Source organism: Dioscorea cayenensis, chromosome 18, assembly GCF_009730915.1.
Source record: "Dioscorea cayenensis subsp. rotundata cultivar TDr96_F1 chromosome 18, TDr96_F1_v2_PseudoChromosome.rev07_lg8_w22 25.fasta, whole genome shotgun sequence".
In the NCBI taxonomy this organism is placed as follows: domain Eukaryota; kingdom Viridiplantae; phylum Streptophyta; class Magnoliopsida; order Dioscoreales; family Dioscoreaceae; genus Dioscorea; species Dioscorea cayenensis.
In genome coordinates this window covers 12,330,549-12,402,637 of record NC_052488.1, presented here as the reverse complement: position 1 = coordinate 12,402,637, position 72,089 = coordinate 12,330,549, and the positions used below count along the sequence as shown (strand labels likewise).

The window sequence follows — 72,089 nt, the reverse complement described above, 5'->3', positions numbered from 1 at the left end:
TCCCGGAAGCTTTATAATTCCGTGCAACATTGGTAATTTAGGTGAAGAGAAGGCATTAGCGGACTCAGGGGGTAGTATCAACGTCATACCTTATTCTTTCTTTCAAAAGCTAGGCTTGGGAGAGCCTAGGCCCACTCGGATGACACTTCATTTGGTGGACTGAATGGTTAGATATCCGAGGGGCATCATCATAGACATACTTGTGAAAGTCGACAAATACATATTTCCTGTGGATTTTGTAGTGTTGGATGTTGATAAGGATGTCGATGTTCCGCTGATACTTGGGAGGCCATTCTTCCGCACTTCCAAGGCTCTCATTGAAATAGATTGCTGGGGGTTGACATTGAGAGTTGGCGATAACAAGTTGACATACCGCCTTGCCAAAGCCATGAGACATTCTCTCGACTTTGATGTTACTTTATATTTCCTTGACACTACTGATAAGCTAATTGATGAGTATGTGCAGGAAATGATGTGTCCGGACTCGCATGAAGGGGTGCTAGATCAAGAAGTGGAGAACGAAGAAGTTTTATCACTTGTTCTAGAGGACAAGATACAACCTACCCCAGGGATCATGAAGAGGATGATCCAAAAGATGAAGTAAGCAAGGAGACGCCACAAGAAGTACCCCAAGGCTAAAGGGGATGTGCAAGCATGGAGTAAGGGTGACGAACCCTTGTGTGGTAACAAGCTCGATAACTCCCTCTCTACCCTAAAAAAATTATGTTCATCATGCTTTTAGGTTGTTGATAAGAGGAAAACCTTCATTTATGAGCCCCTGTGAGGTAAGAAGAGGTACGTCAAGCTTAGTGACGTTAAACAAGGGCTTCTTTGGAGGCAACCTAAGTCTTTACTATTTTTCTAGGTTTTAGTTTAGTACTTGCATGAATAAGAGATTTAGTGTTGGTGTCTTAATCTTTTACATGCTATTACTGTGTTTTTTCATAGATTATTGGTGTTTTTGTGTGCTTAAACTATGATTGGCAAAGTTTCTTGGTCGTTTGATGTGTTATCCATGATTCTCTGGCCAGTTGTTCATAGTATATACAGGCTCTGTATGTGTATAAGTGTGCAGAAATTTTCTGTAGAGTCTGTGATTTTTCTAAGTCATCCATAGAAGACACATGGCCGTGTGGAATTTCCACATGGGTGCGTGTTTTCGTTCATAGCTCATACCAAGAGGACACAGGGGCATGTGAATGCCCTTGTGAATGACCTTGTGACGGTCACACGCCCGTGGGTAATTTCCACACGGGCGTGTGTTTCTCTCCAGAGTTCTTAAACTCTATCTCGAGAAGACATAGGGGAATGTGAGTGCCCCTGTGAGTACCCCTGTGAGTATCCACATGCCCGTGTGGAATTCCATAGGGGCGTGTGGAACACTTAGCCGAATTTTTTGAGTGGACAGAGAAGCAACAGGACATGTGGGTGCCCCTATTGGTCGGGCACACATGCGTGTGGAATTTTCACATGCCCATGTGCATGCGCTCAGAGACAGCCAAAGGCTATCCAGAGAGCACATAGAGGCGTATGTGTGCTCATGTGAGCCCTCCTATAGAGTCACACGGGTGGATGTGTAGACAGTGAACATGCGTGATTTTTCTTTATAACCCCACTCGCGCCCCTTCATTCTTTAACTCCCAAACACTCAAACGACACCTTTCCTCACTCTTCCGACCCCTCACAATCTATTTATAGAGTTCTAGGGTCATTTTCCGGCCGTATTTTGAGATTTCCATCTCTATTTCGTCAGTAAGCCCTCTTTCTCTTTTTCTTTCACTAATCTTGATTTATTTCAATTAAATTGGTAATTGTAGGTTTGTTTTCATGTTAAATTAGTTGGTGCATGCATTAGAGTAGTTTTAAATTGAAATTTTTGTATATTTCTGTGATTTTGGGATAGAGGTCGTGCGGCTTTCACGCATCGTGGATCTACAAGGGCTTGTGGAATTGCCACACTGCCGTGTTGATTTTTGCATAATTGATTTATTGAGTTTATTTGATCAAATTTCTTTTCAATTCTTGTAGATATGGTTCCAAGAACAAAGAAAGCGGTCGACAAATGTCACAGAGACCACTCCCCTGAGCCAGAGCATATGGAGTTTGTGATTTCCAAGCACCACACTCGGTTTGAGCGACTGTCGAAACTTAAGTTTGCTCAGACACGATTCCTGGACTTTAGTGCGCTAAGAGAGGCTCCATTAGTGGATGACATGGCCGATGAGGTCGAGGAGCTGTTGTCCGTTGGTAGTTGGAGGCGCTTATTGTCGATCCGAGAGCCCGCTATCTGTATGCTGACATTGGAGGTGTTAGCCTCTTTTGAGTTCGACTGATCTTATAGCAGCTTTGATAGCATTGACGCCATATAGTTCAGAGCATTGGGACAATATCACAGTATGAGCGTCACATAGTTTTCGGTCAGATTGGGTTTATATGATGAGGCATTTACAGACACTAAGGAGTATGATTGACTACCAACCGATTATCAAGGTAGCTTGACTCCTAAGAGAGTATACAGTACACTATGTGGCCAGGGTCAGTATGAGCGAGGAGTGTCCAAGGCTACGTGCCTCTCCTGACCGAGCTACAGCTATATCCACACCGTTCTAAGCCGATCGGTGAACGGGCGTGGTGACAACACCAGGGTATTGAGCAGACAGGAGTTGTTGTACTTGTACTCCATGGTGCAGAGTGAGCCGATTCACCTTGGGCACATCCTGGCCAAGTACTTGCACCAATAGGCCAATAAGCCTGAGTTGGAATTCTCTTCTTAGGATTGTATGTCACGAGGCTCATCATGGGTATGGGTCTCATGGACGCGATCAGAGGAGACGAGAAGATCATTGTGCCGTCTCCCCTTGTCTTAGAGACTATGAGGCTTATGGGCATGATCAAGAGCTATAGTGATGGAGTCTACATTATGATCATACCCCCACCTGAGAGAGCCGAGGGAGAGGGAGAGGCAACAGAGGGATCCCAGCTGATAAGTGCTTGAGTAGACATATTTTTATATATGTTTTACATACATTGAGCATCATTTTTACTATGGTTTATGTCTCATATTGTGTATTTGGTGTTCTTTTATGCATATAGGTTGTGAATGCCTTGAAGAGTAAAAAGGAAGCAAAGATAGGCTATAAAGATAGAATGTTGGGAGTTCTTGTTCAATTCAAGGACCAAGACACGAGATGAGTTCATAAACGTGGAGATGTGTGCCAACTTCCAAGAAGATTCAAGTCAATTCACTAGTTGGAAGGGCACAAAGGCAGTCACATCTTCATATTCCTTCTCTTTGTGAAGATTGTAAGACCTCTCAAAGACACGTCGATTAAGAAACGTTTTATAGCCTACCACATGGACGTGTGCCCGGACATGTGGCCTCAAGAGAAGAGTGTTTGGACCGCGTTTTGTGAAAAGTACTGTAGCAATTTTACATTGAAGAAGTTGGGAAAATTGAGTACATTGGTGTAGAAAATGAAAAGAAAGAAGTTGAGTATCATTTTGAGATTTTGGATTGTGTGAATGAAGACTATGCTTGTGAGCGAGGATATTTTCAAGGGGATTTGCTAGTCTCATGTTCCTCTCAGGTTGAAAATACACAAGAAGAAGCAAACCCCAAGGTAATGGAACAAGCATTTCTCTTTGGGATTGATCAACTCTTACAATGCAAGAAAGAGACTTTGGGAAGGGAAGAAGATGTGGGTAGGAGATTGAAGCCATCCAATGACCCACCTATGCTAAGCTTGGACAATTCCCAACCCAAATTGTTTCCTTGGAGGCCAAAAGTAAGATGGTTGGACTCTCCAACAAATACTTCTTCTGGGCAAGCTGATTTTTGGTTTAAAGGAAGTAGCTATGCAATGTCTAGTCAGGAGGAACACACTCTTTTCAAGCCTCCATAAGGTAAGGAATAGGTACGTCAAGCTTAGTGACTTAAAATAAGCGCTTCTTGGGAGGCAACTCAAGTTTTTAAATGTTTTCTAGTTTAGATTTTCATTTCTGCAGTAATAAATTCATGAGTGGGTGCTTTGATGAATTTTTGTTGGTGTTGAAGTTTTCATGGAAAATTTTTGGTGATTTAAATTGATTTTCGTGTATGTGGCATGGTTTAGGGTGTAATTCATGTTTATAGTGGAAGAATTAGTGTTAATTTGAAGTTTGGAGCCTTGCGTGGACTGTCGGAAGAAATTTTGCAGCTCACGCGGTCGTGTGGAATTTCCACGCGACCGTGTACAGTACCCACGCGGGGGTGTGGAATTTCCACACCCCCATGTGGCTTATAAGAATATGAGGGGTCACTTTTCATTATCTTCATTACTTACACTCTTCATGTCCCACTTCTCCATTTTCAAGAATCCGAACTTTTGAGCACAAAACTAACTTTCTTCAACTCCTTGGAGATTTAAAAGTGTTTTGCTGGCATTTGCATTAAGTTTCCTTCACCGATTTGCTCCGGCAAACTTCATTTTCCCCTATCTTCTCTATGCCCTTATTTTGCCAATCCATGGAGTTTTATTGGTTTGCAAGTGTTGTTTTTCATGGAACATCTTGTAGAAACACTTTAGAATATATGGATCAAGATTTTTTGGAAGCGTTGGAGCCCAATCATGGCTTCTTGGCAATGGTTGGGCGCCCACGCGGTAGAAAGAGCTACCACCTGTGAAGTATAAAGCTACTCTCATAAGTCGCATACTAGTTATGCCCTAATGAGAGAAAGAGATATCTTATGTGATGAGTGAAAGCTACTACCCTGGTGGAAAGAGCTACCACCACGAAAGTGTGAAAGCCACCTTAGCGGGCGCTTCAGAAAGGGCTACCTTAGAGGATGTATGAAGCTACTACCGTCTCTTTTCTTTCTTTTTCTACATAAATAAGTTCCTTATACTTAGGACTTTTAGGAGTATACGTTGTCTTGACTTGAGTGAGTTTAAACACACTTACACGATTTTGGGTTTTTGTCCTTTTTTATTCGAGTTTTTAGCTAGAGCATTGATTTTTCTTATCCGGTGTTGAAATTTTTTCTTTCTGGTAGAATGCATACTTTTGGTGAACCTAAGGCCAAGCACTTCCAATGCTCCTTCTTGTATGCTTTAATGTTTTATTTTTGTTTGAGGACAAGCAAAAGTTTAAGTGTGGGGGAGTTTGAAAAGTGCTTGTGTAATAGTAATATGAAATATTCTTTTCTTACATTGAGAATTGTTTTTCTCAGGTTTTATCAATGATGCATGTATATTTGTGTTCTTTTGCTTATGTAGGGTTGTGGAGACAATTATGAAAGTAAGAAACCAAAAGTAGGTCACGGATGCAATTTGTTGATGAAATCTTGGAGTGAACAAACATGAAGATACGAGTTGTGCTTAAAGACATGTCAGTGTGTGGCAACCTCCGTTGTGCTCGAGTGAACATGCAAATTGGAGGGGCACAAAGGCAGTCACGCTCATGTGTTCCGACTTGTGCAACACTAGTAGGATCTTCATCAAATGTAATTTTATTGAAGACACAACGCGATCTACCGCATGGATATGTGCCCATTCATGTGGCCTCGATGAAAAGTGTGGATTCGAGAGCATTTTGGCGAAGCACTACTGTAGCAAAGTACTATAGCAAATCACTGTAGTAATTACTGCTCACAGCGCGCTGAGAATTCAATTCCTGGAGATTCACACGGACGTGTGGAAATTCCACACGCTCGTGTGGATGCCCGATTTTAGCCCTATTTTAGTCGTGATTTGAGGCGTTTTGAACAATCTTTTTCCCATCTTTTCCCCAACTTTGGAAGCTCTGGCGGTTAGGGTTTGGAGAGGCTTTGGCAAGGATTTTAGAATGGTTCTACGGCCTTCAACACCGTGTTCTTTCAGAAGATAGTTATTAGGGGAGCTTACATCAGCATCAATTCGGCGATGTGTGCCTTAGGCTTGATGAGGGAACCTTTGGAGAAGACGAGGCTACTCTACAAGACCATCGATACAGAATACAAGCAGGTTTTACTTATGGATTGCATGTTTTTTACTTTCAATTTCATTATTGATTATATCTTTCTCCATGGAGAGCTAAACCCTTAGTGGGTGCTTGGACTTGTAAACCCTAAGATGATTTTGTTTCATTGACCTTCATTATGTTTTCTTTAATTAATGTTCTAATTGAGTTCCAGTCTTGAATGCTTATTGAAGTGATTTTCCCTTAAAGTGACACTAGGGTTGAGAATCTATCTTGGTAATCCTTGTGGATGAGTAACACACCATGAGGATTAGACAAAGCTATATTGGAGAGGGTTGAAAGGGTGAGTCGAGATGTAGCCGAACGTCCACTTTCTCTTCCGGTGTGATTTATCCTACCTCCTTGTTCTAATAGTTCTTTGATGTCACAATAGAGTGTAGTAGTAAGAGAGGAAGTCCGCTAGGGCTTAGTTGCACAAGCAACAGAGTGAAGCATTGAAGTAATACTTAATGCTGGAGCTTAATTATGACTAGGGGTTTTTTGCCTGGACCAAAGGGTTAGATCTAGATTAGGGAATATGGTTTATCACTTGGAGTCCTTAGAGCTTCTTGCAACCCCACACAATGTGAGGCATCAAGAGCATTCCTTTATGCTAGGGCATAATGTAGGGTTAGTCACAGTTGACCCTAGGTTTGGGACCGTGTGTTTAAGGATTTCCATGACTTATTAAACATCAATTAAGAGATATAATGATCGGTCTTACACTTGAAGCAATAGTGCTAGGGTAAACAATGTCCGGGTGCCCCACTTTCTATCGATTGCCTCTCCTATCATTTTATTGAGTCCTCGTCTTGTTCCTTTTATTTCTATTTGCATTGATATTGTTCACACCACTTTGAATCATCTTCACAATAGTTAAATAACAATTCTTGTGTTTCTAATCCCTATTCCCTGTGGATATGACTACCCACTCACCAGGGTACTTTATTACTTCGACAACCAGTGAACTTGAGGTACACACTCACAAGGGGTGTGTCATTGTGATTGCCTTTACAGGTGTTTGCTGTAGTTGTAAATTCCTCTATATGGTCTTTATGGGTATTTTTACAGGTGTAAGCTTTGCCCATAAGGTCCTTTGGATTGGCTATGACTCCCCCTTATGGGCATAAGCATGTTCACACTGTCTTCTGGAATTGACTTATGACCGTAAGTACGAGGATAAGTTGTTTTAAGTGATACGTGCTTGTGTATAAGTAATATGAAGTATTCTTTTTCTTATATTAAGCATTTATTTTCTTAGATTTGATCACTTATTTATGTGTATATGTGTTCTTTTGTGCATTTAGGGTTGTGGAGACAAATGTGGAAGAAAGGAAGCAAAAGTAGATCATGGATGTAATTTTTTGATGAAGTTCTTGGATTGGACAAACGTGAAGACACAAGTTATTCTCAAAGACATTTGGGTGTGTGTCAACATCTATTGTGCTCAAGAGAATATACAAATTGGAGCCGCACAAAAGCAGTCACACCCATTTGTTCTGACTTGTGCAATACTAACAAGAGCTTCGTCAATATGGTTTCATTGAAGACACGATGCGATCTACCACATGGACGTGTGCCCATTCATGTGGCCTCGTTGAAAATTGTGGAATCAGGAACATTTTGTCAAAGCACTGTAGCAGTTACTGTTCATAGCTTGCAGAAAACAAATTTCAGGAAATTCACACGGGCGTGTGGAATTTCCACAGCCCATGTAGATGCCCAATTCCAGCCCCTATAAATACCTTGACTTGAGAAATTTTGAAGGATCTTTTCCCTATCTTTTCCCCATCTTTGGAGGTGCTCGAGGCTAGGGTTTGGAGAGGCTTTGGCTAGGTCTTTAGAGCGGTTCTACCGCGTTTTACATTGAGTTTTCTTTTTAACAGAGTTATTGGGAAAGCTTTCATTGGCATCAATTCGGTGATGTGTGCCCTAGGCTTGATAAGAGAACCTTTGGAGAAGACGATGCAGCTCCACAAGGCCATCAATACATACTACAAGTGGGTTTTATCTATGGATTGCATGTTTTCACTATTGATTTCATTATTGATTTTGTGTTGCTCCATGGAGAGCTAAACCCTAGGATGATTTTGTTTTATTAACCTTTATTATGCTTCTTTAATTGATGTTTTAATTGAGTTCCATCTATGAATGCTTGTTGTATTGATTTTCCCTTAGAGTGACACTAGAGTTGAGAATCGATCTTGGTAATCCATATGGATGGGTGACACGCCATTAGGATTAGATAAAGCTAGATTGGAGAGGGTCGAGAGGGTGAGTCAAGAGTTAGCAAAACGTCCCCTTTCCTTTCTGGTGTGATTTATCTTACCTCCACATTTCAAGAGTTCTTTGCGGTCATGATAGAGTGAAGTGTTAAGAGACAAACTCCACTAGGGCTTAGTTGCATGAGCAACAGAGTGAAGTGTTGAAGTAATTCTTAGTGCTGGGGCTTAATCGTGACTAGGGGTCTTTTGCCTGGACCAAAGGTTAGATCTATATTAGGGAATAGGGTTTATCACTTGGAATCCCTATAACTTTATGCAACCACACACAGTGTGAGGCGTCGAGAGTATTATTTTCCACCAGGGCATAGTATAGGGTTAGTCACGGTTGACCTTAGGTTTGGGACCGTGTGTATTTAAATTTCCACGAATCATTAAACATTAGTTAGTAGATATAATGAATAATCTTGCACTTAAAAAAATAGTTCTAGGGTGAGTGATAAGTGCTTGTGTATTAGTAATACAAAGTATTCTTTTCTTATGATGAGCATTTCTTTTCTCAGATTTTATAGTTAATACATGTGTTTTTTTGTTCTTTTGTGCATGTAGAGTTGTTGAGCCAAATGTAGAGGATGGAAGCCAACGTAGATTACAATTGGACTTTGTTGATGGAATTTTAGAGTGAACAAACGTGAAAACACAAGTTATGCTCAAAAATACGTGAATGTGTGCTAACCTCCATGCGCTTAAGCAATTACATAGTTTGGAGGAAAACAACGGCAGCCACATTTGCGTATTCCGACTTGTGCAGTGCTAGCAAGATCTTCATCAATGTTATCCCTTATTGAAGAAGCGACACGATCTATGACATAGACGTGTGCCCGTTTATGTTGCCTGGATGAAAAGTGTAAAATTCGGGAGTGTTTCTTGGCAGAGACTGTAGCATGGTAATGTAGTAAATCAATGTAATAATTTACTGTAGCAATTACTGTTCATAGGCCGTAGAAAATCAGATTCCTGCAGATTCACATGAGCGTGTGGAAATTCCACACGCCTGTGTGAATTCCCGATTCCAGATTATATAAAGCCGCGATTTAGCCCGATTTGAGAACCCTTTTTTCCATATTTTCTCCATCTTTTCTCCAACTTTGGAGAGGCTTGTGGCTAGGGTTTAGAGGGGCTTTGGCAAGGTTTTTAGAGTGGTTTTATGGCCATCGACACCGTGTTCCTTTGGAAGAGAGTTATTGGGGGAGATTTTGTCGGTACCGATCCGGCGCGGTGTGCACCAGGCTTGACAAGGGAACTTTTGAAGAGGATAAGGCTACTGCACAAGACCATCAACACGAATACCAAGGGGGTTTTACTTATGGATTGCATGTTTTTACTTTTGATTTCATTATTAATTGTATCTTGCTCAATCGAGAGCTAAACCCCTAGTGGCTACTTTGGCTTGTAAACCCTAGGTTTTTATTATTTCATTGACCTTTTATTATGCTTTCCTTAATTGATGTCTTTAATTGAGTTCCAATCTTGAATGCTTGTTGAATGATTTCTCCCTTAGAGTGACACTATGGTTGAGACTCTACATTGGTAGTCCTTGTGAGTGAGTGACTAACCATGATGGTTAGACAAAGCAAGATTGGAGAGGGTCGAGAGGGTGAGTCGAGAGGTAGCGAAGAGTCCCCTTTCCCCTCCAGTGTGATTTATTCTACCTCCATTTCCTCGAGCTCTTTGTGGTCATAGTAGAGTGAATGGGCTAAGTGATAACCTTCCGCTGGGACTTAGTTGCAGAGGCAACGGAGTGAAGCGTTGAAGTGATTTTAGCACCTAGGGCTTAATTGTGGCTAGGGACCTTTCATCTGGACCAAAGGGTCAGGTCTACATTTAGGAAGAGGATTTATCACTTGGAGTCCCTAGAACTCATTGCGATTCTATACGAGTACGAGGTTGAGAAGTTATTCAATTTCTCCTGTGGGACATGTATAGAGTTAGGCATGGTTGACCTTAGATTTGGGACCATGTATTAAAGGATCTCCACGACTCATTAATGCATTAGTTAGAAAGCATAATAGAGGGTTTTGCACTTGAAATGATTGTCATAGGCGGAACAATATCCGGGTACCCCATTTATCGTTGATTGCCTTCCCTATCTTTTACTTGTGCCTCCTTTATCTTTTCTTATTTTCATTTGCATTGAGTTTGTTTTCACATCACTATCAACATATTTTCATTTTAGTTAAATAGCAATCTTGGTGGTTCTAAGCACTATTCCCTGTGGATTCGACTACTCTCTCACCTGGGTATTATTACTTCGACACCCCCGTGCACTTGCGGTTTACACGCATATTCGGTCGTGTCACTCATCCACAAGGATTACCAAGATGGATTCTCAACCATAGTGTCACTCTAAGGGAAAATCACTTCAACAAGCATTGAAGATTGGAACTAAATTAGAACATCAATTAAAGAAAACATAATGAAGGTCAATGAAACAAAATCATCCTAGGGTGAAAAAGATGTGAAAAAGATTTTTCAAAATGCCTCAAATTGTGACTTAAATAGGGCTAGAATCGGGCATCCACACGCCCGTGTCAATCTCTAGGAATCAAATTCTCAGCGTGCAGAAAACAGTAATTGCTACAATGATTCGCTACAATTCTTTGCTATAGGAAACTTCTACAGTACTTCACCAAAATGCACCCGAATCCACACTTTTCATTGAGGCCACATGAATAGGCACACATCCATGTGGTAGATCGCGTTGCGTCTATGATAAAATTATATTTGATGAAGATCTTGCTAGTGTTGCACAAGTCAGAACACACGAGTGTGACTGCTTTTGTGCCCCTCCAGTTTGCATGTTCACTTGAGCACAACAGTAGTTGGAACACACTCACATATCTTTGAGCACAACTTGTGTCTTTACATTTGTTCACTCCAAGATTTCATCAACAAATTGCATCCACGATCTACTTTTGGTTTGTTTCTTTCATACTTGTCTCCACAGCCCTACTTGCCCAAAAGAACACAAATACACATGCATAAGTGAAAAACCTACGAAAAGCAATGCTCAATGTACGAAAAGAATATTTCATATTACTATTACACAAGCACTTATCAGGGTGTGTCAGTAAGCCACCCCGTTTGCCTTGTCCTTGTTTTAATGATGCCGAGAGAGCTTAAATCTCATGTTTTTGGGTCTGTAATGCTTCCTTTGGCTCTTCCTCATCTTTAACCACTGCCCTAAGCCTGTTAATGCAAAACACACAATATTTAGCATCAAAATTCATATTATGGTTCTAATATATGCCAATTGAGTGTAAAAATTGATATGAAATATATGAACAATGTATACTCATCAGAAAACTTGATTGTGGACTAATTATAATCTTTAAAGTAGATAATCTCCCATTAAAGAGAGCTATCCCTAATCTGAATACAGAGCAAAAATGTAATTTCTCCCAAAATATGCTCCACATGATTGCAAAAAGTATGGAAATTATCATCAATCCACTCGAAATGATTGTGGGAGATAAAGTCTCCTAGATACACTAACCAAAAGTGTACCACTATCCTTTCAAATTGTGGCAAGTCTATGCTAGGTGGGAATTTTTCTCATCACATAGCAATACAAAGTATGATAGCTAGGGCTTTCATCTCGTTAGCAATCAAGCATTCAATCACACAATTAAACTTAAATGAATATTTTTGCAAATAATAAATCAATTAAAGCATCAAAGATCCACCAGCCAAAGTAAAAAATATAAATCCTAGAGTTCAACTTTGCCCAAACGTCTACAAATTAGCCTTCCATTAATGGAGAGGAAGCATTCAAGATACAAACAATAGAGGAAAACATTAAATCTATGAAAACTCCCTTCTCAATCACGTCGATGAAGAATCGGTGGAGAAACCCTTGGTAAGCTTCCACACATGCCGTCATGATGAGCTTGAAGGCTATGATATTCAATCCCCATGATTGCAAAGGTGAATCCTCCTTGAAATTATTTTTCGGTGCTGGAAATTAGCTCTTTATCTTCCTCAACCTCGCCTCCACAAATTTCCTCTAAATAATAGAAGAATACCCTAGAAATCGTTATAAGTTCTATTTATACCGGACTGCTTATGGGCATAAGGGGTAGGTCATAATGGAGCTATAGAAGATGGTCGCGAGCCTTACAAGATGAATTATGACCGTAAGCCACATTCGTAAGGTCTTATCTTTTTGTTGCGGTCCAGTTTATGGTTGTACTTGCTTAACCATAAGCTTCCTTGTTCTGTTCGTTATGACTACCCTTACAAGCATATCCTACGGGCGTAAGCTCCTGTTGATGGTCCTTATGGGCATCCTTAGAGGCATAAGACTTGCCCTTAAGGTCCTTTGAATTGGCTTTGAATCCTCCTTATTGGCCAAAAGATGCCTGCAAGGCCCTTTCGGTTTGACTTATGGCCATAAGCACGACAATAACTGCTTGTAAGCCACTTAGTTTGCCTTGTCCTTATTCTACTAATGTTAAGAGAGCTCCAACTTCATCATTTGGCTCTCTGATAAGTTCTTGTGTATGCATGTTATTGAGTATGTTTTACTTATAATGAGCATTGCTTTTTCAGGTTTTGTGGCTTATCTGTGTGTTTTTGTGGTTTTTTGTGCATTTAGGGTTATGGAGGGAATATAAGAAGTAAGGAAGTGAAAATAGGTTATGAACATAGGTTTTGAGGATTATCTTGTGTGGAACAAGTGTCAAGACATGAGCCATTATCAAACACGTAAGGGTGTGTTTCAACTTCTAAGAGTGTGCAAATCTTTTGACAGATTAGAAGGGCACAAAGGCAGTCATAAACTCATGTTCTAGCTTATGCAGAGTTTTCAAGAGCATCATTAACACATTTGAAAGAGAAGCGACATAACCTGCCACACGGGTGTGTGGCCTCAATGGAAGAAGAGGAATTCGAGATCACTGTAGCAATGATTATTGGAAAGTACTATTCAAATATACTATAGCTATTACTGTTCACGCAATGAGAAATTCAGAGCAACAGAGAGTCCACAAGCCTGTGTGGATATTCCACATGGGTGTGTGAAATTCGGATTTCTGCACTATAAAAAGTTGTTTCGAAGAATTATTTTGGGATCTTTTTGCTTTCTTTTATAGAGAGCGGCTAGGGTTGTAGGAGATTTTTGCTAGGTTATAGAGCGTTTCTGGCCAGTTCAACATCGACTTCCTTCAAAGGAGAGTTATTGGGAGAGCTTTAGACGGCATTGTTTCAGCGAGGTGTATCCTAGGCTTGACGGAGGAGTCCTTGGAGAAGGAGAGTTAAACCCCTAGTGGGTGCTTGGATATGTAAACCCTAGGATGATTTTGTTTCATTGACTCTTATTATGTTTCTTTTTATTGAGTTTTTAATTGAGTTTCAATCTTGTGTTATTATGGTTTAATTTTCCCTTAGAGTGACACTAGGGTTGAGAATCCATCTAGTCACCTTTTTGACGAGTGACCATGACCATTAAGGTTAGACTTAGCAAGATTAAAGAGGGTTGAGAGGGTGAGTCGAGAGGTAGTGGAGCATCCCCTTTATCTTCTGATATGATTTATCCTACCTCCACATTCCAAGAGTTCTTTGGAATTACAATAGAGTGAAGTGTTGATAGGTCTTCTCCACTGGGGCTTAGTTGTGCAGGCACAATAGAGTGAAGTGTTGAGAGATCCCTTCCACTTTGGCTTAGTTGTGATTAGGGATCTTTCGCCTAGACCAAAGGGTTTGATCTAGATTTGGGAATAGGATTTATCATTTGGAGTCCCTAGAACCCCAAGTAGTCCCACGTAGTGTGAGGTGTTGAGAGTTTTCCTTTCCGTCGGGGCACACGTAGAGGGTTAGTCACAATTGAACTTAGATTTGGGACTGTGTACTTTTGGATTTCCACGACTCTTTAAATCTCAATTAGGGAAGCATAATATTAGTGTCGCACTTGAAACAATAGTCCTAGGGGGAGCATTGTCCAAGTACCCTGCTTTATCATTGAGTGTTTCTTCCTTTTTACCCTTTGCTTATTTTTTTTCCATTTTATTTCATTAACATCTTGAATACAATCACCAATTGATCATCACTTTAGCTAATTAGCAATACCATTTGTTTCTAGAGTCTATTCCTTGTGGATTCTACTACCCACCCCTTATGTACTTTATTATTTCAGCACCTATGCACTTGTGGTACACACGTAAGGGTGTGCCATTCTCCCTCATCTTTAAGCACTACCCTAAGCCTGTTAATGCATAACACATCATATTTAGCATCGAATTTCACAATATGGTTCTAATACATGACAGTTGAGTGTACAAATTAATATGAAATACATGAACAATGTACTCTCATCAGTATTTAACTTTTTGATAGTAGCTTCACACTTCTAATAGGGGTAGCTCCTTTTGTCTCTCAACTTTTTTTCTTTTCTATTTTGAAACAAATTCTTTCATATTTACAAAATTTTTTCTTAAATCAATCATAAGAAGTACTGATAAGAACAGGAGGGTCACAAAGGCAGTCACACTCGAGCATTCCGTCTTATGCATATAAGAACAGGAGCTCCACCAACATATATATCATTGAAGAAGCAAGTGATTCACGATGTGAACGTGTGCCCGTTTGCGTTACCCCGATGAAAATATGGAATTGGGAAGTTATTCAGGTCGAAGACTGTAGCAACAATGTAGCAAGTACTGTAGCAGCACTGTTCACAGCTGGCCGAGAAACCAGAGAAACAGAGAATCCACACGGGCGTGTGGAAATTATCCACGCTCGTGTGGAAATTCCGCACTGGCGCGTGTATCGTCCACGCCCGTGGAGTTGCCCGATTTCAGCCCTATTTAAAGTCGATTCAGCTCCGATTTTGGTATTTTTTTCTCCATCTTTTCCCCAACTTGCGAGAGGGCTTCGGCTAGGGTTTCAAGGGGTATTGGCCAAGGTTTTGGAGAGGTTCTACGGCTCCGACATCGTGATTCCATAAGGAAGAAGGTTGGTAGGGGAGCTTCGATCGAGGCGTATCCTATACCGGACGAAGGAATCCTTGGACGACGAGTAGAGGATTTTCCACAAGACCATCGACATGACCATCGATGGGGTTTTTTATGGATTCATTGCTTTTACATTCGATTTCTTTGATTGTACTTAGCTCCATGGAGAGCTAAACCCCTAGTGGGTACTTGGGTGATTGTGAACCCTAGGATGTATTCGTTTCATTGAACTTCTTTATTATGCTTTCAATAAATTGATGTTTATTGTGAGTTCCAACCTTGAATGCTTGATTGTATGAACATTTCCCCTAGAGTGACACTAGGGTTGAGAGTTCTGGTTGGTAACCTTGTGAGTGAGTGACACACAACGAACGTTAGACAAAGCTAGGTTGGAGAGGGTTGAGAGGGTGAGTCGAGAGGTACAGGAGCGTCCCCTTTCCCCTCCGATGTGATAGATTCTACCTCCGTTCCTCGAGTTCTTTGCGGCCATAATAGAGTGAATGGTCTAAGGGATGAACCTCCGCTGGGGCCTAGTTGCGCGTGCAATGGAGTGAAGTGTTGAGGTGATCTTAGTATCTAGGGTTTAATTGTGGCTAGGGACCTTCTGCCTGGACCAAAGGGTTAGGTCTAAATCTAGGAAGAGATTTATCACTTGGAATCCCTAGAGCTCATTGCAACTCTATGCGAGTGCGAGGTGTTGAGATTGTTCGATTTCTCCTCCGGGACATGTATAGAGTTAGGCATAGTTGACCTTAGATTTGGGACTATGTATGTAAGGATTTCCACGACTCACCATTGTATTGATTAGGAAGCATAATAGAGAGTTCTTGCACTTAAAGCGATTATCCTAGGTGAAGCATCATCCGAGTACCCCATCTTTATCGATTGCCTTGCCTCCTCCTTACTTTTGCTCTCTTACTTGTTGCTTTTAATTTCTGAGAATTGAATCATTACCACACTTATCATTGTTGATACTCCACATAGCTAAGAATCGAATTAAGTGTCTTTACTCCCTACTCCTTGTGGATTCGACCCCGCTCACCCGGGATTATTACTTCGACAAACCCGTGCATTTGCTGGATATAAGCAAGGGGACCTTGTCAAGTACAATGAATAAAACTAAAAGAAGTCCAATAAGGTCTAAGTTGCTATAATCGAGAAGTTGTATGCTCTAATTAGGTGAATAGCCAAGAATAAAGTGCACATAAAAAAATAGAATTCCAAATAGAACAAACTCGCATGTGTCCACTCTAATACTAAGAAACTCCTCTGCATTTCAAATGCACCGTCATAAGTCAAACTTGACATGTAAGAGAGTTAACAATGAGACTCAAACCTCTCCCCCAAACTTAAATCATACATTATCCTTAATGTGTCTAAAGTGAAGCATGTAAGGCAATACAAACAATAATAAGAAGGGAGTGGAATATGATTATTTCCCTGGTTCACATATGTGAAGTAATTGAAGCTTGGGACCACTCTAGTGTGTCCATTATTGTGCCATAACAATTTGGGGGTCACTCAAGGTCATGAAATGAACGAGTGAGCATCCCTTTTATAATTGAGGATGATGGGTGTTTTAAATAAGTTCCGCGAGATATAAGGATAGAACGTTAAAGTTCAACAAAATAAAATAACAAAACAAAAATAAAATCCACTAAAAGTCTCAAAATAAGTACAAACTAGGTAGGGCCAACCCTTGCCAAAATATTGAATACAGAGTTTGAAATGAAAATACAAAATAAAATAAGAAAAGAAAAAAATCAATGCTCGACCACATCTTAGGGTAGTGATGATGGAAGGGTCGATGTCGAGGGAGCTAAAGCTAGAGGAGGGACCAATTTGGAAAGGAGATCCAGTGTACAGCCAAGGTCAGCCTCAATCCCTGCCTAGGTTGCGAAAATGGTCTACTGTCCCTTATACAGCTATCGTATCTTAACCCGCAGCTCTTGAATCTTTGATGTACATCGAGGGCTTCTTGTTGCTGGGATGGCTACACTTGTTGGTGAAGTGGCAGATAGAATGGATGACTCACTATCGAACTCATCTTCTAGCTCCTCATCCACATCCTCTTACCCTGCTGATAGCTACTTTGTCTTACTGGGGTGAGGATTCATCTGGAGCCATGACAGACTACCATCCTCATCAACCATAGGGTATCAATCCCTAGAGGGGCAATATAGCTGACAATGTTCTTGCCCTTGAGCCGATTAACTAAGACCATGCCTCGAATTAGGCGTATAATGTATGTGCCTGCGAAGATCATACCAAGGCATATGTACTAGCCCTGATGTTCTATGAAGTCTGCCAGCGCTTAGCCCAAATAGATGGGGTGACACTCGACCTGTCACCCCACCATTCCGATGTTGTCTTTTCATCTTGTGAATGAACGAGTAATAACAGGATGAACATACTTGTGAGCCAGGCATATCAGAAATGAGTCCTTCATGAGGCCAGCTTGTAGCTGCTCCCGTGACTTAGGTGATGCTGGGCTCCTAGAGGTGTGATGAAATCTGTCATATAACCCCGACAGTAGAGATAAATCGGTGAAGGATAGCCATCATTGCTCCCTGAATAGCTAAATCTGATGGATCTGGCTCTGTCGAATCTAACCAACCCTAGGTCCACCTCGATGATGGAGAGAACCTCGAGGGTAGTGTCTCTGTAGACCTACTCCTCATAGGAGAAAAGCTGACTTCAATTGCCAATCTGGAGCATCCCTCTGATCACCTCCTCTAGTCTCAATTGTGCGAGAATGGGCCAGTCCACCATGGCGGCCGTGCCCAAGGTAGATGCCTCAGTCTGGCCTTGCTTGGGCGGCCTGGATGCAACTTTCTTCGCTCTAGTCATGTTGCATTAGAAAATACAAAATTTAGAGCACAAAAATATGAAATTTGATTAGTATAGTAATGCTTACAACTCGCTTATGGGCAGGCTTACGGTTGTAAGTCTCGGGAAAAGTCACCTTTATGGAAACCCTTACGGCCGTAAGCTATGGGCTCAGGCTGTAAGGACCCCTCTTGCACTTTATAGTTTAAAACTTTACAAATTTTGAATTTAAACATAATTCCAGCATCACTAAACATCCAAACAATCTGTTTCATACAACAATTAAATATATTGACCAAGAAATCATGAAAAATAAAGATCACCTTGGACGTGAAGAAGAAAATAAAGAAATCAGTAGATGAATTGCTTCAAAATCAATCCAACCCCTTTCAAAACCACTTAAAAACAAAATAGGAAGATGAAAGAAAGAGAATGGGAGTATTAGCCGGCATCGGCGACCAAGATCCGGTAAAAAATCAAATCAAAATGAAGATCAAAGGTCGCCGGCGGCCCTAAAACCCAAGGTGCTCACGGGAGGCTTACGGGCGTAAGCCGTGACTATAAGTCTCTTTGAATGAACAATTATAAGGGCTTTATAGCAGTAAGGCCTGCCCTGTGAGGGTACATCTCTTTTATAGCGTACGTTATGACCATAAGAAGCTTAGTACTATAATCCATATGGTTCTTTGTCTTGCGCTTACGGTCTAACTTACTAGTGTAAGATAACCATAAGGAACCTAGACTGTTTTCCCAAGAAGGTTATGGACCATAAGGGTTTATGGTATACCTATAAGGTGCTCTTGATATCCCTTACAACCTCACTTATGGCTGTAAGCCACCGATAAGGAACCTTTAAACTGCTCACCAAGACTTATAGACAGTAAGTGCACTCGTAAGACTCTTTAAATTCCCCTTGAGTTGTGGCTTACGGGCGTAAGATTCTCGTAAAGCTCTTAATTTGATGCTTACAGCAGTACTTATGGGTGTAAGTTAATTATAAGAGTCCTGAAAATTGAACAGAGTTTTCCCTACTTCCTGCAGTTAATGAATGTCCAGGGCGATAATCATCTACCCAACACATGAAATTCATGACAATCCAATCAATTTATTGCAAACTCAATCAAGACTATAAAACTACAACTAAATACTCAAACTAAGTAAAATACAAAAAATCTTGCTTAGGTCACCTCCCAATGAGCGCTTGTTTAATGTCATGAGCTTGACATACCTGAAATGCGTATGTCATGGAGGCTCAAAGTAAAAACATTCATCATGACCGAAATCAATGCCTCCGAGATAATGCCTAAGTGCAAGGTTGGAGAAAATAGGGAACTTACCAATGAAGTTGACCGATTCATGGTTACCTCCTTGGGAATATTTTCTCTTGCCTTTCTTTGGGGAAGTGACTTTGTGCCAAGGTCTTTTGCTCGTGTTTTCCTTAGTTACAGTTGGTGTAAGAAAAGGGTGATCTCTTCAAGTGAGGGTCATCCAATAACTCCTCAAAAGGCTCCTTAAGAAAGATTTTCTGTACACATTCATCAACATTTAAATCAGACTTATTAAGAAAATAACAAGTATCATCAAAAGTAGAAGGATGTTTCATTGTATCAGATGAAGCAAATAGTTCTTCCTCATACCTAATCCTAAGCATGATTCTACCAATGCTAACATCAATGATAGCTTGGGAGGTGGCTAGAAAAATCCTACCGAAAATGAGGGGCACTTCAACATCCTCATCTACATCTAGAATCATGAAATCTACCAGGAAAATAAATTTGTCAACCTTAACCAATGCATCTTCTATGATTCCGATAGGATGTTTAATGTATCGGTCTGATAGTTACAATGTCATCCTAGTTGGTTTAAAGTCACAAAGTATAACCCTCTTAAACATGGTGTAAGGCATCACATTAATACTAGCACCTAGATCAGCTAGGGCTTTTTCATTAACCAATTCACCAATGTACAGGTGATAGTAAAACTCCCTGGATCTTTTTGTTTCCTCGGTAGTCAGTTTTGAAGCAACATTGAGCTCCCTTCACTAAATGTGACCATTGATACCTCTTCAAACTTCTGATTATTTATTAGTAGGTCCATAGGAAACTTTACTTAATTTGGCATTTGAGACAAGGCTTCAACAAATGTTACATTGATTTGTAATTGCTTCAACAAGTCCAGAAATCTCTTGAATTGTTCATCCATGCGATCATTCTTCAATCTTGATGGGTGAGGAAGGCGGGGAATGTACTCCTTCATTAGTGGTGGTGTTCTCTACTAAACATTTGGAGTAGGCTTTCTTTCCCTTGTCAAACTTTCAATAACCTTGATGAAATCCGCAAGTGCACGGGTCGTCAAGTAATACCCTGTGCGTGACACAGGGGTCATATTCCCTAGGTCCCAAGAGCTGCTATTACTCCCCCCTAGATGACACTGTCTAGTCTACCAAATATAGGACTAAAACAAGATAAGGAAAATAACAAAGAGAAAACTATAAACACAAGGACTAAGGCTCACCACATAAACATACTAAGGAAGCAAGTAACAATGGAAGTGCGAGGTCCCCGGGCGAGGATCCCCTCGGGACTACTAAAGCTAGATGGATGCTAGAATTACAAAGGCAACGGTGGTTGGACCAAGAGACATCCAAAAATAGATCACCCCGATGGTCACGGCGGTAATCCCTAATCCAATAAGAGTATTGGCTCGGAATCTCTTCCGACCAAATCCTCCTACGATCGCATTACAATTAGGGGGATCTCAAATTAGGGCCGAAACTCAACCTAGGTACAGCCCTAATAGTTGGAGGGGTATGAAATACCCAATGGTCATGGTGTATTCATACATATATCCCTTCCAAGCTTGGTGAGTCTAACACTAGGGCAATGGTCATGCAACCTAGTATTGTCTAAGTATGGATATACAGAGTAAAGATTTCACACCCACCCCTTCCACCGAGGTAAATGTGGCACCCATCAGTTAAAATTCCCTTTTAACTGGAAACTGACACCCTGTTTTAAACAAAATCAGACCTACAAATCACAATTTACAATTTTTCACCAAGTACATGTTCAAATACATAAATACAATAAATATAATCACTCTAATTTGCGGGTACAACCGCTACAAGATCACAACAACAATAAATAGAAAGGAAGGAAGGGGGACCCACTGCAATCCTGGATTCAACCCTGACTAGCTCTATACTCAATCAGGCAATCTAGGGTCCTGCTCCTGCAGCTACAGCACATTCAGTTGGTCGGTAGTGGATTAATAATTTCAAATACTTAAATACAGTATATATAAAGTATATAAATACCAACTGCTCAAATAATTTTCCAACTTTTCCAAATAACAGAATTCTAGCAAAAATACATTTTTAAAGAACTTTTGAAACATAAATTCAACATAAATCAACATCAATTTGATTTTCTCAGAAAACACAAATTTTGTGAGAGACTGCCCTCATCACAATTCAAAAAAATAACATAAATCTCAAATTCAAAAATACAAAGAATACCCAACACTCACCCAAAGATAACATGGTCTAGAAAACTCTCTAAACCTTCGCCGTGGCCACGGCTAGGTTCAGAGCCGTCAAGGAACTCATGTCCTTAACGTTGACCCATCGGTTCACCGGTCGGTGACCCCGGCTACCCGATGAATATCCAGTCAGGGCTCTCCGCTCCCACCTGAACTGGCCCTCGTAGAAATCAATACTCAGGTCCACCACGCCACCTCTAAAGGCTGGCCCGTGGGGACCCACTATCGCAGAGTCGGGGCCTTAGCCCGCCGTCACCGTCCAAAACCATCAAGTAGATACAGTGAATAATACGATCGAGATAAATCATATCACAGCGTCCTTATCCAGGACAAGCATTCACAATACAATACATGCATAATACTAGAAAAGTCCAAATCCAGGACACCATTCCTATACCAGGAATGAAAACCAGTTCCACAAATATTGTCGGTAAAAACATTTTAATACGCGCACATGATTTCACAAATCATTCCAAATCAAAGCATATGTAACCATCCAAAAATAAATACATGAATTGTATACTTAAATCACATATACATGTATTTCCACTATTCACAAATACGTATAATTATACAAAACTGATGTATCAATACGGTTATCATGAACATCAATGGCAAACAAATATACGTATATTTCAACTATATATGAAATCAAACATGATAAAATGAAATACTTAAACATTTATTTCCAAAATACTAGCCATTAAATAATTATTTCAAAATAATAATAATTAATCAATTATTTAAAATAATAGGCACTACCAACTCACCTGGTCTCCTTGGGTTTCTTGCTAGACCTGGAACTCCCTCCCAAGCCTAATCAACAACTAACAGGATAACATAATAAAATAAATAAACAATTATGACAACTAAAAACATAATTGAACCCAACAGAAAATACATGAAAGCAATAACCGACTCTCTAATTGAGCCCACTCACTCCAATCGGTTCAAACCTGACCTTGCATAATCAAATTGGTCTCCAATTGCACTTAAGCCAACTCAATTTGGGCTAGACCATTCTGAACCAACCTGAACCAACCTCAATTCCACTGAACCAAACTCAAATTCACTGAACCAGGTTTAATTAAACCCACTAGCCTTGAACCAACTTAATTCTTATACAAATTCTGTTGAACCAGCTTGGTTCAACCGAACCCAATTCTCTTCCAATTGTTTCAGCCCAAACCTTTAGCCCAACATCTAAACCAAACCCAAATCAACTTCAACCAATTTAATTCAACCAAACCATTCAAGTCCAACCATACTCAACTTGATTTGATCAAATCTAGACCAGATCAATTCAATTAAACCCAACCACTTCAATTCTCATCAAACCCAATTCCAATTCAATTAAATGAACTTGGTTAAACCAAATCAAACTCAACTCAATCAATTCAATTCAACTCAACCAAATCAATTTGGCTAAACCCAACCAATTCCAATCCAACCATCATCATTAACACCTTAATCATCAACTTAATTAAGCAAACCAAAAATCTCATCCTCCATTCAAGCTAGATTCATCACAAATACAAGTATTTTTCCAAATAACTTCAAGCATTCATCATCCATCAACAACAAACCATGATTATTTCTACTCAAATCTATCATTTTCTTCATCAAATAACCAATATATACATATATACATGCATACATACATTCATGCCAAAAATAATACAAGGAAGCCACTTACCAAGCCAAGTCATCCCTCCGGCGAGCTCCCTCCGACGATCTCCAAATCTTTCTCTTTAAAAACCTCTAATTTCTCCCATTTCTTCATATTTTTTTTTTTTAACTCTTGGGTTACTGTAGCAAAATGGTGGAGAAGAAGATGAACAACACAAGCTCTAGATTTTTTCTCTCAATTAACTCTTCAGCCGAAATTCACTTTTAGTCCCTGAAAATATAATTTCTTACAAAACAGTCCCTGAAAAACTCCCAAATGGTCCTTGAATTATGAAATAGTATTCTAAAAAGGTCCTTTTAAATTATCCAATGGTCCCTGGATTATAACACAACATTTCAAAAAGATCCCTCCATCTTACCTTTCAGTCCTTGGTTTTCAGAAACATTTTATGTCCATCCTTTTCATTTATTCTTTAACCCAAAATCTTTTAAAAACTTTTACATTTAAGTCCTTGTTCTTTCCACTTGGGTTTCTCACCAAAATTACTCTGTACAAAAATCTTACTGCAACTGTAGTAATACCCTAAATATATTTTTCCAGTAATTATCCAAAGGTTCAGGGTATTACATCTCATGCATACCCAAGCATTCAAAAGCACCAAACAAGGATCACAAACCACACAAATACCATAAATGTAAATCAAAGCATCTATACAAGCAAGTTCATCTCAAGGTTCACCGGATGCCCGGTGACCTTGGGAGTCTAGTTCGTCATCAACAAAGGAGCAAGTGTAGAAGATAAGAGATACAAAGAAAAAGCTCATAACAAACTCCCCTAAGATGAAGACTAGAAGGTGGTGATGAGAACTCATCGGATCCGCTGCCGGCGAGCTCCTAGATCGCTTTTCCTTGAGTGTAACCTTCTTCTCCCTTCGATTTGCTCCTCGGATCCGCCTTCTCCCGCACCTTTGAAGTTCTAGAGGATGATGGTGGAGAGTGGTGGCCAAAAAGTCCCCTAATTGATGCCCTAACAAGCCTTTATATATGCCCGGATCCCGATCGGTAAAGCGGATCGAGATACCGGCCGTATGCCGACCCCTCGGGAATTTCGGTTTCACTGAGAAGCCCGCGATGAGCTACGAGTGATCGCTATCGATGAATTGCTCGCAGCTGACGCCATGCTGATGTGCTACATCGATCCCGGCCCCGAACGCCCGCTTTGTTGCTCGAATTCATCACTAATCGCGTCGCCGAGGCCCCAAGGCTTCAAATGGGCCTGAAATGTAAAAAAATAACACAATTTAAAACCAAAAGGGCATCGATTCAACAAATAAATATAAAGAATCATACAAAACAAATACATGCAGAATACGTACTTTTAGACGTTTATCAAACCTCAATTTCTAGCTCATTTTCCTTCTCCATCACCTTTTCACTACTCGTCCTTACTTCTTTATCTCTCTGAAGAGTAATTGACTTCAGATGTTCATGAGGATTGGCTTAAGTGTTACTCAGTAAACTTTATTAAGGTCATTAAGACAACAATTTCACAATCCGCCCCACTTGGTTCCCCAAAATCTGAAGAGAAGCATGTTGGTTTCTTATCAACCCTTCTATTCATTGAAATCGGTTATCTGACTATTAAATCTTAATATTTATACTTTTAAAAAATCGAGTGAGCACTTTCTCCAATATGGGTGTCTTGGCATTCTGTTAGTGAGGAGGGAATCTTGGCCAGGGCTTCTGCTGCTGCTCTTGATTTCCGTAAGAGAAATTGGGGTGATTTGTCATCCTAGGTTATATGTGCCACTATAGGAGTTCCCTTATTGTTAAAAGGCACTACCAACAAAATCTACTTGTTCAGTGGATCCTTTCACTGCTCTGACAATGGAACAATCTATCAAGGCATGTCCTCCCCCACACGTGTCACACGCCTTAACTTTTGAGTTGACAAATGATAATATTTTGGCATAAATCTTCCACTTGGGCTGTTAGTGTTGTGACTTCACTAACTTCAATCATCGTAGCATGCTTTACAACTGATTTGCCTCTCTAATTCCATTGATAATTGTTTATGGATATTTCTTCAATCAACTGTTTGGCGACCTTTGGGGTCTTACTACAAAGTGATCCTTTTGCTGCCGAATCAATGAGCTACCTAGTACTCTGATTGAGACCTTGATGGAAAATCTGAACATCCATCTATTCGGGGAGATTGTAATGTGGGCATTTCCTAAACAAGTCTTTAAATCTCTCCTATGCCTCAAATAATGATTTAGTGTCCAACTGTGCATAAGTTGTTATCTCTTAACACAACTTGGTCATTCTGCCTGGAGGGAAATAACGAGCGAAGAACGCTTCCACAAGCTATTCCTAAGTCATGATAAATACTCTAGGATGAGCCTGAAGCCACTGCTTAGCTCTTTCTTTCAGTAAAAATGGGAATAAGCAGAGTCTGATGGAGTTGTTAGAAACATTGTTAATCTTAAGCATGTCTGTTAGGATCCTTCTTTGGTAATCCATGGAATTGTACTAAATTCTGAATGATCTGTACAAAAGTAGGCTTAAGCTCGAAGTTGTTTGCTGTAAGTGGTGGGTGCACTATACTTGACTGAGAACCATCAAGATTGGTGTGAGCATAATTTGAAATTATCTTATGCTAGTTTCTTTAATCTACCATGGTGTCCAACTTCTTTCCCTCAACACTCTCTGTCAAAGATCCTATTTAATTTAGAAGAGTTATTCTTAATCTGATTCTAATCACTCTTTCTACAATACTCTCGCCTTTTGTCAGTCTTGTTGATTTTCCCTTTGGTGGCATACACTGAAATCAATCAAAAGGGAATGGTAATCAGAAAATAATAAAGAAAAATAAAAGAAAAATAAAGAAGAAAGAAAAGAAAAAAGGCTAAAGTGATGGATAATCAAGTGCTCCTAATATTACTATCCTTACCCAGCAAAGGTGCCAAAAACTTAATAGGGACACAAATGTACACGCTGATTATGTAATAAAGTGTGCGTAAGTGCATAGTGTTAGTTCGCATGGAAAGAGATGAATATTATTAATGACTCTAGACCTAGAAAAGATCCTATATGATCAAGTGATGTGTGTGTGAATAAAAGCAAATGAACACAAGAAAATACAGGAAATAATAGGAGAGAAATCAAGGAAGAAAGCGATGTCCGGGCATAGCATCACTCTAGGATATGAGGCATAGGACAATGGTTGTCTAAATATATAATACTATTTGAACCAAAATATTTATAGAAATATACAAAACCCTGATTTCTTAGGTGAAGTGTAACTGAATAGGTGCAGAGGTGATAGAGACATCTGCACGATCGCATTAACACTCTATGAAACCTTATTGTGAACTAATGATAATCTCATAAGTAGATAATCTCTTCCCAATGAGAGAGATTACCACTAATTTGAATACAGAGAAGAAATTTGATTTCTCCTAAACGCCATTCCATATGATTACAAAAAGCACGGTAATTATCATCAGAGGTGTACCCACGATCCTCTCGAATTGTGGTAAGCCTATGCTAGGTTGGAATTTCTTCTATTCATATAGCAATACCAAGTATAATTATTAGGGATTTCGAATTGTTAGCAATTAAGCATTCAATCATATAATAAGACCCAAATAGATATGATTGCAAATAAGAAATCAATTAAGAATCAAAGGCCAACAACTAAAGTCAAGCAAATAAGAAAATAAAGTTCAACTATTGACACACCTCTTGCGTGTGTGTACCGCACGTGCACGGGTTATCGAAGTAATAAAGTACCCCAGTGAGTGGTTAGTTGTATCCACAGGGAATAGTTGTTAGTAAGCAAATATTGATGCTATTTAGCCAAAGAGTGAATCAATTTGTGATTTGAGTGAACAATATCAATGCAAATGAAATAAAGAAAAGAGAAAGGAAACATAATAGGAGTAAGGAGAGGTAATCGATCGAAAGATGTGGTACCCAGACATTACTCACCCTAGGACTATTGTTTCAAGTACAAGACTAATTATTATGCCTCCTAACTGAAGTTTAATGAGTCATGGACATCCAAAGACACACTATCCCAAACCTAAGGTCAACCGTGACTAACCCTAAACTATGTCCTGGTGGAAAAGGATACTCTTGATGCCTCGCATTGTGTAGAATTGCTTAAAGCGTTAGGGATTACAAGTGATAAGCCCTATTCCCTAATATAGATCTAACCCTTTGATCCAAGCGAAAGATCCCTAGTCAAAATTAACCCTAGCCGTGAGCGCCTCAAAGGATGGGCAAAGATGGGGAAAAGATCCTTTAATAACTCTTAAAACGCGGTATTTATAGAGGCTGGAATCGGTCATCCACATGGGTGTGTGGATTTCTAGAAATTCATTTTCTGTGAGCTATAAACAGTTACTGCTATAGTGATTTACTATAGTAAACTGATACAGTAAGATAGGGAAAAGATCCTTTCGTGTGTGTACAACAAGTGCTCGTTTTGTCAAAGTAATAAAGTACCCTAGTGAGTGGGTAGTCGTATCCACAGAGAATAGTGATCAGAAACACAAGAATTGCTATTTAACAATGATGAAGATGATTCAAGAGTGGTGTGAACAACATCAATGCAAACAGAAATAAAAGAAAATAAGAAAGAGATGTATGAGAATAATAGGAGAGACAATCGATAGAAAGTGTGACACCCGGACATTGCTCTCCCTAGGACTATTGTTTCAAGTGGAAGGCCAATTATTATGTCTCCTAATTGATGTTTAAAGAGTCATGGAAATCCTGTAACACACGGTCCCAAACCTAAAGTTAACCGTGACTAACTCTACACTATGCCTTGGCAGAAAGGAGTACTCTTGATGCTTCACACTATGTGGGGTTGCAAGAAGTTCTAGGGATGCCAAGTGAAAAACTCTATTCCCTAATATAGATCTAACTTTGGTCCAGGCGAAAGACCCCTAGTCACAATTAAGCCCCAGCACTAAGGATTACTTCAATGCTTCACTCTGTTGCTTGCGCAACTAAGCCCCAGTGGAGGTCGTCTCTTAGCGCTTCACTCTATTATGACTATAAAGAACTCTTAGAACACAGAGGTAGGATAAATCACGGCAGAAGATAAAGGGGACGTTCTGCTACATCTCGACTCACCCTCTCGACAATCTCTAACCTTGCTTTGTCTAACCCTCATGGTGTGTCACTCATCCACAAAGATTACCAAGATGGATTCTCAACCCTTGTGTCACTCTAAGCGAAAACCAACTCAACAAGTATTCAAGATTGGAACTCAATTAAAATATCAATTAAAAAAAATAATAAAAAGTTAATGGAACAAAATTATCCTAGGGTTTACAAGTCCAAGCACAACTGAGGGGTTTAGCTCTCGATGTAGCAAGATACAATCAATAATGAAATCGAATGTAAAAGCATGCAATCCATAAGTAAAACACCCTTCTAGTCCGTATTGATGGCCTTATGGAGTAGCCTCGTCTTCTCTAAAGGTTCCCTCGTCAACCCTAGGGCACACCTCGCCGAATCGATGCCGACGAAAGCTCCCCCAATAACTATCTTCTGAAGGAACGCGGTGTTGAAGGCCATAGAACCACTCCAAAAACCTAGCCAAAGCCTCTCCAAACCCTAGCCGCAAGCACCTCCAAAGACTGGGGAAAGATGGTGATAAGATTTTTTAAAACATCTGAAATTGCACCTTAAATAGGGTTGGAATTGGGCATCCACACGAGGGTGTGGAATTTCCAGGAATTGAATTTCTGTGAGCTGTAAAAATAACTACTACAGTAATTTTGCTACAGTGATATATAACAGTACTGCTGCAGTGCTTCTCTAAACTAGTCCCGAATCCACACTTTTTATCGAGGCCACATGAATGGGCACACATTCATGAGGTAGATCACGTTGCGTCATTAATAAAATTACATTGATGAAGATATTGCTAGTATTGCACAAGTTGGAACACATGAGTGTGACTGCCTTTGTGCCCCTCCAAACTATGTATTCGCTTCAGCGCAATGGAGGTTGGCACACACTCACATGTCTTTGAGCACAACTTGTGTCTTCTCATTTGTTCACTTCTAGATTTCATCAAAGAAATGCATCCATGATCTACTTTGGGTTCCTTTCTTCCATACTTGTCTCCACAACCCTACATCCACAAAAGAACATAACTACACATGCGTAAGCGATAAAATCTAAGTAAAGTAATGCTCAATGTAAGAAAATAATACTTCATATCACTAATACACAATCACTTATCACAAACTCCACCGGGGCTTAGTTGCGTATGCAACAGAGTGAAGTGTTGAAGTAATTGTTAGTGTTGGGGCTTAATTGTAACTAGGGGTCTATCACCTGGACCATAGGGTTAGATTTATACTAGAAAATAGGGTTTATCACTTGGAGTCCCTAGAGCTTCTTGCAACCTTGCACAGTGTGAGAAATCGAGAGCATCCAACTCCGCCATGGCATAATATATGGGTTACTCATAGTTGACCTTCGATTTGGGACCGTGTGTTTTTGGATTTCCACGACTCGTTAAACTTCAATTAGGAGGCATAATTAGTAGTCTTGTACTTGAAACAATAGTCTTAGGATTAGCAATGTCTGGAAATCCCATTTTCTTATCGATTGCCTCTCATTATCCCTATTGTACTTCTTTTCTTTTCTTTACTTTTATTTGCATTGATATTGCTCACACAACTCCTCAATCATTTTCACTATAGTTAAATAGCAATTCTTTTGTTTTTGAGTACTATTCCCTATGGATACGACTACCCACTCACCAGGGTACTTTATTACTTTGATGACCCATGCACTTGTGGTACACACACGCAAGGAGTGTGTCAAAGTTTTTGGCACCGTTGCTGGGGAATAGGTGTTTTAGAAGCATTTTTGCACTTTGCTATTTTAGCTATTCATCACTTGTTCAATTGCACACTTTCTTATTCTTCCATTATTCTGATTTGTTTTTCTTTCTTTGGTTACAGCTCCAGGTTATGACCTGAGGAAACCCTTCGACATTGGTTGAAGTTGATCCGGATATTGGAAGAAGAATTCATAGATGGGGAAAAGAACCTGTACAAGAACAGTGAAATCAAGCTGAGATTGAAGGTAAAGGGTCTGAAAATATGGCAAAACAACATGAGTAATAGAGGACACTCTCAAATTATGCAAGACTCGCAGTTCTTGGCACGCAGTCTAGTATTATGCGGCCACTGATTACAGCTTAGTGTTTTGAGCTCAAGCCAGGCTTCATCCACATATTGCAGCACTCAGCACAGTTTAATGGTTTGGCCGATGAGGATCCGAGCAACCACATTGAGAACTTCTTGGAAGTGTACGACATGCTCAAGATTAATGGTGTTACAAATGATGCTGTCAAGTTGAGGGCCTTCCCATTTTCCTTGAAGGGAAAATCTGCAAAGCTCAGGAATGAAATATCTTTTTTTGTGCAAATAGAATTGGAGTCTCTTTTTGAGACATGGGATACGTTCAAGGATCTCCTACGGAAATGTCCTCAGCATGGGTTTCCCGAGTTGATGATTATCCACACCTTCTACAATGGTTTGAACCTAAGCAAAAAACAATCACTTGATGCTGAAGCAGGAGGTACTATAGGAAGCAAGACCCCCGAAGAAGTCCCACAGTTCATTGAAGAGATGTCTATGAACAGTTATCAGTGGAATACACGAGACAAGAAGAAGGTAGGTGGACTTCATAAGATCTATGCAGTCACATCATTGGTGGCCCTGGTTTAGTCATTGAGCAAGAAATTAGACACTCTAATTTTTGCTAGAGTGGAGGCAATGATGAGTTGCACTAGGTATGGGGGATGAAATGCTTCATCTGATTGCCCGATTTCTATTGGTGGTACAATTTCCATGAAACAGGTGGATTTTGTAGGAAATGCAATGAGAAGTCATGGAAATCCATATATCAATACCTACAATCCGGGGTGAAGGAGCCACCCAAATCTTTTTTGGAGTAATCAAGGGCAACAGAAGGCTATAGAACCACCGGGTTTACAACAACAACAATAAGCCCTGAACTTCAAGAATAGAGTTTCAGGGTTGGAGAACCAGATGGCCGATTTGGTGAAGGCTTTGATCAATTTCATTTAATCACCGGATACGAGTTTTCAATTGGTTGAAGCCACACTTCGCAACCACAATGCATCATTGCACAACTTGGAGAATCAAGTGGGCCAAATTGCGAAGTCACTTTCGGAAATACCTCAAGGGAGTTTGCCTAGCAATACGGAGACCAATCTAAGAGATCATGTGAAGGAGATCAATTTGAGAAGTGGTCATGAAGTATAGAGTAGGCTCCCTAATGAGAAACCAAATGTTGAGTCACCCGAGATCGTGGAGGTTGAGGATAGAACTAAAGAGCAGGAGGTGGAATCCCCAACTTACAAGCCAATAATCCCTTATCCTTTAAGATTGAGGAACAACCAAAATGATGAGCAATACAAGAAGTTCTTAGGCCTATTCAAGCAGTTGGACATCAATAGCCAATTTATGGAGGTGTTATCTCAAATGTTTCGCTATGCAAAGTTTCTTAAAGACCTCTTAACCAACAAGACGAAGTTGGACGAAAGTGCATCTATGATCTTAGATGCGTCATGCTCGGTGGTGTTACAAAAGAATATACCAAACAAGAAGAAAAACCCCAGAAGCTTTGTTATTCTATGTAATATTGGTAACTTGGGTGAAGAGAAAGCATTTCTGGATTCAGGGTCTAGCATTAATGTCATGCCTTACACATTCATTCAGAAGTTAGGCTTAGGAGAGCCTAGGCTCACTTGGATGACACTTCAATTGGCCGAGTGAACAGTTAGACATCCGAGGAGCATCATTGAAGACGTATTTATGAAAGTTGACAAGTACATACTTCCTATGGACTTTGTGGTGTTGGATGTTAACAAGGATGCTGAGGTTCCATTGATACTTGGAAGGCCGTTCTTATGCATTTTGAAGGCTCTCATTGACATGGACGGTGGGGAGTTGACATTAAGAGTTGGTGATGACAAGTTGACATATCGCCTCATCAAAGCCATGCGACATTCTCTTGATTTTGATGATACCTTGTATTTTCATGAAGCCACTAATGAGTTAATTGATGAATATGTATATAAAATGATGTGTCCGGACCCATTTGAGGGGTTGCTAGATCAAGAAGTGGAGAATGAAGAAGTCCTATCAGTTGGTCTAGAGGATAAGTTGCAACCTATCCCGGGAGTCATGAAGAGAATGATCTAAAAGTTGAAAAGAGCAAGGAGACATCACAAGAAGCGTCCCAATGCTATTGGGATGTATTCACGGAGTAAGTTTGATGTACCCTTGTGTGCTAACAAACTCGATAAATCCCCCTCTACCTTTAAACAGTTGTGTTCACCGTGCTTTTAAGTTGTAGGTAAGAGGGCAACTTTCATCTATAAGCCCCCCTGAAGTAAGGTCAGGTACATCAAGCTTAGTGACGTTAAACAAGTTCTTCTTGGTAGGCAACCCAAGCATTTACTGTTTTTCTAGGTTTTAGTCTAGTAGTTGCATAAATAAGAGCGTTAGTGTTGGTGTCTCGATTTTTACATGCTATTGTTGTCTTTTCTCATGGATTGTTGGTGTTTTAGTGTGCTTAATTGTGATTGGTGAAGTTTCAGGTCATTTGAGCATGTTTTCATGATTCTCTGAATTGTTTTTCGATGTATAAGTAGCTTCTGTATGTGCATAAGTGTGGTAGAAATTTTTTTGAAGTTTGTATTTTCTTCTAAGTGTGTTTCCGTTCAAAGCTCAACTTCTCCATCGCGAGAAGATACAGGGGTGTGTGAATGCTCTTGTAAATGATCTTGTGATGGTCACACTCCCGTGGGTAATTTCCACATGGGCGTGTAGATCTCTGCAGAGTTCTCAGACTCTATCCTGAGAAGACACAGGGGCTTGTGAATGCCCTAGTGAATAGCACACGGGCGTGGGTAATTTCCACATTCCCGTATAAAACTCTGTGGAGACTTCATCTCCATCCCGAGATCACACAGGGGTGTCTGAGTGCCCTTGTGAGTATCCCTGTGAGCATCCACACACCTGTGTGGAATTTCCACAGGGGCATGTGGAACACTTAACCATTTTCTTGGGATGATAGAGAAGCCACAGGCACGTGTGGGTACCCCTGTGGATCGGGCACACAGGCATGGAGAATTTCCACATGTCCGTGTGGATGCATTTATAGGTAAAAGAGGGTATTCCGGGAGCACAAAGGGGCGTGTGTCTGCCACTGTGAGTGACCCTGTGGGAGTCACACGGGCGTGGGTAATTTTCACACGCCCGTGTGGATACACAGAATGCCAAGAGGAGCGATTTTCCTTTAAAAACATACTCATGGTCCTGAGAAGTGCTTGCATATAGGTAATATGAAGTATTCTTTTCTTACATTGAGCATTACTTTTCTCAGATTTTATCACTTATTCATGTGTATTTGTATTCTTCTGTGCATTTAGGGTTGTGGAGATAATTGTGGAAGAAAAGAAGCAAAAGTAGATTGTGGATGTAATTTTTGTTGAAGTTCTTAGATTGAACAAACATGAAGACACAAGGTGTGCTCAAAGACAATTGGGTCTATGCCAACCTCCATTGTGCTCAAGAGAATATACAAATTGGAGGGGCACAAGGGTAGTCGCACCCATTTGTTTCAACTTGTTCAATACTAGGAAGAGCTTCCTCAATATGATTTCATTGAAGATATGAAGTGATCTACAACAATGATGTGTGCCCATTCATGTGGCCTCGATGAAAAGTGTGGATTCGGGAGTATTTTGGCGTAGCACTGCAGCAGTTTATTTTAGCAAAATAATTGTAGCAGTTGCTGTTCATAGCTTGCAGGAAACAGATTTATGAAAATTCACACGGGCGTGTGGAATTTCCACACACCCGTGTGGATGTTTGATTTTAGCCCCTATAAATACCGTGACTTGAGACGTTTTGGAGGATATTTGCCCTATCATTTCCACATCTTTAGACTTGCTCGCGGCTAGGGTTTGGAGAAGCTTTGGCTAGGTCTTTGGAATGGTTCTATGGCCTTTGACATCGAGTTTCTTTGGAAGAGTGTTATTAGCAGAGCTTTCATCAGCATCGATTCGGCGAGATGTGCCCTAAGCTTGACAAGGATATCTTTGGAGAAGACGAGGTAGCTCCATAAGACCATCAATTTGGACTGCAAGTGGGTTTTATCTATGGATTCTATATTTTCACTATTGATTTCATTATTGATTGTGTATTCCTCCATGGAGAGCTAAACCCCTAGTCGGTGCTTGGACTTGTAAACCCTAGGATGATTTTGTTTCATTGACCTTTATTATTTTTTTAATTGATGTTTTAATTGAGTTCCATCCTTGAATGCTTGTTATATTGATTTTTCCTTAGAGCGACACTAGGATTGAGAATCCATCTTGGTAATCCTTGTGGATGGGTGACACACCATTAGGATTAGACAAAGCTAGGTGGAGAGGGTAGAGAGGGTGAGTTGAGAGGTAGCCGAATGATAAGTGCTTGAGTAGACATATTTTTATATATGTTTTACATGCATTGAGCATCATTTTTACCATGGTTTATGTCTCATATTGTGTATTTGGTGTTCTTTTATGCATATAGGTTGTGAATGCCTTGAAGAGTAAAAAGGAAGCAAAGATAGGATATAAAGACACAATGTTGGCAGTTCTTGTTCAATTCAAGGACCAAGACACGAGAGGAGTTCATAAACGTGGAGATGTGTGCCAACTTCCAAGAAGATTCAAGTCAATTCACTAGTTGGAAGGGCACAAAGGCAGCCACATCTTCATGTTCCTTCTCTTTGTGAAGATTGCAAGGCCTCTCAAAGATATGTCGATGAAGAAAAGTTTTATAGCCTACCACATGGACGTGTGCCCGGACATGTGGCCTCAAGAGAAGAGTGTTTGGACCGTGTTTTGTGAAAAACACTGCAGCCATTTTACTGTTCACGAGCATGTGTGGAAATTTTATTGTTCACGAGTATGTGCAGAAATCCACATGGGCGCATGGGGGCACGTGACAGATGTGATCTAAGGCCTATAAATAGCCATTTTGCCCTATTCTTTCTCATCTTTTGTGTGGCTCTTGAAGGGTGAGACGGCTAGGGTTTGGAGAGGAGGTCTTTGCGGCTTTGGAGGCACTTCGTCACCAACTTTGATCGATTCCTCTTCTGTCATAGCATCAAGGAAGCCACCGGTGAACCTAGCTTCGGAGTGGGTTCTTCAAGACGTCGAAGCTCTCCATCAAGGCCATCAGTTTGTATGTAAGGGGGTTTATTTCTATGGTTTTAATGTGCTTTCATTCATTGATGGTGTGTTTTGTATGTTGCTCCATGGAGAGCTAAAACCCTAGGGGTATTTGGGCTTGTGAACCCTAGGATTCTCATCTTTTGTTGATTTACTTAGTGTTTCTATTTAATCCGAGTTTGATTAAGTTTTAATCTTGATTGCCTAATGCTTGCTTGCCTTATTGATATTTTGGTTATTTGGTTTGCATGATTTGTTACCTTGGTGTGAGAGAGGTGTCAATTAGGGTTAGAATCTCAAGAATAAAAAGGGTTGAGAGGGTGAGTCATGAGATAGTGAGCATCCCCTTTCCTCTTCGATTGGTGTATTCTATCTCCGTTCCTTAAGCTCTATGCAACCATATTTGGTGTGAGGAGTGAGATTGAGAGATTTCTCCACCGGGACCTTGTAGGGAGTTAGAATCCTTCACCGGGAATTAGGGTTGGATCAATCTTTAGGAATCGGATACACCTCTTGGAATCCCTAGAGTGCTTTGCGGTCATATGTTGTGTGAGGTGTTGAGATTGAGCGATTTCTCCACCGGGACCTCGTAGGGGACTAGTATCGGTAATCTGGAGGCAGGATCTAATTATTTTTAGATTTCCACGACTTAACTTACTCATCATAGAAATACTTTGCTTATCCGGTACCTAATACCTGAATCCTAGGGAGAGTATTGCCCGAATACTCCACTTTTACTGATTGAGATCTCCATCCATTTCACCCTTGCATATTCATCTCCGGTATTCATTTCTTTGCACATTAGATCACCACACATTTCCATTTATCATTAGGCTAGAAAGCAGAGAAGAAGTTAGTACTAGTCTCCCTGTTCCCTATGGATTCGACTACCCGACTCACCGGGTATTTTATTACTTCGACACCCATGCATTTGCGGTTCACACGCATATTCGGACGCATGTCACCGAACGTGCCCTTTCCGTTCCGCTGTGATTTATCCTACCTCCACATTACAAGAGTTCTTTGCGGTCACAATAGAGTGAAGTGCTAAGAGACAAACTCCACTAAGGTTTAGTTGCGTGAGCAACAAAGTGAAGTGTTGAAGTAATCCTTAGTGTTGGGCCTTAATTGTGACTATTGGTCTTTCGCCTGGACGAAAGGATTAAATCTATATTAGGGAATATGGTTTATCATTTGGAGTCCCTAGAACTTTAAGTAACCTTGCATAGTGTGAGGCGTCGAGAGTATTCCTTTCTGCCGGGGCATAGTGAAGGATTAGTCACGGTTGACCTTAGGTTTGGGACTGTGTTTTAGGATTTCTACGACCCATTAAACATCACTTAGGAGACATAATGATTATGTCTTCACTTGAAACAATAGTCATAGGGTGAGCAATGTCTGGTGCCCTATTTTCTATCGATTGTCTCTCCTTATTTCTATTGCGTCTCTTTATTCCTTTCTTTATTTTTTTTTATTTGCATTAATATTGTTCATACCACTTCTGAATCATCTTTATTATAGTTAAATAGCAATACTTGTGTTTTTGAGCACTATTCCTTGTGGATACGACTACCCACTCACCAAGGTACTTTATTACTTCAACAACCCGTGCACTTGCGGTACACACACACGAAGGAGTGTGTCAAAGTTTTGGCACCGTTGCCGGGGAGTAGGCGTTTTTGAAGCATTTGGCATTTTGCTATTTTAGCTATTCATCACTAATTCTATTTCACACTTTCTTATTCTTCCATCATTCTTATTTGTTTTTTTTGTCATATTTTTCTTTTTCTTGCAAGGAGCTTAAATGATGATTGATCCACTCATTGCTCTATATTTTCAAGTTGAAGCTCTCAGTAAAAAAGTTGATAGAATTGTTACTTCACAACAATGGAGCAATCCATGTTGCAGCACATATCATCCAATTGAAGTGGGCTACCCAAACCTCTTATGGAATAGTGATGGACAACATTGGGAAGCACCTCAAGAGGAATTTAAAAAGGGTGAGATACTTAAAGATGACGCACTTTAGTTGCAAAAAGTATTAGCCAACTTTATTGAAGCATCCAATGTCCATTTCCAAAATATTGAGGCCACACTAAAATGTCATAAAGTCTCCTTTGAAAACCTTGAGCATTAATTAGGAGGAATACTTGACACACACTACAAGGAACAAGAAGTATTTGAGCAAGCAATTCAAGTTCCTTATAGAGATGATGTGGTAGTGATCGGTGATGAAGAAGTGGGGCAGAACGAGTATGATGTTGTAGAGATTGAGAGGATGCGAGAAGAATTTTTCTATCAAAGTGAGGATTGCTTGAATGGACAGTGTGTTTATGAGCAAGAAATGATACAAGAAGGGTTGTTGAAGACATATTGCTTTCAAGCTGAAAGGGAAGAAGAAGAAGAAAACCCTAAGGTAATGGAACAAGTATTTTTCTTTGGGATTGATTAACTCATAAATTGCAAGAAAGAGATTTTGGGAATGGGAGAAGATATGGGTAGGAGATTTTAACCCTCCTAAGACTCATCTTCGCTAAGCTTAGATAACTCTCAACCCAAATTATTATCTTGGAAGCCAAAAGTAAGATGGTTAAACTCTCTAACAAATGCTCCACCCAAGCAAATAGATTTTTGGTTTAAGGGAAGTAGCTATGTAATTTCTAGCCTGGAGGAGCACACTCTTTTCAAGACCCCATAAGGTAAGTGAAGAGGTACGTCAAGCTTAGTGATGTTAAACAAGCGGTTCTAGGGAGGCAACCGGAGCATTTATTGCTTTTCTAGGTCTTAGTTTAGTTTTGCATGAAAAATAAGAGCTTGAGTGTTGCCGTTTTGGATTTTATATGCTATTATTGTGTTTTTTTGTAGATCATTGGTGCTTTAGTGTGCTTAATTGTGATTGGCGAAGTTCTTTGGTCGTTTGAGCATGTTTTCATGTTTCATGTTTTCATCCAGAGAAGTCATACGGCCATGTGGAATTTTCATACGGGTGTGTGTTTCCATTCATAGCTCATCCTGAGAGGACACATGGGTGTGTGAATGCCCCTGTGAGTGACCTTGTGACGGTCACACACCCGTGGGTAATTTCCACACGAGCGTGTGAATCTATGCAGAGTGCTCAGAGTCCATCGCAAGAAGACATAGGGGCATGTGAATGCCCTTGTGGATGACCCTGTGAATGGCACATGGGCGTGGGTAATTTCCACATGCCTATGTGAAACTTTGCAGAGACTTCTTCTCCATCCCGAGAGTACATAGGGGCGTGTGAGTGCCCCTGTGAGTACCGTTGTGGGCATCCACACGCCCGTGTGGAATTTCCACAGGGGCGTGTGGGTGCCCCTGCGGGTCGGGCACACGGGCATGGGGAATTTCCACACGCCAGTGTGGATGTGTTCAGAGACAAAAGAGGCTATCCCCAGAGCACACAGGCGCATGTGTATGCTCCTGTGAACGACCGTGTGGAAGTCACATGGGAGTGGGTAATTTCCACACGCCCGTGTGGATGCACAGAACGCCAAGAGGCGCGATTTTCCTTTAAAAACATACACAAGCCCCTTCATTCTATAACTCTCAAATACTCAAAAAATGGCTCTCTTCACTTTCCCGACCCTTCTCCATCTATTTATAGAGATTTGAGTAAGTTTCTTTTTCATTCTCATTTCATCGGTAAGCTTTTCTTTCTCTTTTCTTTGCCCAATCTTTGTTTATTTGCAGCACCAGCATCATCTTCACCAGCAGCAGCAGTAGATGCACTAGCAGTTGACACCAACGCTTGAGGCGTCTTTATTTTCTTTGCTTTTTTAATGTTTTTCGTATTTTATTTCTACACTTTATTTTGGACTTGTACTACTCAGAAAAGATCTTCCCTCTGAGTTTATCTTTTATTTTCTGTTGCTTCGAGTTGTATTTCATTTTCATATCTTTATAGACTCGAGTTTATTTTGTTTTGTTGAGCTTCACTGAACCCCCTTGTGTATACGTGCAGATGGTCTTGTGAGTCTTGGACTTGAGGAATAGTCATTGGCATGATCAATGTGACATTCACATAGCCGTGTGTGCTCCACAACCCATTGGAATTCAACTCTCATTGAATATAGCTCCATCAAACATACCATTAGGAGTTCAGGGGAGTATTATTTCAATTGCCCCTCTCCACATTTTATTTTGATTGTTATACTTCTTTATTATGCTTGCATGTGTACACTGAGGGCAATGTACATCTTAAGTCTTGGGGGGGGGGGAGTTCACATTACACATGTTCTACATTTATGCTTTATTGTTCATGCTCATGTAGCCATTGGCGGTTCACCTTAGTTGCAATGGTTGTATTCTTAAGTTTAGGAGAATATTTAACATTGAACATTCTCATGCTCTAGTTTTTACTTGAATTTTTAGGGATTTTTTCCCGATTGACACTTGTTGCACTACTCACTCATTAAACCTTGTGGAAACTCAGGGTTCGACGTTTAGGGGACTATTTTAGTTTGTTTCTTATTTTAATTTCTTTAAAAAAATGGCTATGTTTGTTTGGATGTGCATTAGGGGTGGAAAGAACTACCACCTATGAAGTATGAAGCTACTCTCATAAGTCCGATACTAGTTATGCTCTAGTGAGAGAAAGAGGTATCTCATGGGATGAGTGAAAGCTACTACCCTGGTAGAAAGAGCTACCACCTCGAAAGTGTGAAAGCCACCTTAGAGGCCATTTAGGAAAGGGCTACCGTAAGGGATGTGTGAAGCTACTACCTTCTCTTTTCTTTTTGTATATAAATAAGTCCCTCTTACTTAGAGATTTGAGGAGTATATGTTGGGTTGACTTGAGCGAGTTTACACAATTACACGATATTGGATTGGTATCCTTTTTTATTCAAGTTTTTAGCTAGAGCACGGATTTTTCTTATTCGGTACTGAAATTTTTCCTTACTAGTAGAATACTTCTTTTGCACACTTTTGGTGAACCTAAGGCCAAGCACTTTCAATTTTCCTTCAATGGTTTAGTTTTTGCTTGAGGACAAGCGAAAGCTTAAGTATGGAGGAGTTTGATAAGTGCTTGTATATAAGTAATATGAAGTATTATTTTCTTACATTGAGCATTACTTTTCTCATATTTTATCTCTTATTCGTGTGTATTTGTGTTCTTTTGTGCATTTAGGGTTGTGGAGACAATTGTGGAAGAAAGGAAGCAATAGTAGATCATGGATATAATTTTTGATGAAGTTCTTGGATCGAACAAACGTGAAGACACAAGTTCTGCTCAAAGACATTTGGGTATATGCCAACCTCCATTGTACTCAAGAGAATATACAAATTGGATGGCACAAAGGTAGTCACACCGATTTGTTCTGACTTGTGCAATACTAGCAAGAGCTTCATCAATATGGTTTCATTGAAGACGCGAGTTGATCTTCTAAATGGATGTGTATCCATTCATGTAGACTCGATGAAAAGTGTGGATTCAGGAGTTTTAGCAAAGTACTGTAGCAGTGCATTGGAGCAAAATCAATGTAGCAGTTACTGTTCACAGATAGCAGGAAACAGATTTATGGAAATTCACACGGACGTGTGGAATTTCCACACGCTCGTGTGGATGCCCATTATAGCCCCTATAGATAACGCGACTTAAGATGTTTTGGAGGATCTTTCCCCTATCTTTTCCCCATCTTTTTAGGCGCTCGAGGCTAGGGTTTGGAGAGACTTTGGCTAGGTCTTTGCAGTGGTTCTATGGCTTTCGACATCGAGCTCCTTTCGAAGAGAGTTATTGGGTGACCTTTCATTGGCATCGATTCGGCGAGGTGTATCCTAGGCTTGACAAAGAAACCTTTAGAGAAGACGAGGTGGCTCCACAAGACCATCACTACAGACTACAAGGTGGTTTTATCTATGGATTACATGTTTTCACTATTGATTTCATTATTGATTGTGTATTACTCTATGGAGAGCTAAACCCCTAGTGGATGCTTGGACTTGTAAACCCTAGGATGATTTTGTTTCATTGACCTTGATTATTTTTTTTAATTGATGTTTTAATTGAGTTCTATCCTTGAATGTTTGTTATATTGATTTTCCCATAGAGTGACAATAGGGTTGAGAATCCATCTTGGTAATCCTTGTGGATGGGTGACACGCCATTAGGATTAGACAAAGCTAGGTTGGAGAGGGTTGAGAGGGTCAATCGAGAGGTAGTGGAACATCCTCTTTCCCTTCCGTTGTGATTTATCCTACCTCCATATTCCAAGAGTTCTTTTGCGGTCACGATAGAGTGAAGTGCTAAGAGACAAACTCCATTGGGGCTTAGTTGCGTGAGTAATAGAGTGAAGTGTTGGAGTAATCCTTAGTGCTGGGGCTTAATTGTGACTATTGGTCGTTCGCCTGGACTAGAGGATTAAATCTATATTAGGGAATAGGGTTTATCGCTTGGAGTCCCTAGAACTTTAAGCAACCTTGCATAGTGTGATGCTTCGAGAGTATTTCTGTCCACCGGCGCAAAATGAAGGGTTAGTCACAGTTGACCTTAGGTTTGGGACTGTGTGGTTTAGGATTTCTTTGACTCATTAAACATCACTTAGGAGACATAATGATTAGTCTTGCGCTTGAAACAATAGTCCTAGGGTCCCATTTTCTATCGATTGCCTCTCCTTATTTCTATTGAATCTCTTTATTCTTTTATTTATTTTTTTACTTGCATTAATATTATTCATACCACTCTTGAATCATTGACAAGATCCCCTCGCGTATATCCCGCAAGTGCACGGGTTTGTCGAAGTAATAATCTCGGGTGAGCGGGTATCGAATCCACAGGGAGTAGGGAATAAAAATACTTAATTCAATTCTTAGCTATGTGAAAGATAAATGATGATGAGTGTGACAATGATTCAATTCTTAACAATAAAAGCAACAAGTAAGAGAGCAAAAGTAAAGAAGGGGATAAGGCAATCGATAAAGATGGGGTACCCGGATAATGCTCCACCTAGGATAATTGTTTCAAGTGCAAGAACCCTCTATTATGCTTCCTAATCAATGTAATGGTGAGTCGTGGAAATCCTTAATTACATAGTCCCAAATCTAAGGTCAACTATGCCTTACTCTGTACATGTCCCGGAGGAGAAATCGAACAATCTCAACACCTCGCACTCTCATAGAGTTGCAATGAGCTCTAGGGATTCCAAGTGATAAATCTCTTCCTAATTATAGACCTAAACCTTTGGTCCAGGTGGAAGGTCCCTAACCACAATTGAGCCCTAGATACTAAGATCACCTCAACGCTTCACTCCGTTGCACCCGTAACTAAGCCCCAGCGGAAGTTCATCCCTTAGACCATTCACTCTATTATGACCACAAAGAACTCAAGGAACAGAGGTAGAATCTATCATGTCGGAGGGGAAAGGCGACGCTCCTGTACCTCTCGACTCACCCTCTCAACCCTCTCCAACCTAGCTTTGTCTAACGCTCGTGGTGTGTCACTCACTCACAAGGTTACCAACAAGAACTCTCAACCCTAGTATCACTCTAGGGGAAATGTTCATACAATCAATCATTCAAGGTTGGAACTCACAATAAACATCAATTTATTAAAAGCATAATAAAGAGATTCAAAGAAACGAATACATCTTAGGGTTCACAATACCCAAGTACCCACTAGGGGTTTAGCTCTCCATGGAGCTAAGTACAATCAAAGAAATAGAATGTAAAAGCAATGAATCCATAAAGAAACCCCCTCGATAGTCATGTCGATGGTTTTGTGGAAAGTCCGCTACTCGTCGTTCAAGGATTCCCTCATTCGGTATAGGATATGCCTCGACAGAAGCTACCCTACCAACCTTCTTCCTAAGGAATGACGATGTTGGAACCGTAGAACCTCTCCAAAACCTTGGCCAATACCCCTCAAAACCCTAGCCAAAGCCCTCTCTCAAGTTGGGGAAAAGATGGAGAAAAGAATACTAAAATCGGGGCTGATTCGGCTTTAAATAGGGCTAGAATCGGGCGACTACACGGGCGTCGATGCTTCACGCGCCCGTGCGGAATTTCCACATGGGCGTGGATAATTTCCACACGCCCATGTGGATCCTCTGAACTCCTATTTTCTCGGCCGACTGCGAACAGTGTTGCTACATTATTTTCTACCGTGTTGCTATAGTGCTCTGCTATAGTATCCGGCCTGAATAGCTTCCTAAATCCATACTTTCATCGGAGTAACGCAAACGGGCACACGTTCACGTCGTGGATCACTTGCTTCTTCAATGATAGGCACGTTGGTGAAGCTCTTGTTCTATGTGCATAGGTCGGAATGCTCGAGTGTGACTGCTTTTGTGCCCCTCCAAATGGATGTGCCAACTCGAATGCGAGGAGGTTGGCACACACTCTAGCATCTCACATCGACCTATGTCTTCGCGTTTGAACCTTAGCAAGATTTCCTCCAAAATCGGTGCATTGTAATCCACATTGGCTTCTTTCCTTCATACTTTGCCTCACAACCCTACCTGCACGAAAGTAACATAAAAACACACATATTAGTGTAAAAACCTGAGAAAAGTAATGCTCAACATAAGGAATAAACTCTTCGCATTCATATCACACAAGCACTTATCAATCATCTTTATTATAGTTAAATGGCAATAATTTTGTTTCTGAGCACTATTCCCTATGGATACGACTACACACTCACCAAGGTACTTTATTTCTTTGATAACCCGTGCACTTGTGGTACACACACTCAAGGGGTGTGTCACCCCCTTCATTCTATAATTACCAAATGCTCAAAGAATGCCTCTCTTCACCTTCCCGCCTATTCACCGGCTATTTATAGAGATTTGAGTGAGTTTTCCGGCCTCATTCGAAGTTTTTCATTCTCATTTCGTGGTTAAGCTTCCCTCTTATCTTTTCTTCCCCCAATCTTGATTTCTTTTGATTATTCTTCTGATTTTGCATGTATTTTGCATTTAAATGGTTAGTGAATGCATTTAGAGTGATTTTAGAATGAATTTTTGATGTATTTTCGGGATTTTTGCAACCTAGCCCTGCGGCTTTCACGCACACACGATCCACACGGGCGCGTGGAATTTCCACACGACCATGAGGATTCTTGCAGATTGAGCTTTTAAGGTTTCATTTGATTGTTTTCTTTTTTATTCTTACAGGTATGGCTCCCAAGTTTAATAAAGCTACCGGCAAGCATCCTCGAGAGCCGTCACCTGAGAAGTTAGAGTTTGCCATTCCTTAGCATCAGGTCCATTTTGAGCGACTATCGAAGATCAAGTTTGGTCAGACATGGTTCGGAGTTTGAGGGCACTTAGGGAGATTCGGTTGGATGATGATATGGCTGATGAGGTAGAGGAGCTCCTCTCCATGGGTAGCTGGAGGCAACTACTTTCTATTTGAGGGCCAGTTATCTGTATGCTCACTTTATAGGTGCTTGCGTCATTTGTGTTTGACTGCTCATACTCTAGCTTCGATATTGTCTATGTTATCCAGTTCAAAGCCTTATGACAATATCACAGTATGAACGTTACACAGTTTTCAATCCGATTTGTTATTTATGATAAGGCGTTCGTTGATACAGAGAAGCATGAGTAGCTATCGAAGGAATATACCAGGAGTTTGACACCGCAGCGTCCCTACAAGGCATTGTGCGGGCAAGGACAGTATGATTCGTGAGTGTCCAAGGTGATGTGCCTCTTTCGATTGGCCTAGAGATACATCCATGCTGTTCTAAGCAAATCAGTGAAAGGCTGTGGCGAAAGTACAAGGGTTTTTAGCCGGCAGGAGTTGCTCTATCTCTATTCGATGGTATAGAGTGAGCCGTTCCATCTTTGACATATCCTGGCCAAGTACTAGCTCCTCCAGGGCCAATACATTAGAGTCGGAGTTCTTTTCTCTGGCTCATACATTTCTCTACTCATTATGGGGATGGGTCTGATAGAGGCAATCAGAGGGGCTGAGAAGATGATTGTACTATCTCCCCTCAGCTTAAAGACCATGCAACTTAAGGGGATGATCTGCAGATACAAAGATGGCGTCTATGTGATGATCATGCCCTCACTTGAGTCAGCCAAGGTAGAGGATGATGCAGCAAAGGGGTCTCAGCCTGTTCCCAAGACACAGGAGGATCACATAGAGACAGAAGTAGCACCTGCAATACGGGAGACACCTAGTGCGTATGTTTTTTCCATCTCAAGCCTATGATCGTTTTGAGAGGCTTGAGAGTGATGTAGGGGTGTTACGGACAGAGCTGACTGAGGTTCGCGATACACATGTTGTGAACCAGGTAGTGGTAATGGCGTGTCTCGAGCCTAGAGCTCCACCGACTCCTCCGGCATCTTCAGCACTGCCATGGCCACTAGCAGTACTAGCAGCATCACCACCAGCAGCAGCAGAGATAGTGCTTAACACCGACGCTTGAGGTGTCTTTACTTTATCTATTTTGATATTTTTCGTATTTTATTTCTGCATTTTCTTATGGACTTGTACTACTCATAAAGGATTCTCCTTCTGAGTTTATCTTTTATTTTCAGTTGTTTTGAAATGTATTTCATTTCCATATCTTGACAGGTTCGAGTTTATTTTATTTTTATTGAGCTTTACTGAACCCCCTTGTGTATACGTACAGATGGTCTTGTGGGTCTGGAATGTGAGGAATAGTCATGGACACGGTCAATGTGCTATTCACATGGCTGTGTGTGCTCTACAAATCGTTGGAACTCAACTCTCAATGAAATTAATTCCATCAAATGTATAATTAGGAGTTCAGGGGAGTATTGTTTCAATTGCCGATCTCAACACATGTTTTTGATTGTTGTACTTCTTTAGTGTGCTTGCATGCATACATTGAGGGCAATGTACATCTTAAGTTTGGGGGGAGTTCACATTACATATGTTTTATACTTATGCTTTCATTGTTCTTGCTCATGTAGCCAATGGCGGTTCACCTTAATGTAACTGAATAGGTGCAGAGTTAATATAGACATCCACACAATCATATTAACACTCTATGAAACCTTAATGGGGACCAATGATAATCTCTAAAGTAGATAATCTCTCACCAAAGAGAGGGAGATTACCACTAATCCAAATACAGAGTAGAAAATACGATTTCTCCTAAAATATGCTCCACATGATTGCAGAGAGGATAAAAATTACCATCATTCCAATCGAAAGGATTGTGGGAGACAAAGTCTCCTACACATCCTAACCAGAGGTGTACTTGCTATCTTCTCGTATTGCGACAAGTCTATGCTAGGTGGGAATTTCTTCTTGTCCTGTAGTAATACCAAGTGTGATAGCTAAGGCTTTTACCTCGTTAGCAACCAAGCATTCAATCACACAATTAGACTCATAGAGATATGGTTGGAAAGGAGAAATCAATTAACGCATCAAAGATCCAACAACCAAAGTAAAAAATATAAACCCTTGAGTTCAGCCATGACTAAACATCTAGAAATTAGCCCTCGTTTAATAGAGGGAAAGTACTCAAGATACAAATAATGGAGGAAAACATGAGAATCATGAAAACCCCCTTTTCAATCCCTAGAATGAAGAATCATCAGAGGAGTTGCTTGAAAAGCCACGCACACGCTACCAAGGTGAGGTTGAAGGCTACGATCTTCAATCCTCTTGAATGTAGAGTGAATCCCTCTCCAAATAGCTCCTTAGGTGCTGATGATTCATCTATTTTCTTCCCTAACTCCGCCTCCAAGAGTCAGCCTCCAAAGAATAAAATAATATACTAGAGAATGGCCTTGAAATCCTCATAAGTTCTATTTATATTCGACTGCTTACAGGCTGCATGCGGGAGTAAGTTCTAGGTCATAAGGGAGCTAGAGAAGATTGTCGAGAAATTTTACAGGAATTCTTATGGCTGTAATCCCCATCTGTAAGGTCTTCTGTATGTGTTGCAGTCCAACTTACGGCCGTAAGCGCTGGACCAAAATCCTCATTATTCTGCTTCTTGTGACCGCCCTTATGGGTGTTTACTGTGGTCATAAGTTCCTCTAAATGATCCTTATGGGCATAAGCCTTGCTCGTAAAGTCCTCTTAATTGGCTCTAAATCCCTCTTACTGGTATATGCATGCTCACAAAGTCATCTAGAATTGGCTTATGGTCGTAAGATGGACCATAAGCTGCCTGCAAGCCACCCAGTTTGCCTTCTCTCATTTTAATGATGCTGACAGAGCTCTAACTTCATTATTTGATGTTTGAAATGCTTCCTTTGGCTCCGTCTCATATTTAAGCACTGCCCTAAGGCTATTAATGAGAAACACACTATATTTAGCATCAGATTTCACAACATGGTTACAATAGGTGTTGCCTGAGTGTACAAAATGATATAAAATAAATGAATATTGCACACTCATCAAATTTTCCCACACTTAAGATTTTGCTATCCTCAAGCAAAATAGAACATTACAAACCAAGTGAAGAAAGTGCAAGACCTTGGATGCTCAAGAATTTAGAAGTTTCACAAGTAATTAGGTTTTTCATAATACAAGAATGCTAAAATCATCAAGTCCCAAAAAATAGTCAAGGTCAGTACGAGCCGGGGGTGTCCAAGGCCACGTGCCTTTCCCGACCTGCCTACAGATATTTGCACGCCATCATGAGTAGGTCGGTGAATGGCCGTGGTGACAGTATTGGTGTCTTGAGCCATCAGGAGCTGCTGTACTTGTACTCGATGGTAGAGCGTGTACCGATCCACTTATGGCACATCTTGGCTGATTACATCAGACATCAGGGACAGTATGCTAGACTGGTTCTCGGGCCCTTACATTACGAGATTAGTGCTGGGCATGGGTCTCTTGGATTCAATTCGCGGGGCCGAGAAGACGAGTGTACCAGCTCCCCTAGGTCTAGAGACGATGCGGTTGATGGGCATGGTCCCCAGGGTTTAGACAGGGGTTTTTACTTTAGTCCTACCAGCCCCAGAGATAGCTGAGGATGAAGGTGATGAAGCCGGAGCATCTCAGCCCGCCCCCGAGCCTCAGCCAGCATCGATGGAGACCGAGGCACCTCCAGCGGCCGAGGAACCACCCCCAGTGTGTATGTTTTCACTATTTCAAGCCAATGATCGCTTTGAGAGGCTCGAGAATGCTATAGGAGTGGTCCGAGCCGAGGTTGCCGAGATTAGGGCTACGCATGCCACTCAGTATAAAGAGTTCATGGCACGTTTTGACATATTACAGCAGATCCTAGAGCGAGACGTTGCCTCATCATTTGTCCTGCAGCCGAGGACTCTTCAGGCCCCCTCAGTTCCTCCAACACCTCCATCCTTGACCCCAGCACCGGAGGACCCACTATATGCTTCCACTTCAATAGCAGCAGCAGCGGAGCCTGAGAGCGACTCCGACACTTGACCTTTCTTTTACTTTCATGCATTTTACTTTATTTTATTTTCTTGTTTTTAGACTTGTTCACTCAGAAAGGATTTTTTCCTTCTGAGTTTATGTTATGTTGCATTTATCGAGTTGTATTCATTGCTTCATCTTTTATACACTCGAGTTATTTTTGTTTTTCTTGAGCTTCACTGAACCCCCTCGTGTATGCGTGCAGATGGTCTTGTCATCTTGGGAATTGGGACTTACTCATGGGCACGGCCAAGGTGCTTCGGCACTTGCCCGTGTGAGCTTCACAACCCGTTGAAACACTACTCCCAACGAATTAGCTTCATCAAACGCAACACTAGGAGTCAGGGGAGTATTGTTTTGATTGCTTCTCCCATATCTATTTTTTGAATGATATATTTTTGAGTGAGCTTGCATGAGTACATTGAGGACAATGTACAACTTAAGTGTGTGTGTGGGGAAGTTTCATAATGCGCACATCTTTTTCTATTGTTCTTAATCGATATATGGTCACATAGCCAATGGCGGTTCACCTTAGTTGCAATGATTGTATTCTTAAGTCTAGGAGAATTATTAACATTGAATGTTTTCATGCTCTAGTTCTTGCTTGAATTTTTAGGAATTTTTGCCCAATTTACACTTAGTGCACTACTCACTTTTTGAACTCAATTGGAAACTCATGTTCGATGTTAAAGGGACTAGTTAGGTTTACTTCTTTTGCTAAATTTTGAAAAAAAAAAGGAACAAAATAGTTTTATTGTTTATTTGTATTTGTTGCGTGGAAAGAGCTACCACCTATGAAGTATGAAACTACTCTCACAAGTCGGATACTAGTTATGCCCTAATGAGAGAAAGAGCTATCTCATAGGATGAGTGAAAGCTACCACTCGGTTAGAAAGAGCTACCACCTCGAAAGTGTGAAAGCCACCTTAGCGGCCGCTTTTGGAAAGGGCTACCTGAGAGGATGTGTGAAGCTACTACCATCTTTTAAAATCTTTATTACTTTTGTAGATAAATAAGTCCCTTGTACTTAGAACTTTGAGGAGTATAACTTGGGTTATTTTGAGTGAGTTCACACACTTACAAGGAATTCGGGTTTGTTGTCCTTTTTGATTCAAGTTTTTAGCTAGAGCATTGATTTTTTCATATTTAGTGTTGAAATTTTCCTTACTTGTAGAATACTTTCTTTCTATACCTCGGTGAACTTAAGGCCAAGCACTTTCAATATTTTCTTCATTGATGCACAGAATGTTGTAATGTTTGCTTGAGGACAAGCAAAAGCTTAAGTGTGGGGGAGTTTGATAAGTGCTTGTGCGATATGAATGCGAAGTGTTCATTCCTTACGTTGAGCATTACTTTTCTCAGGTTTTTACATTAATATGTGTGTTTTTATGTCATTTTTATGCAGGTATGGTTGTGAGGCTGAGTATGAAGAAAATAGGCCAATGTGGATCAAAATGCACCTATTTTGGAGGAGATATTGCTCAGGTTCAAACGCGAAGACATAGGACAGGTGTGAGATGCTAGAGTGTGTGCCAACCTCCTTGCATTCGAGTGAGCACATCCATTTGGAGGGGCACAAAGGCAGTCACACTCGAGCATTCCGTCTTATGCATATAAGAACAAGAGCTCCACCAACATATATATCATTGAAGAAGCAAGTGATTCATGACTTGAACGTGTGCCCGTTTGCGTTACCCCGATGAAAGTATGGAATTGGGACGTTATTCAGGCCGAAGACTGCAGTAGAACACTGTAGCAAGTACTGTAGCAGAATTGTTCACAGCCGGCCGAGAAATCAGAGAAATAGAGTCTCCACACGGGCCTGTGGAAATTATCCACGCCCGTGTGGAAATTCCGCACGGGTGCGTGTAGCATCCACGCCCGTGGAGTTGCCCGATTCCAGCCCTATTTAAAGCCGATTCAGCCCCGATTTTGGTATTCTTTTCTCCATCTTTTCCCCAACTTGAGAGAGGGCTTCGGCTAGGGTTTTGAGGGGTATTGGCCAATGTTTTGGAGAGGTTCTACGGCTCCGACATCGTCATTCCTAAGGAAGAAGGTTGGTAGGGGAGTTTCCATCGAGGCGTATCTTATATCGGACGAGGGAATCCTTGGACGACGAGTAGAGGACTCTCTGCAAGACCATTGACATGACCATCGAGGGGGTTTCTTTATGGATTTATTGCTTTTACATTCAATTTCTTTGATTGTACTTAGCTCCATGGAGAGCTAAACCCCTAGTGGGTACTTGGGTGATTGTGAACCCTAGGATGTATTTGTTTCAATAAACTTCTTTATTATGCTTTCAATAAATTGATGTTTATTGTGAGTTCCAACCTTGAATGCTTGATTGTGTGAACATTTCACCTAGAGTGACACTAGGGTTGAGAGTTCTTGTTGGTAACCTTGTGAGTGAGTGACACACCATGAGCGTTAGACAAAGCTAGGTTGGAGAGGGTTGAGAAGGTGAGTCGAGAGGTACAGGTGCATCCCCTTTCCCCTCCAACGTGATAGATTCTACCTCCGTTCCTTGAGTTCTTTACGGCTATAATAGAGTGAATGGTCTAAGGGATAAACCTCCACTGGGGCCTAGTTGCGCGTGCAATGGAGTGAAGCGTTGAGGGGATCTTAGTATCTAGGGCTTAATTGTGGCTAGGGACCTTTCGCCTGGACCAAAGAGTTAGGTCTATAATTAGGAAGCGATTTATCACTTGGAATCCCTAGAGCTCATTGCAACTTTATTCGAGTGCGAGGTTGAGAGGTTATTTAATCTCTCCTCCGGGGCATGAATAGAGTTAGGCATAGTTGACCTTAGATTTGGGACTATGTATGTAAGGATTTCCACGACTCACCATTGCATTGATTAGGAAGCATAATAGAGAGTTCTTGCACTTGAAGCGATTATCCTAGGTGAAGCATCATCCGAGTACCCCATCTTTATCGATTGCCTTACCTCCCCCTTACTTTTGCTCTCTTACTTGTTGCTTTTAATTGTTAAGAATTGAATCATTATCACACCTATCATTGTTGATACTCCACGTAGCTAAGAATCGAATTAAGTGTCTTTACTCCCTACTCCCTGTGGATTCGACCCCGTTCACCCGGGATTATTACTTCGACAAACCCGTGCACTTGCGGGATATACGCAAGGGGACCTTGTCACTTTACAACCTAGGTTATGACCGTAAGAGGCTTCTTTGTTATGTTCTTACAATCCATCTTACGGGCATAAGGCGCCTGTAAGTTACCTAGGTTGTCTTCCAAAGAGGTTACAACCCATAAGGGTTTAAGTTATACCTGTAAAGTGCTCTGGATAACCCTTACGGTCTTACTTATGGGTGTAAGGTACCCATAATAAACCTATAAACTATGGTCACCAGGACTTACGTGCCATAAGTGCACTCAAAAGACTCTCTAGACTCCCTTTGCGGGGTGGCTTATGGGCGTAAGATGCCCATAAAGGCTCTCTGTTTGAGGCTTACGACTGTGCTTACTATCGTAAATAGTCCGTAAAAATCCTATAAATTTGAGCAGAGCTTTCTTGTTCTCTACACTTAAGCTCAAATACAAATATAACATGGGAAGCATAAAATGAGTGTCTAAGATAACAAGCATTCAACTAACACAACAAAATTCATGACAAGCAGACTAATTTATTACAAACTCAAACAAAACTACAAAACTACAACTAAAGACTCAATATAAACAAAATACAAAAATATCTTTCTTGGATTGCCTCCCAAGAAGCTCTTGCTTAATGTCATGAGCTTGACGTACATGAAACTCGTGTCTCATGGAGGTTCAAAGTAAAAGCATTCCTCATGACCAAAAATAATGTCTCTGAGATAATACCCAAGTGCAAGATCGGAGAAAATAGACAACTTGCCAATGAAGAAGACCAATTCAGGGATTACCTCCTTGGGCAAAGATTTGTTCTTGCCTTTCTTTGGGGAACTGACCTCTCGACAATGCTTCTCACTTGTGCTTTCCTTAATCAATGTTGTTGTAAGCAAATGAGTGGTCTCTTCAATGTGAGAGTTATCCAATGACTCCTCGAAAGGTTCTTTGTGTAAGATTTCCTGAACACATTCATCAACAAGAAAATCAGTCTTATCAAGAAAATAACATGTATCATGAAAAGTAGAAGGATGTTTCATTGTATCAGATAAAGTAAACAAGACTTCCTTATCCCCAACCCTAAGCGTCGTTCTTCCATTGCTAACATCAATAAGGGCTTGGGAGGTAGCTAGGAATGCCCTACCAAGAATGAGTGGCACTTCAAAATCTTCATTTAGATCTAGAACCACAAAATCTACTTGGAAAATAATATTTTCAACCTTAACCAATACAGATTTTATGATTCCCTAAGGGTGCCTAATGGAGCGGTCCGCTAGTTGCAAAGTTATCCTAGTTGGCTTAAGGTCGCTATGTCCATGTCTTCTAAACATGGTTTAAGGCATCACATTAATATTAGGGCCTAGATCTACTAGGGCTTTCTCATTAACCAATTGACAAATGTTACTAAGAATAGTAAAACTCCCTGGATCTTTCTGCTTCCTTGATAGTCAAATCTGAAGTAATGGCAAGCTCCCTTTGCTTAATGTCACCGTTAACACCTCCACAAATTTCCTTTTGTTTGTTAGTAGGTCCTTGAGAAAATTGACGTACTTTGGCATTTTAAACATGGAGGTGTGGAATTATTAGTCCGTGCGATCATTCTTCAACCTAGAGGGATAAGGGAGATGTGGAACATACTCATTCACTGGTAGTGGTGTTCTCTTCTGAATATTTGGACTAGGCTCTCCTTCCCTTATCAGACTTTCAACAACTTCAATTTCTGGTCTCTTTTCCTTCTCCATCATCATTTTACTACCCATCCCCACCTCTTTACCACTCTAAAGAGTAATTACCATGAGATGATAATGGGGATTGGCTTCAGTGTTACTCGGTAAACTTCCTTGAGGTCATCCACCTGGTTCTCCAAATACTGAAGAGAAGCCTGTTGTTTTTGATCGATGCTTCTATGCTTTATTACTGGTTGACTAACTACTAAAACCTAATATCTAAAGTTTGAAAAAAACGAGTGAGGACTTCCTTCAATATGAGTCTCTTGCCATTCTGTTGGTGATAAAGGAATACTAGCAGGAGCTTTTGACGTTGTCCTTGATTACCACAACAGAAATTGGGGTGATTCGGTTATCCTGGGTTATGTGTGCCACTGTAGGGTTTCCCTTATTGTCGTAAGGCACTACCAACAAAATCTACTGGTTTAGTGGGTCTGTGCGTCTCTCCTACAATGAAACAATCAATTGAGGAATGTCCTGCCCCACATGTGTTACATGCCATGACTTTAGCGGATTTTTGAGTAGATAAATTGTCAATCTTTCTGCTCAAAGCTTCCACCTGAGCTGCTAGTGCTATGGCATCACTAACTTCAATCATACCGGCTGGCTTCACTACTAATTTGCCTCTCAAATTCCATTCATAATTATTCATGGCTATTTCTTCAATCAACTACTTAGCTTTCTCTGGGGCCTTACTGCTAAGTGATCCTCCGGCTGCTGAATCAATGAGCTATCTGGTACTCTAATTGAGGCCTTGATGGAAGACCTGAACTTTCACCCAATCAGGTAGGTTATGATTTGGGCATTTCCTTAGCAAGTCATTGAATCGCTCTCGTGCATCAAATAGTGATTCAATATCCATTTGTACATAAGCTGTAATCTCCTTATGCAACTTGGTCATTCTTACTAGTACAAAATAACAGGCCAAGAATGACTCGACAAGCTGCTCCCAAGTCATGATAGATGCTCTAGGAAGAGCCTGGAGCCACTGTTTAGCTCTTTCTTTCAGTAATAATGGGAACAAACGGTGTCTAATGGTGTCTTAAAAAACATTGTTGATCTTCAGCATGTCATATACTTCAAGGAATCCACAAATATGACTCTTAGGATCTTCATCTTGTAATCCTTGGAACTGTGCTAAATTCTGAACCATCTGTACAAATGCAAGCTTAAGGTCAAAGTTGTTTGTTATAATTAGTGGGTGCACTATACTTGTTTGAGAACCGTAAATAGTAGGATGAGCCTAATCTAAAAGTGTCCTATGTCGATTCCCTTAATTTGCCATAGTGTCAAACTGCACTACCTTAACACTCACTTTTAAAGATCCTATTTCATTCAATAGAGCTGTTCTAAATCTGATTTCAATCACTCTTTCTACATTGCTCTCTTATTCTTCCAGTCTTATCAATTTGCCTTTTAGTGGCATACACTGAAATCAAACAAAAGAAAAGAAGAATCTAAAAATAATAAAGAAAACCTAAAGAAAAACAAAGAAGAAAGAAAAGAAATGGCTAAAGTGATGGATATTCAAGTGTTCCTAATATCACTAAACTTCCCTGGTAACAGCGCCAAAAACTAAATAGGGATGCAAGTGTACGTACCGATGGCATAATAAAGTTTGTGTAAGTACGGAGTTGATAAGTGCTTGAGTAGACATATTTCTCTATATGTTTTACATGCATTGAGCATTAATTTTACCATGGTTTATGTCTCATAAGTGTATATGGTGTTCCTTTATGCAAATAGGTTGTGAATGCTTTGAATGAAGAAAAAGAAGCAAAGATAAGCTATGAAAGCACATTTTGGGAGTTTTTGTAGAACATAAGGATCAAGACACAAAACGAGCACATGTACATGGAGGTGTGTGCCAACTTCCAAGAGAATTCAAGCTAAATTGTGAGTTGGAAGAGCATAAAGGCAGTCACACTCCCATGTCCCTATTTGTGCAAATAATGCAAGAGCTTCCCAATGATGATTCAACGATGAAAATCTTCATAACTTACCATGTGGACGTGTACTTAACCATGTGGGCTCAAGAGAAGAGTGTGTGGGTCGTGTTTATTAAGAGTACTGTAGCAATGTACTGCAGCAAAGTCATGCAGCAAGTCCTTGCAGCAAAGCACTACATCAATACTGTAGCAAAAACATTGTTCATACGATCTTGTGAAAATTGCACACAGTCCCCTGGGAATTTCTGCAGCTCACGTTAGCTAATGAAGACTCACACGATCGCGTGGAGGCATGTGATAGACCTGTTTTCTAATTATAAATAACCATTATACCCTATGTCGAAGCTCTCCATCAAGGCAATCAATTCAGATATAGGAGGGGTTTGTTTCTATTGCTTTTATATACTTTCAATCATTGATGGTTTATTTTGGATATTGGTCCATGGAGAGCTAAACCCTAGAGGGTATTTGGGCTTGTGAAACCTAGGATTCTAATCTTCTGTGGATTTGTTTTGTGACACACCCCTTACGCGTGTGTACCGCAAGTGCACTGGTTGTCAAAGTAATAAAATACCCTGGTTAGTGGGTAGTCGTATCCACAGAGAATAGTGATTAGAAACACAAGAATTGCTATTTAACTATGGTGAAGATGATTCAAAGTGGTGTGAACAATATCGATTGATAAGTGCTTGTATATTAAGAATGCGAAGTATTCTTTCCTTACGATGAACATTACTTTTATCAGGTTTAAGCGCTAATACATGTGTATTTGTGTTCTTTTGCGCATGTAGTGTTGTGAACCTAAGTATTAAGAAAAGAAGCAAAAAATAGATCGTGAACGCACTATTTGGTAGAATCTTGGAAGGAACAAACATGAAGACACAAGTGTGGCTCTAAGATAGGTGAATGTGTGCCAAACTCCATGTATTCAAGTCATTATAATGAGTTGGAGGGGCACGAAGGCAGTCACATTTACGTATCCTGACTTGTGCATTGATAGCAAGATCTTCACTAACAAGTCCTTTGATTGAAGAAGAGTTGCAATCTACATCATAAATGTATGCCCGTTTATGTTACCTCGATGAAAAGTGTGGAATTGGGAGTGTTTCGGTGGAGTACTGTAGCAGGTTACTCTAGCAAATCACCGTAGCAATATAATGTAGCAGTTACTGTTCACAGACGGCTAAAATCATGTTTCCAGAGAATCCACACGGGCGTGTTGAAATTCCCCACGCTCGTGTTAAAATTCCATAGACCCGTGTGGAGAATCCACAGGGGTGTGTGGATGCCCGATTCCAGCCCTATTTAAGACTTGATTCAACACGATTTTGGGGGATCCTTTTCACTCTTCTCTCCAACTTTTCTCTATCTTTTGGGAGGCCGTCGGCTAGGGTTTTGAGAGGCTTTTGGCAAGTCTTTAGAGTGGTTCTACAGATTCGACACCGTACTCCGCTTGGAAAAAGGTTATTGAGGGAGCTTTCATCGGCATCGATCTGGCAAGGTGTACCCTAGGCCGGACAAAGGTACCTTTGGAGAAGATGAGGCTACTCCACACGACCATCGACATGAATACTGAGGGGGATTTTCTATGGATTACTTATTTTTACATTCGATTTCATTTTTGATTGTAACTAGCTCCATGGAGAGCTAAACCCCTAGTGGGTACTTGGATTTGTGAACCCTAGGATGTATTAGGTTCATTAATCTTCTATTATGTTTTCCTTAATTGATGTCTTTAATTGAGTTTCAATCTTGAATGCTTGTTGCATGATTTCTCCCTTAGAGTGACAATAGGGTTGAGAGTCTACATTGGTAACCTTTGTGAGTGAGTGACACACCATGAGGGTTAGACATTGCAAGATTGGGGAGGGTCGAGAGGGTGAGTCGAGAGGTAGTGGAGCGTCTTCTTTCCCCTACGATGTGATTTATCCTACCTCCACGTTCCAAGAGTTCTTTGCAGTCATAGTAGAGTGAATGGGCTAAGGGATGACCTCTGCTGTATCTTAGTTGCACAAGCAATGCAGTGAAGCATTGAAGTGACTTTCGCACCTAGGGCTTAATTGCGACTAAGGGTCTTTCACCTGGACCAAAGATTTAGATCTATACATTGGAATAGGGTTTATCACTTGGAATCCCTAGAGTGTCTTGCAACTCTACACAGTGTATAGTATTGAGATTGATTGATTTCTCCACCGGGACATTTGTAGAGTTAGTCATGGTTGACCTTAGGTTTGGTACCATGTGTTTAAGGATTTCCATGACTCATTAAGCATCAATTAGGAGATATAATAGTTGATTTTGCACTTGAAGCAATTGTCCTAGTTGGAACAATATCCGAGTACCCCACTTTTATCGATTGTCTTACCTCTCATCTATTTGTGCTTCGCTCTTTCTTGTTTCTTTTATTCTTGCTTTCATTACATTTTATCAACAACATCATTATTCTGTCTTCGCTTAGTTAGATAGCAATTTTGGTATTTTTATTCCTTACTCCCTGTAGATACGATACCCACTCACCTGGGATATATTACTTTGACAAACCCATGCACTTGCGGGTCACACGTAAGGGGCGATAATATATTTTTGACGTCGTTGCCAGGGAGTAGGCGTTTAGAGATACTTTTCACTTTGCTATTTTAGTTATTCATCATTCATTCTATTTCACATTTTCTTATTCTATCATCGTTCGGATTTTTTTCTTTCTTTTTGGTTGTAGCTCCAGGTTATGACCTGAGGGAATCCTTCACAAATTGTTGAAGGACATCCTGAGCTTGAGCGTACACTTAGAAGAAAGGAAAAAGAACCTGTACAAGAATCGTCAATTCTAGCTAAAGTAGAAGGTCTGATAATATGGCAGAATAGAATGAGCAACAGAGAACACTTTTCAACTATGCAAGACCTTCAGTTTTGGGCACACAATCGATTATTGTGCAACACCCGATTATAGCTCTGAACTTTGATCTAAAACTGGAATTCATTCAAATAATTCAATAGTCAGCGCAGTTCAATGGTTTGGCCGATCAGGATCCGAACAATTATATCGAGAACTTTTTAGAAGTTTGTGATTTGTTGAAGATTAATGGAGTGTCAGATAATGCTATCAGATTGAGGGCTTTCCCATTCTCTCTTAAAGGAAAAGCCAAGCAGTGGCTTCATTCATTGCCAAAGGCTTCCATTATGACTTGGAATGAAATGGTCGAAGCTTTTCTTGCGAGATACTTTCACCCGGGAAAGTCAGCAAGGCTTCATAATGAGATATCCTCATTCATATAGATGGAGCTCAAATCATTGTTTGAGACATGAGAGCGATTCAAGGACCTCATGCGGGAGTGTCCGTAACACGGTATTCCCCAACTGGATGATCATTCAAAATTTTTACAACAGGTTGAATCTAAGTACAAGACAGCTTCTAGATGTTGCCGTAGGAGGTACAATAGGAAACAATACCCCTGATGAAGCTCGGTAATTGGTAGAGGAAATGGCCATGAACAACTACCAGTGGAACGCACGGGAAAGGAAGAAAGTAGCCAGACTCCATGAAATCGATGTAGTAATTTCTTTGGCGGCCCAAATGGAATCATTAAGCAAGAAGTTAGACCTTCTAACTTCAAATAGATTGGCGGCCATCACTACTTGTATAGGTTGTGGGGGTGGGCATACTCCAACCGATTGCCCTATTTCTATTTGTGATGCATCTTCATTTCAAAAAGTCGATTTTTTGGGTAATGCCATGAGGAACCAAGGTAATCCATATAGCAACACCTACAATCCATGTTGCAAGAACCACCCCAACTTTTCGTGGAGTAACCACCAAGGATAGCAGAAGGCCATAGCACCACTGGGTTTCAATCAATAACAACAAGCCCCAAACATGGAGAATTATATTTCAGGTTTGGAGACCCGGATGAACGATTTAGAGAAAGCTTTGGATAGATTTGTGCAGACATCGGATAATCAATTTCAGTCTGTCGAAGCTACACTTTGCAACCATACCGCTTTATTGCACAATCTAAACAATCAAGTGGGGCAAATTATGAAATCTCTATCGGAGAGACCGCAAGGAAGCCTACCGAGTAATACCGAGACTAATCCGAGAGAACATGTTAAGGCGATCACTTTGAGAAGTGGTCGTGAGGTTGAGGGTAGGTTTCCTAGTAAGAAGACCAATGTTGAAACACACGAAGTCGTGGAGGTTGAGGAGAGAGCAAACAAGAAGAAGGAGGTGGCACCCCCACCTTACAAACCAAGAATTCCCTACCCTTCAAGATTGAAGAACGACCAAAATGATGAGCAATACAAGAAGTTCTTGGGTCTATTTAAGCAATTTCACATCAACATTCCTTTCGTGGAGGCGTTGTCTCAAATGCCTCGGTATGCTAAGTTCTTGAAAGATTTATTGACCAACAAGCGGAAGTTGGAGGAGAGTGCATCGGTGATCTTAGATGCCTCTTGTTTGGTAGTGTTGCAAAAGAATATGCAAAACAAGAAGAAAGACCCCGAAAGCTTCATCATCCCATGCAACATTCGTAATATGGGTGAAGAAATGGCATTGGCGGACTCTGGGGCTAGTATCAACGTCATGCCATGTACCTTTTTCAAGAAGCTAGGCTTGGGAGAGCCTAGGCCCACTCAGATGACATTGTAATTAGCTGACCGAACAGTGAGACATCCGAGGGGCATCATTGAAGACATACTTATCAAGGTGGATAAGTACATATTTCTTATGGACTTTGTAGTGTTGGATGTCGATGAGGATGTAGATGTTCCTTTGATACTTGGGAGGCCATTCTTGCACACTTCCAAGGGATTAATCGACATGGGCGGCGGGGAGTTGACACTGAGGCTTGGAGATGATAAGCTCACATACCGCCTCATTGAAGCCATGCGACATTCTCTTGACTTTGATGATACTCTGTATTTTCTTGATACTATTGATGAGATAATTGATGAATATGTGCAGGTAATGTTGAATCCGGGCCCGTACGAGGGGTTATTGTACCATCTACTCTTGGAATCATGAAGAAGGTGCCCTAGAAGATGAAGCGGGCAAGGAGACGCCACAAGAAATACCACAAGGCTGTTGGGAATGCGCAAGAACAGAACAAGGTTGACGAACCCTTATTAAGTGGTACCAATCTCGACAACTATCCCTCTACTTTCAAAATACTATGTTCGTCGTGCTTCCAAGTCATGGGTAAGAGGGAAACCTTCATTTATGAGCACCCGTGAGGTAAGACAGATTAAGTCAAGCTAAGTGACATTAAACAAGCGCTACTTAGGAGGTAACCCAAGTCTTTATTGTTTTCCTAGTTTTTAGTTTAGTGTTTGCATGAATAAGGCTTTAAGTGGTTGTGTCTTGATTCTTAGATGCTTTTGCTGCTATTTTCTCGTGGACATTGTGGTGTTATCATGTGCCTAATTTTGTATGGCGAAGAATCTTGGTCGTTTAAGTGTGTTTTTCGTGTTTTCTCTAGTTAAAATTGCATTGTTAGGTAGGCTCTGAGTGTATATTTGTGTTCAGGAATTCGCACGGGAGTGAATTTTCGTTCAGAGCTCATCCAGTGATGGCACAAGGGCATGGACTTGCCCCTGTGAGCGACCTTGTGATGGTCCACGCCCGTGCGGAATTTTCGCACAAGCGTGTGTTTCCCTGTAGAGACTTAGAGATTTTTTCCGAGAAGACACAGGGGCGTGGACTCGCCCCTGTGGATGATTCTGTCAATAATAGCAGGGTCGTGGATAATTTCCGAACGCCCGTGTCATTCTCTGTAGAGAATTTCTCTTTTATCCCGAGAAGACACAGGGGTGTGTATCTGCCCCTGTGAATGTGCAGAATTCCAAGAGACACATGTTTTCCTTAAAATCTCCTTGCGTTTCTTCTTCATTATAGCTTCGATCTCTCGGAGAACACCCTTAGTCGTTCTCCCAGCCTCGTGCCGCTGTTTTATAGGGATTTTTACTCAATTTTCCAGCTGAATTTGAGGTTTTTATTTCCATTTCGTTGGTAAGCCTTTAATCCCTCTTCAATTCGCCATTTCTCATTCTTATTGGATTAAAACTGGTGGATGCACTTTGGTTTTCTTCTAGAAGTGTAATTGCATGCTTAAAAGTAATTTAGGAACATCTTAGAGCCGTATATTTAAATTTTTGGTAATCAGCCGTGCAGTTTTCACGTTCCACGGATCCACACGGTCGTGTGGAAATTCATCACGACCGTGTGGATTTCTGCTTTATAATTCTGGGAACTTGTTTGATCGATTGTTCTTCAATTCTTGCAGATATGACACCCCGTTAGAAGAAGCAAGAGGGTAAGCGTCCCAGGGAGACTTCACCTGAGTTGGCATACATTGAATTTTCAAACCCTGAGCATCAGACTCGATTTGAGCGGTTATCAGGACTTAGGTTTGGACAATCTTGTATTGTGGATTTCAGTGCGCTGAGAGAGGTTCAGCGAGGTGATGAGTTGGCCGATGAAATTAATGAGCTTTTGGCCATGGGGAGCTGGACGAGATTATTGTAGATTCTAGAGCCGGTTTTCCGTGCATTGACGCTTGAGGTATTAGCGTCCTTCGAGTTCGACCAGCCGTATGGGAGATTCGACATCATTGATGTCATACAGTTGAGAGCATTTGGACATCAGTTTAGCATGAGTGTCACTAAGGTTTCAGTTCATATTGGCGTGTATGATGAGACATATACATATACAGAGGAGTATGTGCACTTGCCGATGGATTACCCCGGTACCCTGACCCCACAGCAAGCATACTGAGCCTTATGTTGACAGGCGCAGTATGAACCGGGAGTGTCCAAGGCCTCATGGTTATCCCGGCTGAGTTACAGATACTTACACTCAATCATTAGTAGATCTGTGAATGGCCGAGGCGACAACACAGGTGTTTTGAGCTGGCAGGAGTTATGTTATTTATACTCCATGGACCGGAATATGCCTATTCACTTGGGGCACATAGTGGCATACTTCCTAAGGCACCAGGGCCAGTATGCAAGAGTTGGAGTATTATTCGTTGGCCCCTACATCACTAGACTCATCCTGGGGATGGGTCTTTTGGATGCTATCCGGGGTGCTGAGAAGAGGTTGTACCCTCCCTTCTTGGACTTGATACGATGAGGATGATGGGATTAGTGCGCAGATATGGGCCTAGAGCATAAATTCTGGCTACGCCTACCCCAGATACCACTGAGGGAGGAGAGGATGTACTAGAGGGTTCACGGTAGGTCCCTGAGCTTCAATTTGCACCGATGGAGACTGGGACACTGCTTACAGCACAGGAGAGGCTCAAGAGTGTTGTGGGTGTGCTTCGGACTGAGATCGCCGAGGTTCGGGTTACGCAGGTTGCGCAGTACGCAGGAATGATGGCACGTCTTGACACCATACTACAGTTATTAGAGAGAGACACGCCCTCGCCTCTCATTAGGTGACCGAGGACCCCTCAGACCCTGCCAGCATCACCATCGCTATCTCCACCAGTACCATTCGATTTAGCATGAGTAGCACCAGCAGAGTCCACCACCGACAACACTGACACTTGATGCTTCTTCTTTTTCTTTACTTCTGTATTTTATTTTGGACTTGTATACTCAAAAAGGATCTTCCTTCTAAGTTTATCTTTTATTTTTGTCCCGAGCTGTATTTCATTGCCTTATCTTTTATATACTCGAGTTGTTTTTGTTTTTATTGAGCTTCACTAGATCCCCTTGTGTATCCATGCAGATGGTCTTGTCAGTATGAGAATTAAGAACTAGTCATAGACACTGCCAATGTAGGCCATGTATGCTTCACTACCAGTTGGAACTTTACTGCCTTAGATTTAGCTCCATCAAACGCAACATTAGGAGTTAGGAGAGTATTGTTTCAATTGCCCACTCCCAGATATTTACTTGATTGCTATACTTTCTATTGTGTTTGCATGTGTACATTGAGGGCAATGTACATCTTAAGTGTGGGGGGGAGTTCACTTTGCACATGTCTTTTACACAAGTTTGATTGACATACATGCTCACGTAGGCAATGGCGGTTCACCTTAGTTGCAATGCTTGTATTCTTGAGTTTAGGAGAAATTTTAACATTAAATGTTCTCATGCTCTAGTTTTTACTTGAATTTCTAGGAATTTTTGCCCGGTGAATATTTGTGCACCACTCACGCATGAAACTCTTTTGGAAACTCAAGTTCGATGTTTAAGGGACTAATTAGTTTTGTTTCTTGTTCCATTTTTCTATATATAAAAAAAAATTAGATTGTTTAGTTGTGCATTGGGGGTGGAAAGAGCTACCACCTATGAAGTATTAAGCTACTCTCATAAGTTAGATACTACTTATGCCCTAATGAGAGAAAGAACTATCTCATGGAATGAGTGAAAGCTACCACCTCGATAGTGTGAAAGCCACCTTAGCGGCCACTTCGGAAAGGGCTACCTTAGAGGATGTGTGAAGCTACTACCATCGTTTTGTTTTCTTATGTTTTGTAGTTAAATAAGTCCCTTATAATTGGAATAGTGAGGAGTATACTTTGGGTTTACTTGAGTGAGTTCACACACACTTACAAGATCTCATGTTTGTTGTCTTTTTTTATTCGAGTTTTTATTAGAGCATTGATTTTTCATATTTAGTGTTGAAATTTCCCTTACTTGTAGAATGCTCTCCTTGCATGCTTTAGTGAACCTAAGGCCAAGTACTTTCAATTTTTCCTTCTTCTATGCTTCAATGTTTTACTTTTGCTTGAGGATGAGCAAAAGCTTAAGTGTGGGAGAGTTTGATAAATGCTTGTGGGTTAAAAATACGAAGTATTCTTTCCTTACAATGAGCATTACTTTTATCAGGTTTAAGCGCTAATACATGTATATTTGTGTTCTTTTGCGTATGTAGGGTTGTGAAGCTAAGTATTAAGAAAAGTAGTCAAAAGTAGATTGTGAATGCACTATTTGGTGGAATCTTGGAAGGAACAAATGCGACAAACACAAGTGTGGCTCTAAGATACGTGAATGTCTGCCAACCTCCATGTATTCAAGTCATTATAATGAGTTGGATGGGCACGAAGGCAGTCACATTTGCGTATCCTGACTTGTGCATTAATAGCAAGATCTTCACCAATAAGGGCTTTAATTGAAGAAGAGTTGCGATCTACTATATAAACGTGTGCCCGTTTTTGTTGCCTCGATGAAAAGTGTGGAATTGGGAGTGTTTTGGTATAGACTGTAGCAAATCACTGTAGCAACACACTGTGGCAGTTACTGTTGATAGCCGGCTGAAAATCATGTTTCTAGAGAATCCACACGGGCGTATGGAAATTCCCCACGCCTGTGTAGAAATTCCACAGACCCATGTGGAGAATCCACAGAGGCGTGTGGATGCCCAATTCCATCCCTATTTAAGCCGTGATTCAGCTTGATTTTGGGGGATCCTTTTCACCCTTCTCTCCAACTTTTCTCTATCTTTTGTTAGGCCCTCAGCTAGGTTTTTGAGAGGCTTTTGGCAAGTCTTTGGAGTGGTTCTACAAATTCGACACCGCGCTCCGCTTGGAAAGGTTATTGTGCGAGCTTTCGTCGGCATCGATCCGGAGAGGTGTGCTCTAGGCCGGACATGGGGACCTTTGGAGAAGACGAGGGTACTCTGCAAGACCATCGACACGAATATCGAGGGGGGTTTTCTATGGATTACTTGTTTTTACATTCGATTTCATTGTTGATTGTAACTAGCTCCATGGAGAGCTAAACCCATAGTGGGTACTTGGATTTGTGAACCCTAGGATGTATTTGTTTCATTAATCTACTATTATGTTTTCCTTAATTGATGTCTTTAATTGAGTTTCAATCTTGAATGGTTGCTGCATGATTTCTCCCTTAGAGTGATAATAGGGTTGAAAGTCTACACCTTTGTGAGTGAGTGACACACCATGAGGGTTAGATATTGCAAAATTCGAGAGGGTCGAGAGGGTGAGTCGAGAGGTAGCGGAGCATCCCCTTTCCCCTCCGATGTGATTTATCCTACCTCCACATTCCAAGAGTTCTTTACGGTCATAGTAGAGTGAATGGGCTAAGGGATGACCTTCGTTGGGGCTTAGTTGCACAGGCAACCGAGTGAAGTGTTGAAGTGACTTTAGCACCTAAAGCTTAATTGCGACTAGGGGTCTTTCACCTTTACCAAAGAGTTAGATCTATACATTGGAATAGGGTTTATCACTTGGAATCCTTAGAGTGTGAGGTGTTGAGATTGATTGATTTCTCCGCCGGGACATAGTGCAGAGTTAGTCACGGTTGACCATAGGTTTGGGACCGTGTGTTTAAGGATTTCCATGACTCATTCAGCGTCAATGAGGAGATATAATAGTTGATTTTGCACTTGAAGCAATTGTCCTAGGTGGAACAATATCCGAGTACGCCACTTCTATCCATTGCCTTACCCCTCATCTATTTGTGCTTCTCTCTTTATTATTTCTTTTATTATTGCTTTTATTATATTTTATCAACAAAATCATTATTCTGTCTTCACTTAGTTAGATAGTAATCTTGGTATTTTTATTCCCTACTCCCTGTGGATAATATACTCACTAACCTGGGATTAGTGGTGTCAAACGGGCCGGCCCGGGCGCACAACGGCCCATGCACTATGCGTGCTCGGGCCGGCACGGCCCGTCTAAAAATCGTGCCGGGATGGCACGGCTAACCACCAAGGTCGGCCCAGCACGTGGCCCGGCCCAGTTATATTATATTTATATTTTTTATTTTAAACCCCAAAAATATAAAAAATACCCTAAAATTGCTAAAAAATATAAAAAAATATCCTAAAATTCAAAAATATAGAACTAAAAGCCTTATTGACTAAAAAAACAAAAAATATACCAAAAAAATTTTTTTTAAAAAAAAAACTTACATTTAGCGTGCCGGGCCATGTTGGCCCGAAGCGGGCCTCGGGCCGTGCCGGCCTGCGGGCCGCAAACCCCTAGCCCAGCACGGCCCGGGGTTTGGGCCGTGCTTGGCCCGAGAACGGTACTGTAGCACCGTGCTTGGGCCAAGCACGACCCAACTCGTGCCGGGCCCGGGCCGGCACGGCCCGTTTGACACCCCTACCTGGGATATATTACTTCGATAAACCCGTGTACTTGCGGGTCACATGCAAGAGCGTTGTCATCGATGCAAATTGAAATAAAAAAAATAAGAAGGAGATACAATAAAATAAAAGGAGTGGAAATCGATAGAAAATGGGGCACCCGTACATTGCTCATCCTAGGACTATTGCTTCAAGTGCAATACCGATCATTATATCTCCTAACTGATGTTTAATAAGTCATGAAAATCCTTAAACACACAGTTCCAGACCTAAGGTCAATTGTGACTAACCCTACATTATGCACCAGCGGAAAAGAATGTTCTCAACGCCTCTCTCTGTGCAAGGTTGCATAAAGCTATAGGGACTCCAAGTGATAAACATTATTCCCTAATCTAGATTTAACCCTTTGGTTCAGGCGAAAGACCCCTAGTCACAACTAAGTCCAGTACTAAGGATTACTTAAACGCTTCACTCTGTTACTTGTACAACCAAGCCCCAGAGGAGTTCCTTTTTCAGCACTTCACTCTATTGTGATCGTAAAGAACTCTTGGAATGCAGAGGTAGGATAAATCACATCGGAAGGGAAAGGGACATTCCACTACCCTCAACTCACCCTCTCGACTCTCTCCAATCTTGCTTTGTCTAACCTTCATGGTGTGTCACTCATCCACAAAGATTACCCAGATGAATTCTCAACCCTAATGTCACTCTAGGGGAAAATCAACTCAACAAGCATTCAAGATTGGAACTCAATTAAAAACATCAATTAAAGAAACAAAATAAAAGGTCAATGAAACAATATCATCCTAGGGTTTACAAGTCCAAGCACCCACTAGGGGTTTAGCTCTCCATGGAGCAAGATACAATCAATAATGAAATCAAAAGTAAAAGCATGCAATCCATAAGTAAAACCCCCTTGTAATTTGTATTGATGGTTTTGTGGAGTAGCCTTGTCTTCTTTAAAGGTTCCCTCGTCAAGCCCAGGGCACACCTCACCGAATTGATGCCGACGAAACCCCCCAATAACTCCCAATAACTATCTTCTGAATGAACACATTGTTGAAGACTGTAGAACCACTCCAAAAACCTTGCAAAAGCCTATCCAAACCCTAGCCGCGAGCGCCTCCAAAGATGGGGAAAATATGGGAAAAAGATTGGAAAAATATCCTTCAAAACACCTCAAGTAGTGACTTAAATAGGGATGGAATCAGGCATCCACAAGAGCGTGTGGAATTTCCAGACGCCTGTGTGAATCTCTACGAATCGAATTTTAAGCACGCTATGAACAGTAACTGCTACATTGATTTTGTACAGTACTTTGCTGCAGAAATCTGCTATAGTACTTCGCCAATATGCTCCCGAATCCACACTTTTCATCGAGGCCACATGAATGGGCACACATCCATGTAGTAGATCGCGTTGCATCTTTGACAATGCCCCTTGCGCATGTCCCGCAAGTGCATGGGTTTGTCGAGTAATAAAATCCCAGGTGAGTGGGCATCGTATCCACAGGGAGTAGGGAGTAAAAATACTTAAATTGTTTCTTAACCAAGTAAAGATGAATAATGATTGTGTTGACAAGATGTAATGTAAACAAGAATAAAACAAACAAGAGAGAAAAGCACGAGTAAGTGAGAGATAAGGCAATCATTATAAATGGGGTACTCGGATATTGCTCCGCCTAGGACAATCGTTTCAAGTGCAAAACCAACTATTATGCCTCCAAAATAATGCATTAATGAGTCGTGGAAATCCTTTAATACACGGTCCCAAATCTAAGGTCAACCATGACTAACTCTATATCATGTCACGGATGAGAAATCGAACAATCTCAACACCTTGCACTCGGATAGAATCGCATGGAGTTCTAGGGATTCCAAGGGATAAACCCTCTTCCTAGAAATAGACCTAACCCTTTGGTCCAGGTGAGATGGCCCTAGTCACAATTAAGCCCTATGTGCTAAAATCACTTCAACGCTTCACTATGTTGCCTCTGCAACTAAGGCCTAGCGAAAGGTCATCCCTTAACACGTTCACTCTATTATGACCGCAAAGAACTCAAGGAAATGGAGATAGGATAAATCACACCGGAGGGGAAAGGAGACGCTCCACTACCTCTTGACTCATCCTCTCAACCCTCTCCAATCTAGCTTTGTCTAACTCTCGTGGTGTGTTACTCACTCACAAGGGTTACCAAGGTGAACTCTCAACCCTAGTGTCACTATAAGAGAGGATTCAATCAATCAAGCATTCAAGATTAGAACTCAAATAAAACATCAATTAATGAAATCATAATAGAAGATTTAATGAAACAAATACATCCTAGGGTTCACAAATCTAAGTACCCACTAGGGGGTTTAGCTCTCCATGGAGCTAGTAACAATCAACAATGAAATCGAATGTAAAAACAAGTAATCCATAGAAAACTCCCTCGATAGTCATGACGATGGTCTTGTGAAGAAGCCTCATCTACTCCAAAGGTCCTCTTGTCCGGCCTAGGACACACCTTGCTGGATCGGTGCTGACGAAAGCTCTCCCAATAACCTTCTTCCAAGTGGAGCACGATGTCGAAGTCAAAAAACATCTCCAAAATCCCTGCCAATACCTCTCAAAACCCTAGCCGCAACCCCTTCTCATGTTTGGGAAAGAATGGAGAAAAGAATCCTGAAATCCGGGCTGAATCGTGGCTTAAATAGTGCTGGAATCGATCATCCACACGCCCCTTTCGATTTGCCACACGGGCCTATGGAAATTCCGCTCGGGCGTGGATAATTTCCAAATGCCCGTGTGGATTCTCTGGAATTCTCTTTTCAGCTGGCTGTGAACAATACCTGCTACAATAAATTGCTGAAGTGTTTGCTATAGTGCCGTGCTACAGTGCCTGCCCGAAACACTCCCGAATCCATGTTTTTATCGAGGTAACGTCAACGAGCACACGTTCACGTTGTAGATCGCTTTGATTTTTTTCAATAACCGGCCTCATTGGTAAAGATCTTGATATCAATGCACAAGATGGGATCCTCTAATGTGACTGCCTTTGTGTCCCTCCAAACCATTGTGCTAGCTTGAATACAAGGAGGTTGGCACACATTCTCACATCTTGAACCAGACTTATGTCTTCCCGTTTGATCCTTCTCAAGATTTCCTCCAAATAGTGCATTCATGATCTAAAACATCAAGAAATCACCATCTAAAACCTTGAGCATCAAATAGGTGAGATTTTGGAGACACTTGTTAGGAACAAGAAAAGTTTGAATAAGCAAGGCAAATTTCTTTCGCACATGATGTGTCCATGAATGACATTGATGAAATACAACAAAATGAGTATGTTGTTGCAAAAATTGAAGAGATGCAAGAAGAACCATGTTTTCAAAGTGAAGATTGCTTGAATGGGAAGTTTGTATGTGAGCTGGAAATTATACAAGGAGGTTTGTCGAAGATGTGTTGCTTTCAAACTGAAAAAGAAAGAAGAAGAAAACCCTAAGGTAATGGAACATGCATCTCTCTTTGAGATTGATCAACTCATAAAATGCAAGAAAGATGTTTTGGGAAGGGAAGAAGATGCGGGTTGGAGTTTTAAACCATCTAATGACCCACCTATGCTATGCTTGTACAAGTCCTAACCCAAATTGTTTCCTTGGAGGCCAAAGGTAAAATGGTTGGACTCTCCAATAGATATTCCATCCTAGTAACTAGATTTTTGGTTTAAAGGAAGTAGGATCCAATTATCTTTGGATTTCCAAGACTTAACCTACTCATTCTAGAAACACTTTGCACATCCGCTACCTAATACCTGAATCCTAGGGGGAGTATTGCCTGAATACCCCACTTTTACTAGTTGAGATCTTCCTCTATTTTACCCTTGCATATTCGTCTTCGGTATTCATTTCTTTGCATATTATATCATCCCATCATCCCATTTATCATTAAGCTAGATAGCAAAGAACTAGTTCATACTAGTAATCCTGTTCCTTGTGGATTTGACTACTCGACCCATTAGGTACTTTATTACTTCAACACCCGTGCACTTGGGGTACACACAAGCAAATTGGTGTGTCAAGAGTATCGGTTCACAAGGAAGAAAGTGAATACTAATAATGACTTTAAACCCAAAAATATCCTGAAAGATCGATTGTTTTGTGTGTGTGAACAAAAGAAAAAAGTAACACGAAAATATTGGAAATGATAGGAGAGAAGTGAAAGAAGAAAGTGATATCCAAATTCTATTTGAACCGAAAGATCTCCAGAATTATACTTAACCCCAATTTTTTCGGTGAAAACTAACTGAATAGGTGCAGATCTGATACAAACATCCACACAATCGAATTAACACTCTATGAAACCTTATTGTGGGTTAATAACAATCTCTTAAATAGATAATCTTCCCCAAAGAGTGAGATTACCGCTAATCCGAATAAAAAGTAGAAATATGATTTCTCCTAAAATCCTCTCCACATGATTGCAAAGAGTAGGGAAATTAACACTTATCCACTTGGAAGGATAATAGGAGACAAAGTCTTCTAGATACCCTAACTAAAGGTGTAACCACTGTCCTCTCGAAGTGCGGCAAGTAAACGCTAGGTGGGAATTTCTTCTCATCAAGTAGCAATACCAAATATGATGGCTAGGGCTTTCGCCTCATTAGCAACGAAGCATTCAATCACACAATTAGACTGAAATAGATGAGGTTGCAAATAATAAAACATTCAAAGCATTAAAGATCTCACAACCAATGACAAAATGTAAATCCTAGAGTTCATCTATACCCAAACATCTACAAATTAGCCCTCCATTAATGAAGCGAAACCATTCAAGACCCAAATAAAGGAGAAAAACATGAGAATTATGAAAACCCCCTTGTTAATACCGAGAATGAAGAATCTGTAGAGGAGTTGCTTTAAAAACCTCCAATCATGCCACCAAAGTGGGCTTGACGGCTACGATCTTCAATTCCCTTGAATATAGATCCAAATCCCTCTGCAAATAGCTCCTTAGGTGCTAAAAATTCATCTCTTTTCTTACCTAACTCCATCTCCAAGAATAGCCCCCAAAGAATAAAATAATAGAATATAAAATTCCCTAAAAATCATCATAAGTTCTATTTATACCTAACTACTTACTGACTACTTACAGACGTAAGGGCTAGGCCATAATGGAGCTGGAGAAGATAGTCATGAACCTTACGGGAATGCTTATTGTTTGTGTTATGGTCCAACATATGGCAGTAAAGGCTAGATTGTAAACTTCCCTGTTCTGCTTCTTATAAACACTCTTTCGGGCATAAGCTGTGATCATAAGCTCCTCTGGATAGTACTTACTGGCATCCTTATGGGAATAAGTCTTGCCCATAAGGTCCTCTGAATTGGCTCTAAATCACTCTTATGGGCATGAGCATGCCTGC

At 40.8% G+C, this 72,089-nt stretch overlaps 3 non-coding genes across 3 annotated transcripts; 2 read left to right on the top strand and 1 right to left on the bottom strand.

The window, feature by feature from the left end:
• The first annotated feature begins 25,418 nt into the window (after positions 1-25,418).
• On the top strand, positions 25,419-25,525 carry LOC120283190. Its single transcript, XR_005543188.1, has one exon. It is a non-coding gene; the product is annotated as a small nucleolar RNA R71 (small nucleolar RNA).
• A 5,114-nt stretch (positions 25,526-30,639) lies between these two features.
• Positions 30,640-30,746, bottom strand: LOC120283209. The gene has a single exon (XR_005543204.1). It is a non-coding gene; the product is annotated as a small nucleolar RNA R71 (small nucleolar RNA).
• Positions 30,747-54,465: 23,719 nt separating this feature from the next.
• On the top strand, positions 54,466-54,572 carry LOC120283143. The gene has a single exon (XR_005543144.1). It is a non-coding gene; the product is annotated as a small nucleolar RNA R71 (small nucleolar RNA).
• Positions 54,573-72,089: the final 17,517 nt, after the last annotated feature.